General features: G+C 43.8%; 1 protein-coding gene across 2 annotated transcripts; it reads left to right on the top strand.

Annotated features, from left to right (window-relative positions):
• Positions 1-53,495: 53,495 nt before the first annotated feature.
• On the top strand, positions 53,496-68,906 carry MIER3 (MIER family member 3). Of its 2 annotated transcripts, XM_040420920.1 has the most exons (13): positions 53,497-53,523; positions 59,574-59,630; positions 60,972-61,117; positions 61,394-61,528; positions 61,974-62,094; positions 63,557-63,642; positions 63,730-63,802; positions 63,886-64,031; positions 64,611-64,689; positions 65,331-65,425; positions 65,506-65,633; positions 67,469-67,614; positions 67,700-68,906. In XM_040420920.1, exons 3-13 carry the CDS (start codon positions 61,019-61,021, stop codon positions 68,146-68,148), a joined length of 1,557 nt encoding a protein of 518 aa, XP_040276854.1. In that variant the 5' UTR covers positions 53,497-53,523; positions 59,574-59,630; positions 60,972-61,018; the 3' UTR covers positions 68,149-68,906. The 2 variants fall into 2 exon arrangements, with proteins under 2 accessions (XP_040276855.1, XP_040276854.1); XM_040420921.1 differs by lacking the exon at positions 59,574-59,630 and having other exon boundaries at positions 53,496-53,523.
• The last annotated feature ends 3,183 nt before the right edge of the window (positions 68,907-72,089 follow it).

Here is a 72,089-nt window from a genome sequence, read left to right as displayed (position 1 = left end):
TTTTTAATAATTAATCTAGAAATACACCCATCATTTTCTGTGGTTTGAAAAACACACTTTAAAAAAACAACTGTATTTTCCTGATCTGCAAGTGTTAAATTCAAGTTTAATATATACAGCTTTCATATTCTGTTACCCAAAAAACAGCTTTTTTGCAATCTACAACATCTGGATTAGTCAGTGTGCAATTTAAGCTAGAAATACACCCATCATTTTCTGGGGTTTGAAAAACACACTTTTTTGTCAAAAAACAGTATTTTCCTGATCTGCAAGTGTTAAATTCAAGTTTAATATATATACAGCTTTCATATTCTGTTACCAAAAAAACATTTTTTGGGCAATCTACAACATCTGGATTAGTCAGTGTGCAATTTAAGCTAGAAATACACCCATCATTTTCTGGAGTTTAAAAAACACACTTTTTTTTCTTCAAAAAACAGTATTTTTCTGATCTGCAAGTGTTAAATTCAAGTTTAATATATACAGATTTCATATTCTGTTAAAAAAAAAACACTTTATTTGTCAATCTAAAACATCTGGATTAGTCAGTGTGCAATTTAAGCTAGAGAAACACCCATCATTTTTTGGGGGTTTTAAAAACACACTTTCTTGTCCAAAAACAGTATTTTCCTGATCTGCTTTAATATATATACAGCTTTCATATTCTGTTACCAAAAAAAAACATTTTTTAGGCAATCTACAACATCTGGATTAGTCAGTGTGCAATTTAAGCTAGAAATACACCCATCATTTTCTGGGGTTTGAAAAACACACTTTTTTGGTCAAAAAACAGTATTTTCCTGATCTGCAAGTGTTAAATTCAAGTTTAATATATATACAGATCAGTATTTTCCTAATCTGCAAGTGTTAAATTCAAGTTTAATATATATACATATTTTGTTACCAAAAAAACACTTTTTTGGCAATCTACAACATCTGGATTAGTCAGTGTGCAATTTAAGCTAGAAATACACCCAATATTTTCTGGGGTTTTAAAAACACACTTTTTTTTTACAAAGACTACTATTTTCAGGCCTTGCAGCATCAGCACGTGTGAAATTACAGACTTATATACTGCTGTCAAATTCAGTTGTTAAACAAACACTCATTTGGGGACAAAAAATTTAGTTGGCAGCCTTTGATGCAGATGTCATTGTGAGATACACCCTTAATACATTTGGGTTAGATTTAGAGATTTTAAATACCGCCATTTGGTGCACCAATATTGAATTCAGGCCTACACTGGTTCAGGCCCTGTGAGATACACCCTCTACATACAGGGGTGTGATTCAGGCATTTTAAATACAGCCATTTGAAATACAGCCATTTTGGGCAAATAAATATTTAATTTAGGCCTACACTGGTTCAGGCCCTGTGAGATACACCCTCTACATACAGGGGTTTGATTCAGGCAATTGAAAAACAGCCATTTTGAGCAAAGAAATGTTTAATTTAGGCCTACACTGGTTCAGGCCATGTGAGATACACCCTCTACATACAGAGGTTTGATTCAGGCATTTAAAATACAGCAATTTGAAATACAGCCATTTTGTGCAAAGAAATATTAAATTTAGGCCTACACTGGTTCAGGCCCTGTGAGATGCACCCTCTACATACAGGAGTTTGATTCAGGCATTTGAAATACAGCCATTTTGTGCAAAGAAATGTTTAATTTAGGCCTACACAGGTTCAGGCCCTGTGAGAAACACCCTCTAAATACAGGGGTTTGATTCAGGCATTTGAAATACAGCCATTTTGTGCAAATAAATCTTTGATTCAGGCCTACACTGGTTCAGGCCCTGTGAGATACACCCTCTACATACAGGGGTTTTATTCAGGCATTTGAAATACCGCCATTTGGTGCACCAATATTGAATTCAGGCATACACTGGTTCAGGCCCTGTGAGATACACCCTCTACATACAGGGGTTTGATTCAGGCGTTTGAAGTACAGCTATTTGAAATAAAGCCATTTTGGGCAACAAAATATTTAATTTAGGCCTACACTGGTTCAGGCCCTGTGAGATACACCGTCTACATACAGGGGTTTGATTCAGGCATTTAAAATACAGCCATTTGAAATACAGCCATTTTGGGCAAATACATATTTAATTTAGGCCTACACTGGTTCAGGCCCTGTGAGATACACCCTCTACATACAGGGGTTTGATTCAAGCATTTGAAATACAGCCATTTGAAATACAGCCATTTTGTGCAAAGAAATCTTTAATTCAGGCCTACACCGGTTCAGGCCCTGTGAGATACACCCTCTACATACAGGGTTTGATTCAGGCATTTAAAATACAGCCATTTTGTGCAAAGAAAAATGTAATTTAGGCCTACACTAGTTCAGGCCCTGTGAGATACACCCTCTACATACAGGGGTTTGATTCAGGCATTTGAAATACAGCCATTTGAAATACAGCCATTTTGTGCAAAGAAATATTTCATTTAGGCCTACACTGGTTCAGGCCCTGTGAGATACACCCACTACATACAGGGGTTTGATTCAGGCATTTGAAATACAGCCATTTGAAATACAGCCATTTTGTGCAAATAAATCTTTAATTCAGGTCTACACTGGTTCAGGCCCTGTGAGATACACCCACTACATACAGGGGTTCGATTCAGGCATTTGAAATACCGCCATTTGGTGCACCAATATTGAATTCAGGCCTACACTGGTTCAGGCCCTGTGAGATACACCCTCTACATACAGGGGTTTGATTCAGGCATTTGAAGTACAGCTATTTGAAATAAAGCCATTTTGGGCAAAGAAATATTTAATTTAGGCCTACACTGGTTCAGACCCTGTGAGATACACCGTCTACATACAGGGGTTTGATTCAGGCATTTGAAATACAGCCATTTGAAATACAGCCATTTTGTGCAAAGAAATATTTAATTTAGGCCTACACTGGTTCAGGCCCTGTGAGATACACCCTCTAAATACAGGGGTTTGATTCAGGCATTTGAAATACAGCCATTTAAAATACAGCCATTTTTGCAAAGAAAAATGTAATTTAGACCTACACTGGTTCATGTCCTGTGAGATACACCCTCCACATACAGGGGTTTGATTCAGGCATTTAAAATACAGCCATTTGAAATACAGCTATTTTGTGCAAATAAATCTTTGATTCAGGCCTACACTGGTTCAGGCCCTGTGAGATACACCCTCTACATACAGGGGTTTGATTCAGGCATTTAAAATACAGCCATTTTGTGCAAAGAAAAATAAAATTTAGGCCTACACTAGTTCAGGCCCTGTAAGATACACCCTCTACATACAGGGGTTTGATTCAGGAATTTGAAATACAGCCATTTGAAATACAGCCATTTTGTAAAATAAATCTTTAATTCAGGTCTACACTGGTTCAGGCCCTGTGAGATACACCCTCTACATACAGGGGTTTGATTCAGGCATTTGAAATACAGCCATTTGAAATACAGCCATTTTGGGCAAATACATATTTAATTTAGGCCTACACTGGTTCAGGCCCTGTGAGATACACCCTCTACATACAGGGGTTTGATTCAGGCATTTGAAATACAACCATTTAAAATACAGCCATTTTGGGCAAATAAATATTTAATTTAGGCCTACACTGGTTCAGGCCCTGTGAGATACACCCTCTACATACAGGGGTTTGATTCAGGCATTTAAAATACAGCCATTTTGTGCAAAGAAATATTTAATTTAGGCCTACACTAGTTCAGGCCCTGTGAGATACACCCTCTAAATACAGGGGTTTGATTCAGGCATTTGAAATACAGCCATTTAAAATACAGCCATTTTTGCAAAGAAAAATGTAATTTAGACCTACACTGGTTCATGTCCTGTGAGATACACCCTCCACATACAGGGGTTTGATTCAGGCATTTAAAATACAGCCATTTGAAATACAGCTATTTTGTGCAAATAAATCATTGATTCAGGCCTACACTGGTTCAGGCCCTGTGAGATACACCCTCTACATACAGGGGTTTGATTCAGGCATTTAAAATACAGCCATTTTGTGCAAAGAAAAATTAAATTTAGGCCTACACTAGTTCAGGCCCTGTAAGATACACCCTCTACATACAGGGGTTTGATTCAGGAATTTGAAATACAGCCATTTGAAATACAGCCATTTTGTAAAATAAATCTTTAATTCAGGTCTACACTGGTTCAGGCCCTGTGAGATACACCCTCTACATACAGGGGTTTGATTCAGGCATTTGAAATACAGCCATTTGAAATACAGCCATTTTGGGCAAATACATATTTAATTTAGGCCTACACTGGTTCAGGCCCTGTGAGATACACCCTCTACATACAGGGGTTTAATTCAGGCATTTGAAATACAACCATTTAAAATACAGCCATTTTGGGCAAATAAATATTTAATTTAGGCCTACACTGGTTCAGGCCCTGTGAGATACACCCTCTACATACAGGGGTTTGATTCAGGCATTTAAAATACAGCCATTTTGTGCAAAGAAATATTTAATTTAGGCCTACACTAGTTCAGGCTCTGTGAGATACACCCTCTACATACAGGGGTTTGATTTAGGCATTTGAAATATAGCCATTTTAAATACAGCCATTTTGTGCAAATAAATATTTAATTTAGGCCTACACTGGTTTAGGCCCTGTGAGATACACCCTCTACATACCGTGGTTTGATTCAGGCGTATGAAATACAGCCATTTGAAATACAGCCATTTTGTGCAAAGAAATATTTAATTTAGGTCTACACTGGTTCAGGCCCTGTTAGATACACCCTATACATACAGGGGTTTGATTCAAGCATTCGAAATTCAGCCATTTTGGGCAAAGAAATATTTAATTTAGGCCTACACAGGTACAGGCCCTGTGAGATACACCCTCTACATACAGCGGTTTGATTCAGGCATTTGAAATACAGCCATTTTGTACAAATAAATATTTAATTTAGGCCTACACTAGTTCAGGCCCTGTGAGATACACCCTCTAAATACAGTGGTTTCAATCAGGCATTTGAAATACAGCCATTTGAAATACAGCCATATTATGCAAAGAAATATTTAATTTAGGCCTACACTGGTTTAGGCCCTGTGAGATACACCCTCTACATACAGGGGTTTGATTCAGGCACTTAAAATACAGCCATTTAATATACAGCAATTTTGGGCAAAGAAATATTTAATTTAGACCTACAATGGTTCAGGCCCTGTGAGATACACACTCTACATACAGGGGTTTGATTCAGGTATTTGAAATACAGCCATTTGAAATACAGCCATTTTGTGCAAATAAATCTTTAATTCAGGCATACACTGGTTCAGGCCCTGTAAGATACACCCTCTACATACAGGGGTTTTATTCAGGCATTTAAAATACCGGCATTTGGTTTACCAATATTGAGTTCAGGCCTACACTGGTTGAGGCCCTGTGAGATACACCCTCTACATACAGGGGTTTGATTCGGGCATTTGAAATACAGCTATTTGAAATACAGCCATTTTCGACAAAGAAATATTTTATTTAGGCCTACACTGGTTCAGGCCCTGTGAGATACACCCTCTACTTACAGGGGTTTGATTCAGGCATTTGAAATACAGTCATTTGAAATACAGCCATTTTGTGCAAAGAAATATTTAATTTAGGCCTACACTGGTTCAGGCCCTGTGATATACACCCTCTACATACAGGGGTTTGATTCAGGCATTTGAAATACAGCCATATGAAATACAGCCATTTTGTGCAAAGAAATATTTAATTTAGGCCTACACTGGTTCAGGCGCTGTGAGATACACCCTCCACATACAGGGGTTTGATTCAGGCATTTAAAATACAGCCATTTTGTGTAAAGAAATATTTAATTTAGGCCTACACTAGTTCAGGCCCTGTGTGATACACCCTCTACATACAGGGGTTTGATTCAGGCATTTGAAATACAGCCTTTTTGTGCAAAGAAATATTTAATTTAGGCCTACACTGGTTCAGGCCCTGTGAAATACACCCTCTACATACAGGGGTTTGATTCAGGCACATGAAATACAGCCATTTGAAATACAGCCATTTTGTACAAAGAAATATTTAATTTAGGCCTACACTGGTTCAGGCCCTGTGAGATACACCTTCTACATACAGGGGTTTGATTCAGGCATTTGAAATACCGCCATTTGGTGCACCAATATTGAATTCAGGTCTACACTGGTTCAGGCCCTGTGAGATACACCCTCTACATACAGGGGTTTTATTCAGGCATTTGAAATGCCTGAGGAAGGGGTCTCTTCACCCCGAAACGCGTTTGGTATGACAGTGAGGGATTGCTAAGAAGAATTATCTACAATCGTGTATCTACACTTGGATTGAAAGCTTCAAACTATCTGCACCAAAGAGATTTGAAAACCCCGCCTGGAATTACAGCTCACCTGACCTGTCCAGCAAACCACGTGGGACACCACACAGGTCCTGGAACATCAGAGCGGTGATATCAAGCAGCACCGCTACTACATATCCAGGAGTGTGGGGAACTTCATATATAGACTTTGCCTAAAGGTCCTTGCAGCTCACAACAGAGCATTACACTTGGAAACCTTGGTGTACAAGCGGACCGATCATAGGAGCGGTAAAGTACCCTGCATAATTACAAATCTAAGTAGTGCTGCAAAGTGGATATACTAACAACTCCTCAATTAATGTGGAACTTACAACCATAACAATCTCAGGACTATGATGCTTGGAGTTAGCATTTAACAGCTACGGCCATACAGCCATTCCAAGGGTGCTAGTGCTATTGAAAAATAGCCCCTCCCAGGGACGTATTTTAAGTGTATTTGACTATTTGCGGTATATTTTTAATTGTTTTTATGAGATGTTTTATATGTAATATTGTAGTGTGTTTATTTTTAAGACTATAAAATTCATGTGGATACCTATTTACTGTGTGTTTGACTAATATTGAGTGACCCCCTATCCAAACTTTATATCTGAAATACAGCCATTTGAAATACAGCCATTTTGTGCAAATAAATCTTTAATTCAGGCCTACACTGGTTCAGGCCCTATGAGATACAGCTTCTACATACAGGGGTTTGATTCAGGCATTTGAAATACAGCCATTTTTGTATTACAGCCATTTTGTGCAAATAAATATTTAATTTAGGCCTACACTGGTTCAGGCCCTGTGAGATACACCCTCTACATACAGGGGTTTGAATCAGGCATTTAAAAAACCGCCATTTGGTGCACCAATATTGAATTCAGACCTACACTGGTTCAGGCCCTGTGAGATACACCCTCTACATACAGGGGTTTGATTCAGGCATTTGAAATACCGCCATTTGGTGCACTAATATAGAATTTAGGCCTACACTGGTTCAGGCCCTGTGAGATACACCCTCTACATACAGGGGTTTGATTCAGGCATTTGAAATACAGCCATTTAAAATACAGCCATTTTGGGCAAAGAAATATTTAATTTAGGCCTACACAGGTACAGGCCCTGTGAGATACACCCTCTACATACAGGGGTTTGATTCAGGCATTTGAAATACAGCCATTTTGTGCAAAGAAATATTTAATTTAGGACTACACTGGTTCAGGGCCTGTGAGATACACCCTCTAAATACAGGGGTTTGATTCAGGCATTTGAAATACCGCCATTTGGTGCACCCATATTGAATTCAGGCCTACACTGGTTCAGGCCCTGTGAGATAGATCCTCTTCATACATGGGTTTGATTCAGGCATTTGAAATACAGCCATTTACAATACAGCCATTTTGTGCAAATAAATCTTTAATTCAGGCCTACACTGGTTCAGGCCCTGTGAGATACACCTTCTACATAAAGGGGTTTGATTCAGGCATTTGAAATACAGCCATTTGAAATACAGCCCTTTTGGGCAAAGAAATATTTTATTTAGGCCTACACTGGTTCAGGCCCTGTGAGATACACCCTCTTCATACAGGAGTTTGATACAGCCATTTGAAATACAGCCATTTTGGGCAGATAAATCTTTAATTCAAGCCTACACTGGTTCAGCCCTGTGAGATACACCCTCTACATAAAGGGGTTTTATTCAGGCATTTGAAATACCGCCATTTGATGCACAAATATTGAATTCAGGGCTAAACTGGTTTAGGCCCTGTGAGATACACCCTCTACATACAGGGGTTTGATTCGGACATTTAAAATACAGCCATTTGAAATACAGCCATTTTGGGCAAAGAAATATTTAATTCAGGCTTACACTAGTTCAGGCCCTGTGAGATACACCCTCTACATACAGGGTTTTGATTCAGGCATTTGAAATACCGCCATTTGGTGCACAAATGTTGAATTCAGGGCTACACTGGTTTAGGCCCTGTGAGATACACCCTCTTCATACAGGGGTTTTATTCAGGCATTTGAAATACAGCCATTTGAAATACAGCCATTTTAGGCAAAGAAATCTTTAATTCAGGCCTACACTGGTTCAGGCCCTGTGAGATACACCCTCTACATACAGGGCTTTGATTCAGTCATTTGAAATACCGCCATTTGGTGCACCAATATTGAATTCAGGCCTACACTGGTTCAGGCCGTGTGAGATACACCCTCTACATACAGGGGTTTGATTCAGGCATTTGAAATACAGCCATTTTGGGCAAAGAAATATTTAATTTAGGCCTACACTGGTTCAGGCCCTGTGACATACACCCTCTATATACAGTGGTTTAATTCAGGCATTTGAAATACAGCCATTTTGTGAAAAGAAATTTTTAATTTAGGCCTACACTGGTTCAGGCCCTGTGAGATACACCCTCTACATACAGGGGTTGGATTCAGGCATTTAAAATACCGCCATTTGGTGCACCAATATTGAATTCAGGCCTACACTGGTTCAGGCCCTGTGAGATACACTCTCTACATACAGGGGTATATTTCAGGCATTTGAAATACAGCCATTTTGTGCAAATAAATCTTTAATTCAGGCCTACACTGGTTCAGGTCCTGTGAGATACACCCTCTAAAAACAGGGTTTTGATTCAGGCATTTGAAATACCGCCATTTGGTGCACCAATATTGAATTCAGGCCTACACTGGTTCAGGCCCTGTGAGATACACCCTCTACATAAAGGAGTTTGATTCAGGCATTTAAAATCCAGCGATTTGGTGCACCAATATTGAATTCAGGCCTACACTGGTTCAGGCCCTGTGAGATACACCCTCTACATACAGGGGTTTGATTCAGGCATATGAAATACAGCCTTTTACAATACAGCCATTTTGTGCAAATAAATCTTTAATTCAGGCCTACACTGGTTCAGGCCCTGTGAGATACACCCTCTACATACAGGGGTTTGATTCAGGCATTTGAAATACAGCCATTTGAAATACAGCCATTTTGTGCAAAGAAATATTTAATTTAGGCCTACACTGGTTCAATCCCTGTGAGATACACCCTCTACATACAGGGGTTTGATTCAGGCATTTGAAATACAGCCATTTGAAATACAGCCATTTTGGGCAAAGAAATATTTAATTTAGGCCTACATTGGTCCAGGCCCTGTGAGATACACCCTCTTTATACAGGAGTTTGATACAGCCATTTGAAATACAGCCATTTTGGGCAGATAAATCTTTAATTCAGGCCTACACTGGTTCAGCCCTGTGAGATACACCCTCTACATACAGGGGTTTGATTCAGGCATTTGAAATACCGCCATTTGGTGCACCAATATTGAATTCAGGCCTACACTGGTTCAGGCTGTGTGAGATACACCCTCTGATAAAGAGAAGGATTGCGCTGCAAGAGAAGATTATTTTCCGTTGTTTCTTTTCCCTTATGAGCGTAATGATCTTCAGTTAAAAGGACCACATGCAATCGATAACTTTCAATAATGGCATGGAAACCTGAAATGCAGTAAGAAAACGCACTATGGTGTAGTATGCTCTGAACACCTGTCGCACCGGGTGAATGCGATATACTCACAAGACTCCACTTGTGAGACGCATGGAAAGAGACCTCAGAGATGTCTTCAAGAGGAGAGCTCTGTTGATGGAGCAGGCATATCCTGTACAAAGACTCTACCTTTATTTGAATTCAGATACACCCTCTACCTACAGGGGTTTGATTCAGGCATTTGAAATACAGCCATTTGAAATACAGCCATTTTGGGCAAAAAAATATTTAATTTAGGCCTACACTGGTTCAGGCCCTGTGAGATACACCCTCTTCATACAGGGGTTTGATTCAGGCATTTGAAATACAGCCATTTGAAATACAGCCATTTTGGGCAAAGAAATCTTTAATTCAGGCCTAGACTGGTTCAGGCCCTGTGAGATACACCCTCTACATACAGGGGTTTGATTCAGGCATTTGAAATACCGCCATTTTGTGCACCAATATTGAATTCAGGCCTACACTGGTTCAGGCCGTGTGAGATACACCCTCTACATACAGGGGTTTGATTCAGGCATTTGAAATACAGCCATTTTGGGCAAAGAAATATTTAATTTAGGCCTACACTGGTTCAGGCCCTGTGACATACACCCTCTACATACAGTGGTTTAATTTAGGCATTTGAAATACAGCCATTTTGTGAAAAGAAATTTTTAATTTAGGCCTACACTGGTTCAGGCCCTGTGAGATACACCCTCTACATACAGGGGTTTGATTCAGGCATTTAAAATACTGCCATTTGGTGCACCAATATTGAATTCAGGCCTACACTGGTTCAGGCCCTGTGAGATACACTCTCTAAATACAGGGGTTTATTTCAGGCATTTGAAATACTGCCATTTGAAATACAGCCATTTTGTGCAAATAAATCTTTAATTCAGGCCTACACTGGTTCAGGCCCTGTGAGATACACCCTCTAAAATCAGGGTTTTGATTCAGGCATTTGAAATACAGCCATTTTGTGCACCAATATTGAATTCAGGCCTACACTGGTTCAGGCCCTGTGAGATACACCCTCTACATAAAAGGGTTTGATTCAGGCATTTGAAATACAGCCATTTTTGTATTACAGCAATTTTGTGTAAAGAAATATTTAATTTAGGCCTACACTGGTTCAGGCCCTGTGAGATACACCCTGTACATACAGGGGTTTGATTCTGGCATTTGAAATACAGCCATTTGAAATACAGCCATTTTGTGCAAAGAAATATTTAATTTAGGCCTACACAGGCCCTGTAAGATACACCCTCTACATACAGGGGTTTGATTCAGGCATTTAAAATCCCGCGATTTGGTGCACCAATATTGAATACAGGCGTACACTGGTTCAGGCCCTGTGAGATACACCCTCTACATACAGGGGTTTGATACAGGCATTTGAAATACAGCCATTTTGTGGAAATAAATCTTTAATTCAGGCCTACACTGGTTCAGGCCCTGTGAGATACACCTTCTACATACAGGGGTTTGATTCAGGCATTTGAAATACCGCCATTTGGTGCACTAATATAGAATTTAGGCCTACACTGGTTTAGGCCCTGTGAGATACACCCTCTACATACAGGGGTTTGATTCAGGCATTTGAAATACCACCATTTGGTGCACAAATATTGAATTCAGGGCTACACTGGTTCAGGCCCTGTGAGATAGACCCTCTACATACAGGGGTTTGATACAGGCATTTGAAATACAGCCATTTGAAATACAGCCATTTTGTGCAAATAAATATTTAATTCAGGCCTACACTGGTTCAGGCCCTGAGAGATACACCCTATACATACAGGGGCTTGATTCAGGCATTTGAAATACCGCCATTTGGTGCACAAATATTGAATTCAGGGCTACACTAGTTCAGGCCCTGTGAGATACACCCTCTACATACAGGGGTTTGATTCAGGCATTTGAAATACAGCCATTTGAAATACAGCCATTTGAAATACAGCCATTTTGTGCAAAGAAATATTTACACTAGTTCAGGCCCTGTGGGATACCAGTGTAGGCCTGAATCAAAGATTTATTTGCACAAATTGGCTGTATTTCAAAACGCCTGAATCAAACCCCTATATGTAGAGGGTGTATCTCACAGGGCCTGAACCAGTGTAGGCCTAAATTAAATATTTTGTTGCACAAAATGGCTGTATTTCAAATGCCTGAATCAAACCCCTGTATTTAGAGGGTGTATCTCACATGGCCGGAACCAGTGTAGGCCTAAATTAAATATTTCTTTGCACAAAATGGCTGTATTTCAAATTGCTGTATTTCAAATGCCTGAAGCAAACCTTTGTATGTAGAGGGTCTACATACAGGGGTTTGATTCAGGCTTTTCAAATACAGCCATTTGAAATACAGCCATTTTGGGCAAAGAAATATTTAATTTAGGCCTACACTGGTTCAGGCCCTGTGAGATACACCCTCTACATACAGGAGTTTGATTCAAGCATATGAAATACAGCCATTGGAAATACAGCCATTTTGTGCAAAGAAATATTTAATTTAGGCCTACACTGGTTCAGGCCCTGTGAGATACACCCTATACATACAGGGGTTTGATTCAGGCATTTAAAATACCGCCATTTGGTGCACCGATATTGATTTCAGGCCTACACTGGTTCAGGCCCTGTGATATACACCCTTTATATACAGGGGTTTGATTCAGGCATTTGAAATACTGCCATTTGGTGCACCAATATTGAATTCAGGCCTACACTGGTTCAGGCCCTGTGAGATACACCCTCTACATACAGGGGTTTGATTCAGGCATTTGAAATACAGCCATTTGAAATACAGCCATTTTGGGCAAATACATATTTAATTTAGGCCTACACTGGTTCAGGCCCTGTGTGTAATATCACCGACGGGGCGGCCTCTTGTTCGTCTGCCGCGATCTCCTGCGTTCCACTGTGGAACGCGGAAGTCGTGCGAACTCCAGGGAGTGGCGTGGCGGATGCGTTCCAGGGTGGAACGCGGAAGTCATCCCGACCAATCGGCGAGCTCTTCGCACTTCCTGGTCTTACTTAACGGCACTCGTGAGGCGGCATGGCGTGCTGTGATTATTGTCAGAACGCCTGCTGCCTCACGAACCTGTATTGGACATTCCACCAAACCGGACCCTGCTCTTTCCACACCTACCATCTGGAAGACGGACCCGCTCAGTCCTCAGACTACAGCCATCCGGAAGTCTCACCCATCACACAGCTACTGCCAATCGCAAGTACCCTTTAGGAGAGAGAGCGCTTCTCCTCTGCCTGCTTGCAGGCTATATCCACTGCATAAATGTATTCCATCTACTAACCACCGTCTATGAAGCAATAGTACTGTGGCGTACCCTAACATTATCCTTGCTGCAGCCACTGCATAAATAGTGTTTCATCTACTAACCACCGTCTATGAAGCAATAGTTCTGTGTTGAATTGTGGTTGTGTTCCTTGATCACGTGATGGTAGAATCTCTAACTCACCTTTAAGACTGTGAGTGACGCCTGAGATTCATATCTGATTGATCATATAAATCCGCAGTTGCGATCCACTATTGTAAAAACTGCAGACGTGACACTGTGAGATACACCCTCTACATACAGGGGTTTGTTTCAGGCATTTGAAATACAACCATTTAAAATACAGCCATTTTGGGCAAATAAATATTTAATTTAGGCCTACACTGGTTCAGGCCCTGTGAGATACACCCTCTACATACAGGGGTTTGAATTAGGCATTTAAAATACAGCCATTTTGTGCAAAGAAATATTTAATTTAGGCCTACACTAGTTCAGGCCCTGTGAGATACACCCTCTACATACAGGGGTTTGATTTAGGCATTTGAAATACAGCCATTTTAAATACAGCCATTTTGTGCAAATAAATATTTAATTTAGGCCTACACTGGTTTAGGCCCTGTGAGATACTACCTCTACATACCGTGGTTTGATTCAGGCGTATGAAATACAGCCATTTGAAATACAGCCATTTTGTGCAAAGAAATATTTAATTTAGGCCTACTCTGGTTCAGGCCCTGTTAGATACACCCTCTACATACAGGGGTTTGATTCAAGCATTTGAAATACAGCCATTTGGGGCAAAGAAATATTTAATTTAGGCCTACACAGGTACAGGCCCTGTGAGATACACCCTCTACATACAGTGGTTTGATTCAGGCATTTGAAATACAGCCATTTTGTACAAATAAATATTTAATTTAGGCCTACACTAGTTCAGGCCCTGTGAGATACACCCTCTACATACAGGGGTTTAAATCAGGCATTTGAAATACAGCCATTTGAAATACAGCCATTTTGTGCAAAGAAATATTTAATTTAGGCCTACACTGGTTCAGGCCCTGTTAGATACACCCTCTACATACAGGGGTTTGATTCAGGCACTTAAAATACAGCCATTTAATATACAGCAATTTTGGGCAAAGAAATATTTAATTTAGACCTACAATGGTTCAGGCCCTGTGAGATACACACTCTACATACAGGGGTTTGATTCAGGCATTTGAAATACAGCCATTTGAAATACAGCCATTTTGTGCAAATAAATATTTAGTTTAGGCCTACACTGGTTCAGGCCCTGTGAGATTCACCCTCTTCATACAAGAGTTTAATTCAGGCATTTGAAATACAGCCATTTCAAATACAGCCATTTTGTGCAAAGAAATATTTAATTTAGGCCTACACTGGTTCAGGCCCTGTGAGATACACCCTCTACATACAGGGGTTTGATTCAGGCATTTGAAATACAGCCATTTTGGGCAAAGAAATATTTATTTAGGCCTACACTGGTTCAGGCCCTGTGAGATACACCCTCTTCATACAGGGGTTTGATTCAGGCATTATAAATACAGCCATTTGAAATACAGCCATTTTGGGTAAATAAAGCTTTAATTCAGGCCTACACTGGTTCAGGCCCTGTGAGATACACCCTCTACATACAGGGGTTTGATTCTGGCATTTGAAATACAGCCATTTGAAATACAGCCATTTTGTGCAAAGAAATATTTAATTTAGGCCTACACTGGTTCAGGCCCTGTGACATACACCCTCTACATACAGGGGTTTGATTCAGGCATTTGAAATACCGCCATTTGGTGCACCAATATTGAATTCAGGCCTACACTGGTTCAGACCCTGTGAGATAGATCCTCTTCATACAGGGGTTTGATTCAGGCATTTGAAATACAGCCATTTACAATTCAGCCATTTTGTGCAAATAAATCTTTAATTCAGGCCTACACTGGTTCAGGCCCTGTGGGATACACCCTCTACATACAGGGGTTTAAATCAGGCATTTTAAATACAGCCATTTGAAATACGGCCATTGTGGGCAAAGAAATATTTAATTTAGGCCTTCAATGGTTCAGGCCCTGAGAGATGCACCCTCTTCATACAGGGGTATGATTCAGGCATTTGAAATACAGCCATTTAAAGAGGACCTTTCACCAGAAGAAAGTATCTAAACTAACTATACAGCTGTGTAGAGCGGCGCCCAGGGATCCCCCTGCACTTACTGTTATCCATCGGTCTCCTTCTCCTATGCTGTAGCGCTGGCCAATCGCAGTGCTCAGCTCATAGCCTGGCTATGAGCTGAGCGCTGCGATTGGCCAGCGCTACAGCATAGGAGAAAGAGACGCCGGCAGGTTCCCCTGGGTGGAGCCTAACTATGAACATACCGGAGGCTATAACCGGAGAACGGAGCGGCGCCCGGGGATAACAGTAAGTGCAGGGGGATCCCTGGGCGCCGCTCTACACGTCTGTATAGTTAGTTTAGATACTTTCTTCTGGTGAAAGGTCCTCTTTAAAATACAGCCATTTTGGGCAAAGAAATATTTAATTTAGGCTTACACAGGTACAGGCCCTATGAGATACACTCTCTACATACAGGGGTTTGATTCAGGCATTTGAAATACAGCCATTTGAAATACAGCCAGTTTGGGCAAAGAAATATTTAATTTAGGCCTACACTGGTTCAGGCCCTGTGAGATACACCCTCTTCATACACGAGTTTGATACAGCCATATGAAATACAGCCATTTTGGGCAGATAAATCTTTAATTCAGGCCTACATTGGTTCAGCCCTGTGAGATACACCCTCTACATACAGGGGTTTGATTCAGGCATTTGAAATACAGCCATTTTGGGCAAGGAAATATTTAATTTAGGCCTACACTGGTTCAGGACCTGTGATATACACCCTCTACATACAGTGGTTTAATTCAGGCATTTGAAATGAAGCCATTTTGTGCAAAGAAATATTTAATTTAGGCCTACACTGGTTCAGGCCCTGTGAGATACACCCTCTACATACAGGGGTTTGATTTAGGCATTTGAAATACCGCCATTTGGTGCACCAATATTGAATTCAGGCCTACACTGGTTCAGGCCCTGTGAGATACACTCTCTACATACAGGGGTTTATTTCAAGCATTTGAAATACAGCCATTTGAAATACAGCCATTTTTTGTGCAAATAAATCTTTATTTCAGGCCTACATTGGTTCAGGCCCTGTGAGATACACCCTCTAAAAACAGGGTTTTGATTCAGGCATTTGAAATAGCGCCATTTGGTGCACCAATATTGAATTCAGGCCTACATTGTTCAGACCCTGTGAGATACACCCTCTACATACAGGTGTTTGATTCAGGCATTTGAAATACAGCCATTTGAAATACAGCCCTTTTGTGCAAAGAAATATTTAATTTAGGCCTACACTAGTTTAGGCCCTGTGAGATACCCCCTCTACATACAGGGTTTGATTCAGGCATTTAAAATACCGCCATTTGATGCACCAATATTGAATTCAGGCCTACACTGGTTCAGGCCTTGTGAGATACACCCTCTACATACAGGGGTTTGATTCAGGCATTTAAAATACAGCCATTTTGGGCAAATACATATTTAATTTAGGCCTACACTGGTTCAGGCCCTGTGAGATACACCCTCTACATACAGGGGTTTGATTCAGGCATTTGAAATACAGCCATTTTGGGCAAAGAAATATTTAATTTAGGCCTACACAGGTACAGGCCCTATGAGATACACTCTCTACATACAGGGGTTTTATTCAGACATTTGAAATACAGCCATTTGAAATACAGCCATTTTGTGCAAAGAAATATTTAATTTAGGCCTACACTGGTTCAGGCCCTTTGAGATTCACCCTCTACATACAGGGGTTTGATTCAGGCATTTGAAATACAGCCATTTGAAATACAGCCATTTTGTGCAAAGAAATATTTAATTTAGGCCTACACTGGTTCAGGCCCTGTGAGATACACCCTCTTCATACAGGAGTTTGATACAGCCATTTGAAATACAGCCATTTTGGGCAGATAAATCTTTAATTCAGGCCTACACTGGTTTTGCCCTGTGAGATACACCCTCTACATACAGGGGTTTGATTCTGGCATTTAAAATACAGCCATTTGAAATACAGCCATTTTGTGCAAAGAAATATTTAATTTAGGCCTACACAGGCCCTGTAAGATACACCCTCTACATACAGGGGTTTGATTCAGGCATTTAAAATCCCGCGATTTGGTGCACCAATATTGAATTCAGGTCTACACTGGTTCAGGCCTGTGAGATACACCCTCTACATACAGGGGTTTGATACAGGCATTTGAAATACAGCCATTTTGTGCAAATAAATCTTTAATTTAGGCCTACACTGGTTCAGGCTCTGTGAGATACACCTTCTACATACAGGGGTTTGATTCAGGCATTTGAACAGATACAGGTACAGATTTTCCCTTTCCCATTTCGTCCTACGGCAGCACAGCATGGGATTTGTATAGATCATGAAGGGGGGGATTTTTCATCAAGAACTGCACTTAATACCCCAGTGCCAAAGGCTGAGCTTCTAGCGTTGATGTCTAACCGATAATGCTTCATGAAGGTCTGAGATGAGGACCAGGAGGCAGCATTGCAGATTTCTTCTATAGATACATGCGCCTGTTCAGCCCAGGAGGTTGCGGCAGACCTTGTTGAATGGGCTTTAATTGGAAAAGGAGAAACCATCTCTTCTAAGGAATATGATTCTTTGATAGTATCCTTTAGCCATCTAGCTAATGTATCTCTGGAAGGTTGTTGCCCTCTTCTTGGACCTGTGAACAATATGAACAAATTTTCGGCCAACCGGAACTCTTCTGTTCTCTGGAGATAGATCTCGATAGCCCCTTTCAGATCTAGAGTATGTAGTAGAGTTTGTTCTTCATCAACCGGGTCAGGAAAAAACACGGGGAGAAAGGCTTCTCTATTATTGTTAGCAGTAGAAGGCACCTTAGGAGTAAAAGATGGTATGGTGCGAAGAAGGACCCCATCAGGCAGGATTCTTAAATAGGGGTATTTGGAAGACAGCGCTTGAAGTTCACCTACTCTTTTTGCGGAGGTGACCGCAACCAGAAACAATACCTTGTATGACAGCCATTTTAAGTCAGTTTGCTGCAAGGGTTCAAATGGAGCAAGTGTAAGCCTCCTCAGAACCAGAGAGAGGTTCCAGACTGGTGTAGGCTCTCTATGTGTAGGTTTCAATCTTCTTATTGCTTTGAAGAATCTGAAAATAAGTGGGTGATGGAGAAACTTGTTCTCAGTCATAATATTGATAGCTGTCATGTGCGCTTTTAATGTGTTAGGCTTAAATCCCTTCTGGAAACCTTCCTGAAGAAATTGAAGAATGGATCCGACCTCAATCTTCACATGGTTCGCTTCAGCCAACCAGGCTGTAAACCTTTTACATATTCTAGCATATTTTTTATTAGTAGAATCTTTGCGGGAACATAATAAGGTCTTAACTACAGAATCAGAGAGGCCCATCTGCATTAACTTAGCTCTCTCAACCTCCAGGCTGTCAGATGTAAATGGTTCAGGCTCTGGTGATAGAGACCGTCTTGTAACAGTAGATTTGGAACTAGGGGAAGCTTCCAGAACTCCCCCTTGGATAGCTAGAGTAGTAAAGGGAACCACGACCTCCTTGGCCAGAATGGGGCTATTAATATCGTCTGAGGCTTGTCCATCATTATCTTCCTCAGGACTCTTGGAATGAGAGGTACTGGAGGAAAAATGTAGACAAACAGGCGTCTCCAACTGAAGGAAAAGGCATCCAGTGTTGTGGGTTTGTCCAGCTTGTTCAGAGAGCAGAATTTGGGAACCTTTTTGTTCGATGCTGATGCCATCAAGTCCCACTCTGGACATCCCCATCTGGTCACAATCTGCTGAAATATTCTCTGGTTCAGCTCCCAATCTGCTGGGTCTATTTTTCTCCGGCTCAGACGATCCGCTTGAATATTCAAGCAACCTCTTATATGCATGGCTTTTAGCTCTAAGATATTGGCTTCCGCCCAACAGAAGATCTCTTTGCACAACTTCAGGAGGGAACTGTTCCTGGTTCCCCCCTGCTTGTTGAGGTAGAATACAGTTGCAAGATTGTCCGAACGAATCAACACTGGTTTTCCTACTATAAGTTTCTTGAACTGGAGAAGTGCCAGTTGCACTACCTTTAGTTCTTTGAAGTTTGAAGACTTCTTCCTGTCCTCTGAGGACCACAGCCCCTGGATCCAACTGTCTTGAAGATGGGCTCCCCAGCCTCGGCCAGATGCATCCGTAGTGATTACCACTGGGGGTAGATATTTGAAGGTCTTCCCCTTGGATAGATTCCTGGATTGCAACCACCACCTGAGGCTCTGAACTGTTGAAGGCCTTAGTCTCACTCTTGCTTCCAGATTGTGAGAAGTGTGATGCCAGACCTGAAGCATATTTTGCTGTAGGTCTCTGGTATGGATTCTTGCCCAAGGTACCGCATCCGTTACTGCTGTTAGATGTCCCAGGGTCTTCATCACTCTGCGGACTGTGGGAGAATGTAAAGAAATGAGAATCTTTATTTCTTTCTTCAGAGCTCTGATCTTTGGTGGGGGAAGAAACAGAGCCATTGAGAGTGTATCTATCTGCAGGCCCAAAAAAATCTTTGAAGTAGTGGGAATCATGTCGGATTTCTCCCAGTTTATTAAAAACCCCAGTTTTTGAAGCGTCTTGATAGTTTGTTTGAGATGTAAGTGTAGAAGATCTTCTGACTGAGCTACCAGTAACCAGTCGTCGAGATATGGAAAAACTTGTATTCTCTGGAGACGAAGATGTACTGCAACCAGGACTGCCACCTTGGTGAAGATTCTGGGAGAGGAACAAAGGCCAAACGGTAGTGCTTTGAACTGGAAGTGAGACACTTTCTTCTTTCTTATGACCGCTATTCTTAGGAATCTTCTGGATTCTTCCCTTATGGGGATGTGCAGGTAGGCGTCTCTTAGATCTAGAGAGACCATGAACTGATTTTCTGTGAGCACCGCTGTGATAGATCTTAATGTCTCCATTTTGAAATGGATCTTTCTTATGAATTGATTCAGGTATCGAAGGTCTATTATAAGCCGATACTTTCCCCCTGGCTTGGGAACCTGAAATATTTTGGAGTATACTCCGGAACTTCTTTGATGCATGGGTACTGGTTCTAACGCCCCTTTCTCTATAAATTCGTCTAGAAGAGAGAAAATTTTGGGATCTTCCTTCTTGTTCAGTAGAAATCTGTCCCTTGGATGACGATCTAGCTCCAACATGTATCCTTCCTTTATGATGTTTAGAACCCAGGTGTCTGAAGTAATCTCTTGCCACTGTGAGTAGTGATGTGTGAGCCGACCTCCTACTTTTTGGCTTCTGGCATCAGAATTCCTTCTTAGAGGGTTTTCCATCCTCTGATTTGTGCTTTGATTTTTCTGAAGGCATCCAGGATCTTCTGTCAGGTCTACTTCTGTTGAAGCGTCCTCTTGATCTATACCTTCTATAATTTTGTTCTCTGTAGGGACGAAAAAAACGCTTCTTTTCATTACCCTTGAATTGGGGAAAATTCAACGCTTTTTCTTCATTACTGGATTCCAGCAGTCTATCTAGATGGGACCCAAATAACTTCCCGGGCTCAAAAGGGAGTGAGCATAGATTATTTTTTGATGCTGAGTCTCCAGACCATAATTTGAGCCAGACAGATCTTCTGACGGAGTTGGAAAGCGCCATATTCTTAGCTATTAATCTTAAAGAATCTACAGAGAAATCACAGAGGAACTCTGCTGCTAGTTTCAATGTGGGTAACTGTTGGAGTAATTCTTCTCTGGACACACCATCTTCTATGTCTCTGCCCAGGTGACTTAGCCAGACCCTCAGAGCACGGGCTACCGGAACCGAAGCCATAGCAGCTTTATTTGTAAGAGACAGGTAGGAATGCAATCTTTTTAGGAGACCGTCCGCCTTTTTCTCCATTGGATCCTTGAGAAGAGAAGAATCATCGCTAGGAAACATGGATCTCTTGGCTAATCTGGCGACAGCAGGATCAACCCTAGCAGGAACTTCCCAACTTGTAGACTCAGCCGGGTCTATTTTATATATAGACTTGAATCTTGAACCTAAGTTTATTTTTCCTATTGGCTGCTGCCATTCTTTACGCATAATAGTATTGAGTACTGGATGGCTAGGAAAAACAGACGCCTTCTTTTGGGAAAATAAAAAAGGTTATCTTCTTCCTTATCGGCTGCTCCTCTTTTTTTGATTCCATGATGTTTTTTTACTTCCTTAATCAAGTGATTTGCATTACTTTTGTTAAACAAAAAATTGTCTTCCAGGGTAGGCAAGTCAAGCTCTGAGTCTGAAGACACTTCACCCTCAGATCTAGAAGACTCCTCAGAAGATGATGGAGAGACATAATGCTTCTTATGTGTTAAACGCTTTTTCTTTTTGGCTTGCGACAAAAAGGCTTTAAACATAGACATAAATTTTTGGGTTTCTGCATCCGACACTTCTTCTGGATGCGAGCAATTTTCACATATATTAGATGACCAGTTCAGGGGTAAGGGCTGAACACAAGAAATACATAGAGCATGCTTAGTCTTCTGCCTCTTATTAGATCTGGGTGGAGACCTTAGAGAGTCCACATTACAGCTTGTACACAGATCATCTGTACATTCATCAGGCAATGGCTGTTCACAGGACTTGCATAGCCTATGCCTGCCTTTGCGGGATCTTTTTCCCCCTTTCTCAGAAGAGAAGGACATCTGCAGTGAGAAAAGGGGAATCATGAGAACATATATATATATAATAAATAAAGGATTTGCCTGACCAAGACAGGCTTTTTACCTTATTTCTGCTAGAGCTCGGCTGCCAGGCACAAAGGGGCGCCGAGCTCTGCACAAAGCCGCTTTATATACTTAACTTAATTAGCTGTAGGGGCGCTTGTAGAGGAGGCACCTGGTGTGCTTGAAGACGCACTTCCTGCGTTCCACCGTGCGTTCCACCGTGCGTTCCACGGCGCGAACCGGAAGTTCGGATCCCACTTCCGGTCCCAGACGCACGCCTCCTGCGATTTGAAATATCTTCCAGGAGAGTGAATCACTCTCCTATTCAGCGCCACAGCGGCTAAGAACGGCAACCAGGGAACCACACATGGCACGCGCCAATTCTTACAGACCATTAGAACCTGGACACACCACGGTATGCGGTCATATAGGTGGGCTTCATCCTCAAGGAATGAGGACAAAAAAAAAACACAGTGGAGCATTGTGGGAGGCCATCTTTATAGTCTCTACTAATGATTTAATTAATTAATTATTTTAATCTAGGTGGGCGGTCCTAGCCAAGGGGATGAAGACTAGCTTAACCCATGCTGTGCTGCCGTAGGACGAAATGGGAAAGAATTTAGGCCTACACTGGTTCAGGCCCTGTGAGATACACCCTCTACATACAGGGGTTTGATTCAGGCATTTGAAATACAGCCATTTGAAATACAGCAGTTTTGGGCAAAGAAATATTTAATTTAGGCCTACACTGGTTCAGGCCCTGTGAGATACACCCTCTTCATACAGGGGTTTGATTCAGGCATTTGAAATACAGCCATTTGAAATACAGCCATTTTGGGCAAATACATCTTTAATTCAGGCCTACACTGGTTCAGGCCCTGTGAGATACACCATCTACATACAGGGGTTTGATTCAGGCATTAGAAATACCGCCAGTTACAATACAGCCATTTTGTGCAAATAAATCTTTAATTAAGGCCTACACTGGTTCAGGCCCTGTGAGATACACCCTCTACATACAGGGGTTTGATTCAGGCATATGAAATACAGCCATTTGAAATACAGCCATTTTGTGCAAAGAAATATTTAATTTAGGCCTACACTGGTTCAGGCCCTGTGAGATACACCCTCAACATACAGGGGTTTGATTCAGGCATTTAAAATCCTGCGATTTGGTGCACTAATATTGAATTCAGGCCTACACTGGTTCAGGCCCTGTGAGATACACCATCTACATACAGGGGTTTGATTCAGGCATTAGAAATACCGCCAGTTACAATACAGCCATTTTGTGCAAATAAATCTTTAATTAAGGCCTACACTGGTTCAGGCCCTGTGAGATACACCCTCTACATACAGGGGTTTGATTCAGGCATTTGAAATACAGCTATTTAAAATACAGTCATTTTGGGCAAAGAAATATTTAATTTAGGCCTACACAGGTACAGGCCCTGTGAGATACACCTTCTACATACAGGGGTTTGATTCAGGCATTTGAAATACAGCCATTTTGGGCAAAGAAATCTTTAATTCAGGCCTACACTGGTTCAGGCCGTGTGAGATACACCCTCTACATACAGGGGTTTGATTCAGGCATTTGAAATACAGCCATTTGAAATACAGCCATTTTGTGCAAATAAATATTTAGTTTAGGCCTACACTGGTTCAGGCCCTGTGAGATTCACCCTCTACATACAAGAGTTTGATTCAGGCATTTGAAATACAGCCATTTTGTGCAAAGAAATATTTAATTTAGGCCTACACTGGTTCAGGCCCTGTGAGATACACCCTTTACATACAGGGGTTTGATTCAGGCATTTGAAATACAGCCATTTGAAATACAGCCATTTTGGGCAAAGAAATATTTAATTTAGGCCTACATTGGTTCAGGCCCTGTGAGATACACCCTCTTCATACAGGGGTTTGATTCAGGTATTTGAAATACTGCCATTTTGGGTCAAGAAATATTTAATTCAGGCCTACACTGCTTCAGGCCCTGTGAGATACAACCTCTACATACAGGGGTTTGATTCAGGCATTTGAAATACCGCCATTTGGTGCACCAATATTGAATTCAGGCCTACACTGGTTCAGGCCCTGTGAGAAAGATCCTCTTCATACAGGGGTTTGATTCAGGCATTTGAAATACAGCTATTTGAAATACTGCCATTTTGGGTCAAGAAATATTTAATTCAGGCCTACACTGGTTCAGGCCCTGTGAGATACACCCTCTACATACAGGGGTTTAATTCAGGCATTTGAAATACTGCAATTTGGTGCACCAATATTGAATTCAGGCCTACACTGGTTCAGGCCCTGTGAGAAAGATCCTCTTCATACAGGGGTTTGATTCAGGCATTTGAAATACAGCTATTTGAAATACTGCCATTTTGGGTCAAGAAATCTTTAATTCAGGCCTACACTGGTTCAGGCCCTGTGAGATACACCCTCTACATACAGGGGTTTGATTCAGGCATTTGAAATACAGCCATTTGAAATACAGCCATTTTGTGCAAAGAAATATTTAGTTTAGGCCTACACTGGTTCAGGCCCTGTGAGATTCACCCTCTACATGCAAGAGTTTGATTCAGGCATTTGAAATACAGCCATTTTGGGCAAAGAAATCCTTAATTCAGGCCTACACTGGTTCAGGCCGTGTGAGATACACCCTCTACATACAGGGGTTTGATTCAGGCATTTGAAATACAGCCATTTGAAATACAGCCATTTTGTGCAAATAAATATTTAGTTTAGGCCTACACTGGTTCAGGCCCTGTGAGATTCACCCTCTACATACAAGAGTTTGATTCAGGCATTTGAAATACAGCCATTTCAAATACAGCCATTTTGTGCAAAGAAATATTTAATTTAGGCCTACACTGGTTCAGGCCATGTGAGATACACCCTCTACATACAGGGGTTTGATTCAGGCATTTGAAATACAGCCATTTTGTGCAAAGAAATATTTATTTAGGCCTACACTGGTTCAGGCCCTGTGAGATACACCCTTTTCATACAGGGGTTTGATTCAGGCATTTGAAATACAGCCATTTACAATACAGCTATTTTGTTCAAATAAATCTTTAATTCAGGCCTACACTGGTTCAGGCCCTGTGAGATACACCCTCTACATACAGGGGTTTGATTCAGGCATTTGAAATACAGCCATTTGAAATACAGCCATTTTGTGCAAATAAATATTTAGTTTAGGCCTACACTGGTTCAGGCCCTGTGAGATTCACCCTCTACATACAAGAGTTTGATTCAGGCATTTGAAATACAGCCATTTTGTGCAAAGAAATATTTAATTTAGGCCTACACTGGTTCAGGCCATGTGAGATACACCCTCTACATACAGGGGTTTGATTCAGGCATTTGAAATACAGCTATTTTGGGCAAAGAAATATTTATTTAGGCCTACACTGGTTCAGGCCCTGTGAGATACACCCTCTTCATACAGGGGTTTGATTCAGGCATTATAAATACAGCCATTTGAAATACAGCCATTTTGGGTAAATAAATCTTTAATTCAGGCCTACACTGGTTCAACCCCTGTGAGATACACCCTCTACATACAGGGGTTTGATTCAGGCATTTGAAATACCGCCATTTGGTGCACCAATATTGAATTCAGGCCTACACTGGTTCAGGCCGTGTGAGATACACCCTCTACATACAGGGGTTTGATTCTGGCATTTGAAATAGAGCCATTTGAAATACAGCTATTTTGGGCAAAGAAATTTTTAATTTAGGCCTACACTGGTTCAGGCTCTGTGAGATACACCCTCTACATACAGGAGTTTGATTCAGGCATTTGAAATACAGCCATTTGAAATACAGCCATTTTGTGCAAAGAAATATTTAATTTAGGTCTACACTGGTTCAGGCCCTGTGAGATACACATATAATGTCCAGCAGTATTGATCCCTTTAAAACATAACTTTTACTCTTTAAATTATAAAATAATACCACCGTAGTGGTTCACCAGTGAACAATGATAAGACGTCTTATCATTGTTCAATGGTGAACCACTACGGTGGTATTTTATAATTTGAAGAGTAAAAGTTATGTTTTAAAGGGATAAATACTGCTTGACATTATATTGACTCTGTGATCCTTCTTTGTTGATTTATATTGATTTAGCTGGACAATTATACCTGTGAGATACACCCTCTACATACAGGGGTTTGAATCAGGCATTTGAAATACAGCCTGGCTATGAGCTGAGCGCTGCGATTGGCCAGCGCTACAGCATAGGAGAAAGAGACGCCGGCAGGTTCCCCTGGGTGGAGCCTAACTATGAACATACCGGAGGCTATAACCGGAGAACGGAGCGGCGCCCGGGGATAACAGTAAGTGCAGGGGGATCCCTGGGCGCCGCTCTACACGTCTGTATAGTTAGTTTAGATACTTTCTTCTGGTGAAAGGTCCTCTTTAAAATACAGCCATTTTGGGCAAAGAAATATTTAATTCAGGCCTACACTGGTTCAGGCCCTGTGAGATACACCCTCTACATACAGGGGTTTAATTCAGGCATTTGAAATACTGCCATTTGGTGCACCAATATTGAATTCAGGCCTACACTGGTTCAGGCCCTGTGAGAAAGATCCTCTTCATACAGGGGTTTGATTCAGGCATTTGAAATACAGCTATTTGAAATACTGCCATTTTGGGTCAAGAAATCTTTAATTCAGGCCTACACTGGTTCAGGCCCTGTGAGATACACCCTCTACATACAGGGGTTTGATTCAGGCATTTGAAATACAGCCATTTGAAATACAGCCATTTTGTGCAAAGAAATATTTAGTTTAGGCCTACACTGGTTCAGGCCCTGTGAGATTCACCCTCTACATGCAAGAGTTTGATTCAGGCATTTGAAATACAGCCATTTTGGGCAAAGAAATCCTTAATTCAGGCCTACACTGGTTCAGGCCGTGTGAGATACACCCTCTACATACAGGGGTTTGATTCAGGCATTTGAAATACAGCCATTTGAAATACAGCCATTTTGTGCAAATAAATATTTAGTTTAGGCCTACACTGGTTCAGGCCCTGTGAGATTCACCCTCTACATACAAGAGTTTGATTCAGGCATTTGAAATACAGCCATTTCAAATACAGCCATTTTGTGCAAAGAAATATTTAATTTAGGCCTACACTGGTTCAGGCCATGTGAGATACACCCTCTACATACAGGGGTTTGATTCAGGCATTTGAAATACAGCCATTTTGGGCAAAGAAATATTTATTTAGGCCTACACTGGTTCAGGCCCTGTGAGATACACCCTTTTCATACAGGGGTTTGATTCAGGCATTTGAAATACAGCCATTTACAATACAGCTATTTTGTTCAAATAAATCTTTAATTCAGGCCTACACTGGTTCAGGCCCTGTGAGATACACCCTCTACATACAGGGGTTTGATTCAGGCATTTGAAATACAGCCATTTGAAATACAGCCATTTTGTGCAAATAAATATTTAGTTTAGGCCTACACTGGTTCAGGCCCTGTGAGATTCACCCTCTACATACAAGAGTTTGATTCAGGCATTTAAAATACAGCCATTTCAAATACAGCCATTTTGTGCAAAGAAATATTTAATTTAGGCCTACACTGGTTCAGGCCATGTGAGATACACCCTCTACATACAGGGGTTTGATTCAGGCATTTGAAATACAGCCATTTTGGGCAAAGAAATATTTATTTAGGCCTACACTGGTTCAGGCCCTGTGAGATACACCCTTTTCATACAGGGGTTTGATTCAGGCATTTGAAATACAGCCATTTACAATACAGCTATTTTGTTCAAATAAATCTTTAATTCAGGCCTACACTGGTTCAGGCCCTGTGAGATACACCCTCTACATACAGGGGTTTGATTCAGGCATTTGAAATACAGCCATTTGAAATACAGCCATTTTGTGCAAATAAATATTTAGTTTAGGCCTACACTGGTTCAGGCCCTGTGAGATTCACCCTCTACATACAAGAGTTTGATTCAGGCATTTAAAATACAGCCATTTCAAATACAGCCATTTTGTGCAAAGAAATATTTAATTTAGGCCTACACTGGTTCAGGCCATGTGAGATACACCCTCTACATACAGGGGTTTGATTCAGGCATTTGAAATACAGCCATTTTGGGCAAAGAAATATTTATTTAGGCCTACACTGGTTCAGGCCCTGTGAGATACACCCTCTTCATACAGGGGTTTGATTCAGGCATTATAAATACAGCCATTTGAAATACAGCCATTTTGGGTAAATAAATCTTTAATTCAGGCCTACACTGGTTCAACCCCTGTGAGATACACCCTCTACATACAGGGGTTTGATTCAGGCATTTGAAATACCGCCATTTGGTGCACCAATATTGAATTCAGGCCTACACTGGTTCAGGCCGTGTGAGATACACCCTCTACATACAGGGGTTTGATTCTGGCATTTGAAATAGAGCCATTTGAAATACAGCTATTTTGGGCAAAGAAATTTTTAATTTAGGCCTACACTGGTTCAGGCTCTGTGAGATACACCCTCTACATACAGGGGTTTGAATCAGGCATTTGAAATACAGCCTGGCTATGAGCTGAGCGCTGCGATTGGCCAGCGCTACAGCATAGGAGAAAGAGACGCCGGCAGGTTCCCCTGGGTGGAGCCTAACTATGAACATACCGGAGGCTATAACCGGAGAACGGAGCGGCGCCCGGGGATAACAGTAAGTGCAGGGGGATCCCTGGGCGCAGCTCTACACGTCTGTATAGTTAGTTTAGATACTTTCTTCTGGTGAAAGATCCTCTTTAAAATACAGCCATTTTGGGCAAAGAAATATTTAATTTAGGCTTACACAGGTACAGGCCCTATGAGATACACCCTCTACATACAGGAGTTTGATTCAGGCATTTGAAATACAGCCATTTGAAATACAGCCATTTTGTGCAAAGAAATATTTAATTTAGGTCTACACTGGTTCAGGCCCTGTGAGATACACATATAATGTCCAGCAGTATTGATCCCTTTAAAACATAACTTTTACTCTTCAAATTATAAAATAATACCACCGTAGTGGTTCACCAGTGAACAATGATAAGACGTCTTATCATTGTTCAATTGTGAACCACTACGGTGGTATTTTATAATTTGAAGAGTAAAAGTTATGTTTTAAAGGGATAAATACTGCTTGACATTATATTGACTCTGTGATCCTTCTTTATTGATTTATATTGATTTAGCTGGACAATTATACCTGTGAGATACACCCTCTACATACAGGGGTTTGAATCAGGCATTTGAAATACAGCCTGGCTATGAGCTGAGCGCTGCGATTGGCCAGCGCTACAGCATAGGAGAAAGAGACGCCGGCAGGTTCCCCTGGGTGGAGCCTAACTATGAACATACCGGAGGCTATAACCGGAGAACGGAGCGGCGCCCGGGGATAACAGTAAGTGCAGGGGGATCCCTGGGCGCAGCTCTACACGTCTGTATAGTTAGTTTAGATACTTTCTTCTGGTGAAAGATCCTCTTTAAAATACAGCCATTTTGGGCAAAGAAATATTTAATTTAGGCTTACACAGGTACAGGCCCTGTGAGATACACTCTCTACATACAGGGGTTTGATTCAGGCATTTGAAATACAGCCATTTCAAATACAGCCAGTTTGGGCAAAGAAATATTTAATTTAGGCCTACACTGGTTCAGGCCCTGTGAGATACACCCTCTTCATACACGAGTTTGATACAGCCATTTGAAATACAGCCATTTTGGGCAGATAAATCTTTAATTCAGGTTTACACTGGTTCAGCCCTGTGAGATACACCCTCTACATACAGGAGTTTGATTCAGGCATTTGAAATACCGCCATTTTGTGCACCAATATTGAATTCAGGCCTACACTGGTTCAGGCCGTGTGAGATACACCCTCTACATACAGGGGTTTGATTTAGGCATTTTAACCACCTCCGGACCGCCTAACGCAGGATCGCGTTCCGGAGGTGGCAGCCCTGCGCAGAGTCACGCATATATGCGTCATCTCGCGATGGCCGAGATTTCCTGTGAACGCGCGCACACAGGCGCGCGCGCTCACAGGAACGGAAGGTAAGAGAGTTGATCTCCAGCCTGCCAGCGGCGATCGTTCGCTGGCAGGCTGGAGATGTGTTTTTTTTAACCCCTAACAGGTATATTAGACGCTGTTTTGATAACAGCGTCTAATATACCTGCTACCTGGTCCTCTGGTGGTCCCCTTTGTTTGGATCGACCACCAGAGGACACAGGTAGCTCAGTAAAGTAGCACCAAGCACCACTACACTACACTACCCCCCCCCCCCCCGTCACTTATTAACCACTTATTAGCCCCTGATCACCCCTGATCACCCCATATAGACTCCCTGATCACCCCCCTGTCATTGATTACCCCCCTGTCATTGATCAACCCCCTGTAAAGCTCCATTCAGACGTCCGCATGATTTTTACGGATCCACTGATAGATGGATCGGATCCGCAAAACGCATCCGGACGTCTGAATGAAGCCTTACAGGGGCGTGATCAATGACTGTGGTGATCACCCCATATAGACTCCCTGATCACCCCCCTGTCATTGATTACCCCCCTGTCATTGATTACCCCCCTGTAAAGCTCCATTCAGATGTCCGCATGATTTTTACGGATGCACTGATAGATGGATCGGATCCGCAAAACGCTTCCGGACGTCTGAATGAAGCCTTACAGGGGCATGATCAATGACTGTGGTGATCACCCCCCTGTCATTGATTACCCCCCTGTAAAGCTCCATTCAGATGTCCGCATGATTTTTACGGATGCACTGATAGATGGATCGGATCCGCAAAACGCATCCGGACGTCTGAATGAAGCCTTACAGGGGCATGATCAATGACTGTGGTGATCACCCCATATAGACTCCCTGATCACCCCCCTGTAAAGCTCCATTCAGATGTCCGCATGATTTTTACGGATGCACTGATAGATGGATCGGATCCGCAAAACGCATCCGGACGTCTGAATGAAGCCTTACAGGGGCATGATCAATGACTGTGGTGATCACCCCATATAGACTTCCTGATCACCCCCCTGTAAAGCTCCATTCAGATGTCCGCATGATTTTTACGGATGCACTGATAGATGGATCCGATCCGCAAAACGCATCCGGACGTCTGAATGAAGCCTTACAGGGGCATGATCAATGACTGTGGTGATCACCCCATATAGACTCCCTGATCACCCCCCTGTAAAGCTCCATTCAGATGTCCGCATGATTTTTACGGATGCACTGATAGATGGATCCGATCCGCAAAACGCATCCGGACGGCTGAATGAAGCCTTACAGGGGCATGATCAATGACTGTGGTGATCACCCCATATAGACTCCCTGATCACCCCCCTGTAAAGCTCCATTCAGATGTCCGCATGATTTTTACGGATGCACTGATAGATGGATCCGATCCGCAAAACGCATCCGGACGTCTGAATGAAGCCTTACAGGGGCATGATCAATGACTGTGGTGATCACCTCATATAGACTCCCTGATCACCCCCCCTGTCATTGATCACCCCCACTGTCATTGATCACCCCCCCTGTCATTGATCACCACCCCTGTCATTGATCACCACCCCTGTCATTGATCACCCCCCTGTCATTGATCACCCCTCTGTAAGGCTCCATTCAGACATTTTTTTGGCCCAAGTTAGCGGAATTATTTATTTTTTTTCTTACAAAGTCTCATATTCCACTAACTTGTGTCAAAAAATAAAATCTCACATGAACTCACCATACCCCTCACGGAATCCAAATGCGTAAAATTTTTTAGACATTTATATTCCAGACTTCTTCTCACGCTTTAGGGCCCCTAGAATGCCAGGGCAGTATAAATACCCCACATGTGACCCCATTTCGGAAAGAAGACACCCCCAGGTATTCCGTGAGGGGCATATTGAGTCCATGAAAGATTGAAATTTTTGTCCCAAGTTAGCGGAACGGGAGACTTTGTGAGAAAAAAATTAAAAATATCAATTTCCGCTAACTTGTGCCAAAAAAAAAAAAATTTCTATGAACTCGCCATGCCCCTGATTGAATACCTTGGGGTGTCTTATTTCCAAAATGGGGTCACATGTGGGGTATTTATACTGCCCTGGCATTCTAGGGGCCCCAAAGCGTGAGAAGAAGTCTGGTATCCAAATGTCTAAAAATGCCCTCCTAAAAGGAATTTGGGCACCTTTGCGCATCTAGGCTGCAAAAAAGTGTCACACATCTGGTATCGCCGTACTCAGGAGAAGTTGGGGAATGTGTTTTGGGGTGTCATTTTACATATACCCATGCTGGGTGAGAGAAATATCTTGGTCAAATGCCAACTTTGTATAAAAAAATGGGAAAAGTTGTCTTTTGCCAAGATATTTCTCTCACCCAGCATGGGTATATGTAAAATGACACCCCAAAACACATTCCCCAACTTCTCCCGAGTACGGAGATACCACATGTGTGACACTTTTTTGCAGCCTAGGTGGGCAAAGGGGCCCATATTCCAAAGAGCACCTTTAGGATTTCACAGGTCATTTACCTACTTACCACACATTAGGGCCCCTGGAAAATGCCAGGGCAGTATAACTACCCCACAAGTGACCCCATTTTGGAAAGAAGACACCCCAAGGTATTCCGTGAGGGGCATGGCGAGTTCCTAGAATTTTTTATTTTTTGTCACAAGTTAGTGGAAAATGATGATTTTTTTTTTTTTTTTTTTTTCATACAAAGTCTCATATTCCACTAACTTGTGACAAAAAATAAAAACTTCCATGAACTCACTATGCCCATCAGCGAATAACTTGGGGTCTCTTCTTTCCAAAATGGGGTCACTTGTGGGGTAGTTATACTGCCCTGGCATTCTAGGGGCCCAAATGTGTGGTAAGGAGTTTGAAATCAAATTCTGTAAAAAATGACCTGTGAAATCCGAAAGGTGCTCTTTGGAATATGGGCCCCTTTGCCCACCTAGGCTGCAAAAAAGTGTCACACATCTGGTATCGCCGTACTCAGGAGAAGTTGGGGAATGTGTTTTGGGGTGTCATTTTACATATACCCATGCTGGGTGAGAGAAATATCTTGGCAAAAGACAACTTTTCCCATTTTTTTATACAAAGTTGGCATTTGACCAAGATATTTATCTTGGTCAATGTCATTTTTTTGCAAAAAAATCGTTAAATTTCGATTAATAACAAAAAAAGTAAAAATGTCAGCAGCAATGAAATACCACCAAATGAAAGCTCTATTAGTGAGAAGAAAAGGAGGAAAAATTCATTTGGGTGGTAAGTTGCATGACCGAGCAATAAACGGTGAAAGTAGTGTAGGTCAGAAGTGTAAAAAGTGGCCTGGTCTTTCAGGGTGTTTAAGCACTGGGGGCTGAAGTGGTTAAATACAGCCATTTTGGGCAAGGAAATATTTAATTTAGGCCTACACTGGTTCAGGCCCTGTGAGATACACCCTCTACATACAGGGGTTTGATTTAGGCATTTGAAATACCGCCATTTGGTGCACCAATATTGAATTCAGGCCTACACTGGTTCAGGCCCTGTGAGATACACTCTCTACATACAGGGGTTTATTTCAAGCATTTGAAATACAGCCATTTGAAATACAGCCATTTTTTGTGCAAATAAATCTTTATTTCAGGCCTACACTGGTTCAGGCCCTGTGAGATACACCCTCTAAAAACAGGGTTTTGATTCAGGCATTTGAAATACCGCCATTTGGTGCACCAATATTGAATTCAGGCCTACACTGTTCAGACCCTGTGAGATACACCCTCTACATACAGGTGTTTAATTCAGGCATTTGAAATACAGCCATTTGAAATACAGCCCTTTTGTGCAAAGAAATATTTAATTTAGGCCTACACTAGTTTAGGCCCTGTGAGATACACCCTCTACATACAGGGGTTTGATTCTGGCATTTGAAATACAGCCATTTGAAATACAACCATTTTGGGCAAAGAAATATTTAATTTAGGCCTACACTGGTTCAGGCCCTCTGAGATACACCCTCTTCATACAGGGGTTTGATTCAGGCATTTGAAATACAGCCATTTTGGGCAAATCAATCTTTAATTCAGGCCTACACTGGTTCAGGCCCTGTAAGATACACCCTCTACATACAGGGTTTGATTCAGGCATTTAAAATACCGCCATTTGATGCACAAATATTGAATTCAGGCCTACTCTGGTTCAGGCCGTGTGAGATACACCCTCTACATACAGGGGTTCGATTCAGGCATTTAAAATACAGCCATTTAAAATACAGCCATTTTGGGCAAATAAATATTTAATTTAGGCCTACACTGGTTCAGGCCCTGTGAGATACACCCTCTACATACAGGGGTTTGATTCAGGCATTTGAAATACAGCCATTTTGGGCAAAGAAATATTTAATTTAGGCCTACACAGGTACAGGCCCTATAAGATACATACAGGGGTTTTATTCAGACATTTGAAATACAGCCATTTGAAATACAGCCATTTTGTGCAAAGAAATATTTAATTTAGGCCTACACTGGTTCAGGCCCTTTGAGATACACCCTCTACATACAGGGGTTTGATTCAGGCATTTGAAATACAGCCATTTTGTGCAAAGAAATATTTAATTCAGGCCTACACTGGTTCAGCCCTGTGAGATACACCCTCTACATACAGGGGTTTGATTTAGGCATTTGAAATACAGCCATTTTGGGCAAAGAAATATTTAATTTAGGCCTACACTGGTTCAGGCCCTGTGATATACACCCTCTACATACAGTGGTTTAATTCAGGCATTTGAAATACAGCCATTTTGTGCAAAGAAATATTTAATTTAGGCCTACACTGGTTCAGGCCCTGTGAGATACACCCTCTACATACAGGGGTTTTTATTTAGGCATTTGAAATACAGCCATTTGAAATACAGCCATTTTGTGCAAAGAAATATTTAATTTAGGCCTACACTGGTTCAGGCCCTGTGAGATACACCCTCTACATACAGGGGTTTGATTCAGGCATATGAAATACAGCCATTTGAAATATAGCCATTTTGTGCAAAGAAATATTTAATTTAAGACTACACTGGTTCAGGCCCTGTGAGATACACCCTCTACATACAGGGGTTTGATTCAGGCATTTGAAATACAGCCATTTGGTGCACCAATATTGAATTCAGGCCTACACTGGTTCAGGCCATATGAGATACACCCTCTACATACAGGGGATTGATTCAGGCATTTGAAATACAGCCATTTACAATACCGCCATTTTGTGCAAATAAATCTTTAATTCAGGCCTACACTGGTTCAGGCCCTGTGAGATACACCCTCTACATACGGGGGTTTGATTCAGGCATTTGAAATAGAGCCATTTGAAATACAGCCATTTTGTGCATAGAAATCTTTAATTTAGGCCTACACTGGTTCAGGCCCAGTGAGATACACCCTCTACATACAGAGGTTTGATTGAGGCATTTGAAATACAGCCATTTTGTGCAAAGAAATATTTAATTTAGGACTACACTGGTTCGGTCCCTGTGAGATTCACCCTCTACATACAGGGGTATGATTCAGGCATTTGAAATACAGCCATTTGAAATACAGCCATTTTGTGCAAAGAAATGTTTAATTTAGGCCTACACTGGTTCAGGCCCTGTGAGATACACCTTCTACATAAAGGGGTTTGATTCAGGCATTTGAAATATAGCCATTTGAAATACAGCCATTTTGGGCAAAGAAATATTTAATTTAGGCCTACACTGGTTCAGGCCCTATGAGACACACCCTTGTCATACAGGGGTTTGATTTAGGCATTTAAAATACAGCCATTTTAAATACAGCTATTTTGGGCAAAGAAATCTTTAATTCAGGCCTACACTGGTTCAGGCCCTGTGAGATACACCCTCTACATACAGGGGTTTGATTCAGGCATTTGAAATACCGCCATTTGGTGCACCAATATTTAATTTAGGCCTACACTGGTTCAGGCCCTGTGAGATACACTTTCTACATACAGTGGTTTGATTCAGGCATTTGAAATACAGCCATTTGAAATACAGCCATTTTGGGCAAAGAAATATTTAATTTAGGCCTACACTGGTTCAGGCCCTGTGAGATACACCCTCTACATACAGGGGTTTGATTCAGGCATTTGAAATACCGCCATTTGGTGCACCAATATTGAATACAGGCCTACACTGGTTTAGGCCCTGTGAGATACACCCTCTACATACAGGGGTTTGATTCAGGCATTTGAAATACAGCCATTTATAATACAGCCATTTTGTGCAAATAAATCTTTTATTCAGGCCTACACTGGTTCAGGCCCTGTGAGATACACCCTCTACATACAGGTGTTTGATTTAGGCATTTGAAATACTGCCATTTGGTGCACCAATATTGAATTCAGGCCTATACTGGTTCAGGCTGTGTGAGATACACAGGGGTTTGATTCAGGCATTTGAAATACAGCCATTTGAAATACAGCCATTTTGTGCAAATAAATCTTTAATTTAGGCCTACACTGTTTCAGGCCCTGTGAGATACACCCTCTACATACAGGGGTTTGATTCAGGCATTTGAAATACAGCCACTTTGGGCAAAGAAATATTTAATTTAGGCCTACACTGGTTCAGGCCCTGTGAGATGCACCCTCTACATACAGGGGTTTGATTCAGGCATTTGAAATACAGCCATTTGAAATACAGCCATTTTGTGCAAAGAAATATTTAATTTAGGCCTATACTGGTTCAGGCCCTGTGAGATACACTTTCTACATACAGGGGTTTGATTCAGGCATTTGAAATACAGCTATTTGGTGCACCAATATTGAATTCAGGCCTACACTGGTTCAGTCCCTGTGAGATACACCCTCTACATAAAGGGGTTTGATTCAGGCATTTTAAATACAGGCATTTGAAATACAACCATTTTGTGCAAATATATCTTTAATTCAGGCCTACACTGGTTCAGGCCCTGTGAGATACACCCTCTACATACAGGGGTTTGATTCAGGCATTTGAAATACAGCCATTTTAAATACAGCCATTTTGGGCAAAGAAATATTTAATTTAGGCCTACACTGGTTCAGGCCCTGTGAGATACACCCTCTACATACAGGGGTTTGATTCAGGCATTTGAAATACAGCCATTTTGGGCAAAGAAATCTTTAATTGAGGCCTAGTCTGGTTCAGGCCATGTGAGATACACCCTTTACATACTGTCGTTCTATTCTACTATTAATTAAACACCCATTTAGGGCAAGATTCTAAATTCGAAAAATATGAGGAGAGAGTCAAATAAGGGACGTGCCCCAGGTCATGGTGCTGCTGGTGGAGCTCCTGTTGCAGGGAGAGGACGTGGTCGATCTGTTCCAGCTTCACGCACAAGTGAAACCCCTTCCTCAGGTGCGAGTAGGCGACAAAACCTGCAGCGGTATTTGGTCGGGCCTAATGCTGCTCTACGAATGGTGAGGCCTGAACAAGTACAGGCGATTGTAGATTGGGCTGCTGACAGTGGATCCAGTCCCTTCACATTGTCTCCCACCCAGTCTCCTGCTGAAAGACCACAGTTGGCACCTGCAGCCGATGTCCATCAGTCTTTCACCTCACCCCCTTGCAAATCAGCCAAGCAGTCTGAGCCCCAAGTCATGCAGCAATCTCTTCTGCTTTTTGATGACTCTGTTAGCAGGGTTTCCCAGGGCCATCCACCTAGCCCTGCCCCAGAAGTGGAAGAGATTGAGTGCACCGATGCCCAACCACTTATTTTTCAAGATGAGTACATGGGAGGACCATCGCAGCACGTCTCGGATGATGACAAAACACAGGTGCCAACTGCTGGGGCTTTCGAAGGTGTGCGGACCGACAAGGAAGGCAGGGGTGAAGACTGGGTGGAAGATGATGTGGAGGACGATGAGGTCCTCGACCCCACATGGAATCAAGGTCATGCGAGTGACCTATGTAGTTCCGAGGAAGAGGCAGTGGTCGCACAGAGCCACCAGCACAGCAGAAGAGGGAGCAGGGTGCATAAGCGGAGCGGCCGTTCTCTAGACAGTACGCCTGCTACTGCCCACCGCAGCAAGGGACAGAGCACACCAAAGCCAGCTCCAAGGAGTTCCCTGGCGTGGCAGTTCTTCAGACAATGTGCTGACGACAAGACACGAGGGGTTTGCACGCTGTGCAATCAGAGCCTGAAGCGAGGCATAAATGTTCTCAACCTGAGCACAACCTGCATGACCACTCATTTAAGTGCAAAGAATGAGCTGCAGTGAAGTAGACACCTCAAAAACCAAGAAAGGTCTCTGGCTCCTCCTGCTTCCTCTTCTGCTGCAGTCTCGGCCTCTTCATCCACCTCTGGAGTGACAGTGCCACCTGCCACCCCGCAAACAGAGGATCTGCCAGCAACACCAACACCTGGGTCACCAAGCATCTCCACAATGTCCCACGGAAGCGTTCAGCTCTCCATCTCCCAAACGCTGAAGAGGAAGTACCCCGCTACCCACCCGCGATCCCTAGCCCTGAATGCCAGCATTTCTAAATTACTGGCCTTTGAAATGCTGTCATTCCGTCTGGTGGAGACAGATATTTTTAAAGGCCTTATGGCGGTGGCTGTCCCACAGTACGTTGTGCCCAGCCGCCACTACTTTTCAAGGCGAGCCATCCCTTCCCTGCTCAACCAAGTAGGGGACAAAATCAGGTGTGCACTGCGCAATGCCATCTGTGGCAAGGTGCACCTAACTACGGATACGTGGACCAGTAAGCACGGTCAGGGCCATTATATCTCCATAACAGCACACTGGGTAAATGCAGTGGCGGCTGGGCCTGAGGGAGGCGGATAGCAGTTTGGCGCATGTCCTTCCACTACCGAGGATTGCAGGGCGCTTCAGTTTGCCTCCTGTTGCTTCCTCCTTCTACTCTGCTTCCTCATCCTCTACCAGCTCCTTATCCGGTCAGCGTAACACCTTCATCACCAACATCAGCACAGCCCGGGGTAAACGACAGCAGACAGTTTTAAAACTTATCTGTTTGGGGGACAAACCCCACACTGCGCAGGATCTGTGGACGGGCCTTGAACAACAGACCGATGAATGGTTTGTGCCAGTCAGCCTCAACCCCGGCCTGGTGGTGTGCGATAATGGGTGAAATCACGTAGCAACTCTGGGACTAGCCGGTTTGACGCACATCCCTTGCCTGGCGCATGTGCTGAATTTGGTGGTGCAGAGATTCCTTAAAAATTACCCCGATATGTCAGAGCTGCTGCATAAAGTGCGGGCCGTCTGTGCGCGCTTTCGGCGTTCTCACCCTGCTGCTGCTCGCCTGTCAGCGCTGCAGCATAACTTCGGCCTTCCCGCTCACCGCCTCATATGCGACGTGCCCACAAGGTGGAACTCCACCTTGCACATGCTGGCCAGACTGTGCGAGCAGCAGCAGGCGATAGTGGAGTTTCAGCTGCAGCACGCACGGGTGAGTCGCTCTGCGGAACAGCACCACTTCACCACCAATGATTGGGTCTCCATGCGAGACCTGTTTTCCTTGTTGCGCTGTTTTGAGTACTCCACCAACATGGCCAGTGCCGATAACGCCGTTCTCAGCGTTACTATCCCACTTCTATGCCTCCTTGAAAAAACGCTCCTGGCGATGATGGAAGAGGATGTGGCACAGGAGGAGGAGGAAGAGGGATCATTTCGTAGGGTTTCTGGCAAGTCATTCCCAAGTGGCTCCGAGGGTGGGTTCCTGCATCCACAAACCCAAGGTACACAATTGTCCAGCCAGGGCACAGTTCTGGAGGATGACGAGGTGGAGGATGAGGAGATGGAAATGGAGGAACCATGTTCACAGCAGGGTGGCACCCAGACCAGCTCATGGCCATCACTGGTGCGTGGATGGGGGGATACAGAGGACACAGACGATACACCTCCCACAGAGGACAGCTTTTCGTTGCCTCTGGGCAGCCTGGCACACATGAGCGATTACATGCTGCAGTGTCTCCGCAACGACCGCCGAGTTGCCCACATTCTAACTTGTGCTGATTACATGGTGGCCACGCTGCTGGATCCCTGTTACAAGGACAACATACCGTCCTTAATTCCCTCACTGGAGCGTGATCGTAAGATGCGCGAGTACAAGCGTGCGCTGGTAGACGCGCTGCTGGTGGCATTCCCACCTGACAGCGGGGGCACAGTGGAAGCACAAGGCGAAGGCAGAGGATGAGGAAGCCAACGCAGCTGGGGCACCGCCAGCACCTCAGAAGGCAGGGTTAGCATGGCCGAAATGTGGAAAAGCTTTGTCAGCACGCCACAACAACCAGCACCACCAGCTGATATGGAACGTCTTAGCAGGAGGCAGCATTTCACCAACATGATGGAGCAGTATGTGTGCACACGCCTACACGTACTGAATGACGGGTCTGCCCCCTTCAACTTCTGGGTCTCCAAATTGGGCACATGGCCTGAGCTTGCCCTTTACGCCTTGGAGGTGCTGGCCTGCCCTGCAGCCAGTGTATTATTTAAACATGTGTTTAGCACGGCAGGGGGCATCATCACAGACAAGCGCAGCCGCCTGTCCACAGCCAATGTGGACAAGCTCACGTTCATTAAAATGAACCAGGCATGGATCCCTCAGGACTTGTCTGTACCTTGTGCAGAATAGACATGTATACCGGCACTAACCAGCCATTGTTATACTGCAGCGCAATTGCTCATGTTTGTATTTTGGATATTTTACACTCTTTTGGAGTGTACCCTAATTTTGAAAAATTTTATTAAAACCAAAAACCTGTGTTGGCTACCTCGTCTTCCTCCACCGCCGTTTCCACCTACACCGCTACGTCCACCGCCTCCTCAAACTCCTACTCCATATGGAACTCCACCTCATAAATCAAATTTTTTATTTTATTTGTACGTATTTTATATAATTTCACTACTTTGTCATTAACATTTTCGGGTGAAATTCACCAATTTTTGTGTGTATAGTATTACTGCTATACCTAGTAGGCCGGTAAAAAAAAAAAAAAATTGGCATTAACATTTTCGGGTGAAATTCACCAATTTTTTGGGTGTATAGTACCACTGCTAAGCCTTGTAGGCCGGTTAAAAAATAATAATAATTGTCATTTACATTTTAGGGTGAAATTCACAGATTTTGGTGTGTATAGTACCACTGCTATACCTAGTAGACCGGTAAAATAAAATAAAAAAAATTGTCAGTTACATTTTCTGTTGAAATTAACAAATTTTTGGGTGTATAGTACCACTGCTATACCTAGTAGACAGGTTAAAAAAAAAAAAAAATTCAGTTATATATTCTGGTGAAATTCACAATTTTTTGGTTGTAATAAACCCCTCCTCTACCTAGTTGACAGCTTAATAAATTTCAATAATTTTTCTTAATAATAATTCTTGGGTTGACATTATACAATTTTAGACGTGAATAAACACCTGCTATGCATAGGTGACAGGGAATAAAATTGTATATATTATTCAGTAATTAATGCGCGCCACATCCTTTCATTCAATTCTTAAACTTTGAAAAGTTTTCACACTTTTACGCTTTAATAATTTCTCCGATATTTCAACTCTATAATTTTAAATTTGAAAAAATGAATCCTCCCTTGGATGTGGTCTCTCTTTCTCACGCTCCCTCTCTGGCCTGGAACCCTGATTCCCCGCCACCCGTGATCACCATGGTAGGCGCATAAAAGAACATCGAAAGTTGATAGAGCAGATATCAAAATGGATCGTGAACATTACGGGGACGTGCGACATGGTGGGGCAGTAAGTGTGCACACGCCTACATGAACTGACTGACAGGGGTCAGCCCCTGTAACTTCTGGGTCTCCAAATTGGACACATGGCCTGAGCTTGCCCTTTACCCCTTGGAGGTGCTGGCCTGCCCTGCAGCCAGTGTATTGTCTGAACGTGTGTTTAGCATGACTGGGGGGTTATCACAGGTTACAGGTTATATTTCCCAATGTTTTGGGGTGTACCCTAATTTAAAAAATACAAATACATTTAAAACCAAAAAGAAGAGTAGGCTACTTCCTCCTCCTCCACTTCCACCTACACTGCCACATCCACCGCCTCCTCAACATCCTACTCCATATGGACCTGGTCCTCCTAGAGCAAGATTATTATTTTTTATTTTTACGTATTTTATGTTACTTTAAGTCATTTCCCTATACACATTTGTTTGCAGAGTACTTGCCATGCTCTTAACCACATTTTGACGACATTTGCAGCCCTCTAGCCCTTTCCATGACATTTTTACAGCCATTTTAGAGCTCAAAAGTTCGGGTCCCCATTGACTTCAATGGGGTTCGGGGTCAAGTTCGGGTCAATTTCGGGTCCTGAACTCAAACTTTTTTCCGAAGTTCGGCCGAACCCGTCGAACCTGAACATCCAGGTGTCCGCTCAACTCTACATATTATTGAATATTGATTGCACTAATAAATGGCTAATATATTTCCACAGATTTTCCCGACATGTTTACAGGTTATGCAACGTTACAAGCCAGCACCCAAAGAAAGGACTCAAACATGTACCTGAGCTTTTTGTGATCTCCATTGTGATATTTTTGCACTATGTTTTTGTACTTAAGTTTACAGATGTAGCAATACCCGCACGATCCCCTGAATACACTGGTTATCCAGCGAAACATGTTGTGATGCAGGATGTATGAGTGTCTAAGTTTTTAGGGACAGTGGTAGTTAGGGAGCTTCTTCACAGGAGTTAATGTACAGATAATCTAGGAGATAAGAGAAAACAGTTGCAGATCAACACTGAATGTAACTAAGAGTGGTGACAAACACCAGCTGTGAGGAAACAGCAAATATACTGCCTAATAGATGGAGACACCCACACCACTGCTAGTTTTAACCTGTCTATGTATGTCTGTGCAAACTAATTTAGGATTTTAAAGGCAACTTAATAAAAGTAAAGTTTTATTTACAATCAATAGCACATGATCAAAAAACGTAATTAGGTCCAGATGGACCACCTGTTAGTTCACCCAAAGAAAGGACTCAAACGTGTACCTGAGCTCTTTGTGATCTCTATTGTGATATTTTTGCACTATGTTTTTGTACCCAAGTTTACAGATGTAGCAACGTTCAAGTACTCATGCCCATTGCATGGACTCTTTTACAGATGCCGCAATGTGAATCTATGCACTTTTTGTGAAATTGCACTTAACTTTTGCACTTATCCAGATCAGTAGCACCTCACCTTTCTTTGGTGTCACTTTGCTTTACAGCTCTGTTCTCTTTGGGCTGCCTCCCTGGACGCTTAATACTAATGGCCTAATCCTGGTGTCATGTATCCTAGGTACCCAGGTAGGACAAGTGGTAAGTCCCAGGCAGGTCTAGCAACTACAAGGGTAACCCCGCTGAATGGCTAGGGGAATAATATACCCCTCCTTCCTGTTTGTTATATGTGCCAGGATTAGTACTAAACCCCCATCCTGGTATGTCTTCCAGGAGTTTCATGGGATTATTATACCCTCCTCCTGTGACTGCGAGAAGCATTTGGAGAAGCTGATACCTCCCCCTTCTGTGCTTTTGCCTAAGGTATGGCGCCTCCACCTTAGAGCCATTTAGCTACCCATAGTCACCATAGTGATCGTGCTATAAGCCTTAATTTTGACTTTTGGGGCAGGGAAGGGAATACAGGATAAAGCCACCCTTCCATTTGCGGGCATTTCATTACACAATGGTGGGACTACAGAGTAAAGACACCCCCATGCTTCCTTTGGTGTTTACAGAGCTCAAAACACTTCAAAGTTAGTCAGTAGTAATTGCTTAGTGCAGACCGTTGGTTCACTGGGTATACCGAGAGGGAAACTGTTAATAAGACACCCTACTCATGCGGGCAGGAACCTTAGGGTAGCCGTTATATGTTTGTCTTTCTATGTCTTTATGTGTACTTCATGTAGCACTTTGTAGTTATTTGGGTACCCTGAAGCTTGTTCCTCTTATCCTAAGCATAAGCCGAGGGCGGCTTAACTCAAAGTAAGGGGCAATGTAACACCCCAGAGTTGTGTTACTACACGTCTCTACCCCGCTACTATCTTCTAAGCGCTTTTACACTCTCATGAGATATGATTTTTCTCATGTCCACCAGAAATGTGCATATAAACCATGTTAAATACTATTGTTCCTGTAATTTGCCTGGTTACCAGTAGGTGGCAGAAACTCATTGGCAAGTACAGCTTAGTGTTTAGTGAATCTAGGCTGGAATGGATTATTCCAGCTTGGCTCCCCCTCTGTGAGAAAAGTGGGCAGTTTCCACATCCTGCAGCATAGGTGGAGAAGGAATTTAGAGTCAGTGTAGTCTCCCCCTTGCTTGCGGAAGGCTGTGTGATAGCGTTCAGGAGAAACCCCTGTATAGGGAAGACAGCAAGGGCCTAGTCTCAGCTGAGACTTGGCCATATTCCCGGTCTGAGCACCTTCAGCTCAGCTGGATGAACAAAGCAGAAAACCAGAGACAACCTCCAGAATTCCAGGAAGAAAGCATCCCCTGAGAATCCATCTGTGAGTTAAGTCCAGTGCCTAGGAGAAGCCTATTCCTCCTCAGCTAGTCTGTCACCACATAGCAGAAGTTACATTTAAAGCAGAAGTATTCATTCCTGCCAAACATTGCCAAAACCTGCTGGGACCAAGAGACTAAAGCTGTATAATTTCAAGTAAAGCAATGTTTGAACTTCATCTAAAGGTCTGGACATCATTTACTCTGCAAAATTCCTCTATTACTCCTATCATTACACTCAAATATATTGCAAGTGAGCCAGACCATACCCAGGTAGGAGACACCGTGACACAACTAACTTCCAACTATAGAGACATTATAGGTCATTACACCACTCTGGCATTCCTAATCTGGGACGTGCATTATAACACCTTGGAAGGCCCCTGGGATAGTACCCTGCACACGCTGCAATTTGCATCACAAATACAGAATATTATCCACCCGTATCCTGGCCACTGCATTTGTCCGTATGACAAACTGACAGACGGATCTGTTCTTGCAATGCATTTGTGAGAGGGATCTGCATCCGGATCTGTCTACAAATGCTGTCCATTTTAATTGCAGATTGCCGGATCACTCTGCCGCAAGTGTGAAAGAAGCCTAAGGTGAGTCCCTTTCTTCTTTTTTTCCCGTAGAGATAGAGGGTAAATCCACACACCTTTTTCCTAACACTGGACTAGGCCTCTCTTTGTCTTTCTGAGCAGGGATGGAAGGATAATGACTTATTTCTTCACTACATGCTGGAGATTTCCTTTCATTCTCTTGAGCGTATGAAGGAAAGTAGTCTGTTTCTTCTCTTGGTACTGATTTGAACCTATCTATGACTACTCTGACTCATATCCTCCTTATGTACTCTGAGTCTGGCTTCTATGATCTTAACTTCTTTCTGCCTTTCCAGACTTTACGTCTGTTGGTGCTGTGCTTCCATTTGATAGCGCTGTGCCTCCATTTCAGCTTCCATCTGATGGTGTTGTGCATCCATTTCAGCTTCCATTTAATGGCGCCGTGCCTCCATTTGACAGCCCTTTGCCTTGATGGCAGCTTCTATTTCAATTTCTGCTCTCTTGACAGCAAGTTTTTCAGCTAATTCCTTTCTTTTGGCTGAAGTATTTGAGGACTCTGATATGTGGGTGGCACTTCTGCTAGCGAAGAAAGTCACACTTGAGATTGTGGTTCCCCCTAGGGATCTAAGCTCATTCATTCTACTTCTTGCTTTAACTTCATCATAATTAGCTGCAGATGAAAGTTCTCTCATGAGCTTTTACAAGATCTTTAGTGACTGCAGTACATGTGTCCATGTTCCTTATAATATCCTGGGAATGTGTTGGAAAACTACTGCAGGTTGACATATGCTGCCATAAGCTCTGATTCAGATTCTTCTACTGTCTATACCATGTTACTCAAGTTCCTTTTTATACTTTCTTGCTTTAGCTTTCTACAAATGTCTTTAATGTATGATTTCAACCTATCATACATCCGGGTGAACTTTTTCTCTTTTAATGCTGCTTCTTGCTCCAAATTTTTTAGCATCTTTGAGTTTGGTTTTCTGGCATGTGATGAACGTCTTAGTTCATCTGTTTGGGGTATATTTGTTTGAGGCAAGACTAATGCTGCATTAGACTCTTCTACCTCAGATAGGTTCCCTTGCTCTTCAACTTCTACTCTATCTTTGCATCCTCTAACAGTAGCATGGTAATACTAGGCTCAGACATTTTACTTTCAATGCTATCACAATCAATACAAATAATAAGATGCCTTTCACTTTAAATGCAATACTGACAATAGATTCAACACTAAATGCAATACTGACAAATGCAGAAATAAATGACTTTCACTTCAAATGCAATACGGACAAAATACAGAAATAAATGACTTTCACTTTAAACAGTTTAGAGTCCACATACTACAAACTGTCCTTTGTTTTTACTTTAAAGTCTCTTATTTCTGAACACAAAAAAAATGTCTCTTTATGCCAAAGCCCATTTGCAATGATAAGTAATGAAAGGAAAGCTCTGGTCTTATTCTGAAGAGCAGGAACAAATGTCAGTCTTAAAGGAGACGTGTCTTTTCTTGATGATGCGATGCTCTGCGACGACTTGCGATGCTCTGTGATGACTTGCGATGCGCTGGCTTGGATATGCTTCTGCAGGCTTTGGGCCTAGTGGCGGGAGACTAGCTGGCTGCAGTACATGGTCTCTCGTGGATAGCGGTGCGGGCACTCTAGCTCTGGACTTTGGCCTCCCACCATGCATCTCTTTCTCTCTCTTGGGATCGCAGGAGGGTTGGCGCTCTTTCTCTCACTATTTTGCCTTTGCCGTTCTGCCACATTAAGAGTCGACTGCAGTTCTATAGCCTCTATGGTAGCTCTGCTGAGGTGTCTTTGCTTGCTCACTCAGGGTACAGTTGCTGTGCAGCGGTATATGCTGGCGCTCTGCTGCTTAAATGCACTCTTTACTGTGCAAGTTGAGGAGCATTATCAATTCGCCCTCTGAGGGTAATAGTTCCACTGTGGCAGGCGGAGCACTATGAAGTGCCTTTTGCACTGTGGCATTAGAAGAATTTTGATATCTCTGACCTTTTAGTCTAACCAGACTGTCTAGTACTCTGTAATTCCTCCAGCTCCGTTAAATGGGAACAGTAAGTTTAAAGAGCACACCAAATGCTTGAAATAACTTCTTTATTAACTTCAACTTTTCTTCATATATAACACTGGCGCCTCCGCAGCAGATAGTCCATGTACATAACACGTGTTGAAAATATATCACAAAATGGCGGTATGCATAAGATGCTGGTTCAACTGCTCAATCTTGTCATTCAACATAAAATGGTGGATATATTTCTCTCTTCAGTATCTGTACTCTCACTTTAAGTTATTTAAGCACTTTATGATCTCTCTGAGAGGTATATCTGAGGTCTAACTAATAGTTCTGCTTGCTCAACTTGGTTTGCAGTTTGCAGTCAGCAGTAACTATTTGCAGATTGGTTGAGTATGATCTTGTATGGTTGTATGCAATTTGGATTGCAATATGGAATTTGTAATTGTACGGTATTTGGAATTTGAATTGTGAACTTTGTAGTTTTCAATTGGTGGAACTGTAAGTAAACACACATATAACTGGTTCAGTATACAGTTCTAATCACTATATTAACAGTAGGAACGTTATATAACTGTTTTAAATACCTATTTTGGCCTCTCTGCTTCCATAAAACACAGCTCTTAGTGAAGTGAATGTCTTTTGAGCTCCTCTCCTCTGGTGTAATGATTCCAGCAGCTCCTGCTAGGGGAATTTCCCACACAAGCTGTGCGTGAGGCTGGCTGTGATTGGTAAAAACTCATTGGTTGTGTGAGGCTGGCTGTGATTGGTCAAGACTCCTGCCCAGCAACAACAGTTTAAGGGTCTATTCACATGTCCGCAAAATGGGTCCGCATCCGTTCCGCAATTGCGGACAAGAAAAGGCATTTTCTATGAGAGTGCTGGCGATGTGCGGTCCCAAAATGCGGAACGCACATTGCCGGTGTCTGTGTTTTGCGGATCCGCAAAACACTTATGGACGTGTGAATAGACCCTAACTCTCTGCTTTCTGTTGTTTCTGCTGTGTCGTTGAGCTTACCTTACATTATATAATGAATCTTAAAGGCATATTATCTTTTCTGCTTCTGTGAACACAAACTATAACAGTTATATAACATCCAAACATGAAGTCACTGTAAATAACTGCTTTTGTCTTTAGCACACAAACATAGGAACTGTATTAAGGTTATTGGCAGGTCTAGCTGTATAAACATATAAGCTATGTTAGCAACCTAGGACAGGTCTTAGCTGGCCAGCTACAGTAGTATATATCAGTACATGAGGTGATATATAATATTATATAGGTGATATAGTGGTACATAACAGTATATGATATAATATAGTGGAATATATCAGTACAAGAGGTGATATATGATATTATATGAGATGATGTAGTGGTATATATCAATACCTGAAGTGATATATGATATTATATGAGGTGATATAATGTATATATCAGTACATAAGGTGATATATCATATTATATGAGGTGATGTAGTGGTATATATCAGTACATGAAGTGATATATAATATTATATAAGATGATGTAGTAGTATATATATCTGTAAAGGTGATATATAACATTATACGAGGCGATATAGTAGAATATATCAGTACATGAGGTGATATATTATATTATATGAGGTGATGTAGTGGCATATATCAGTATATGAGGTGATGTAGTGGCATATATCAGTATATGAGGTGATGTAGTGGTATATATCAGTATATGAGGTGATGTAGTGGTATATATCAGTATATATGAGGTGATGTAGTGGTATATATCAGTATATGAGGTGATGTAGCGGTATATATCAGTATATGAGGTGATGTAGTGGTATATATCAGTATATGAGGTGATGTAGTGGTATATATCAGTATATGAAGTGATGTAGTGGTATATATCAGTATATATGAGGTGATGTAGTGGTATATATCAGTATATATGAGGTGATATATGATATTATATGAAGTGATGTAGTGGTATATATCAGTATATGAGGTGATGTAGTGGTATATATCAGTATATGAGGTGATGTAGTGGTATATATCAGTATATGAAGTGATGTAGTGGTATATATCAGTATATGAGGTTATATATGATATTATATGAAGTGATGTAGTGGTATATATCAGTATATGAGGTGATGTAGTGGTATATATCAGTATATGAGGTGATGTAGTGGTATATATCAGTATATGAGGTGATGTAGTGGTATATATCAGTATATATGAGGTGATGTAGCGGTATATATCAGTATATATGAGGTGATGTAGTGGCATATATCAGTATATATGAGGTGATATATGGCGCATAGACACTGTGCACAGGGGCAGCCCGCTACTCGCTCTCTATAATAACATATGAGGTACAGGAGATGGCTATGGCCGTGTCACTCCTCCCCCACCTGGTCCACAGCCCCAAGCCCCGCCCCCTTCTCTCGGCCGCCGGACACCTCTGGCTGGGCGCTCTCTCATTGGCTGTCGCTCTCCATCCGGGTACTTTGCGCAGTTGCAGCTCGTTCGCCAAGAGGTACCAATATGGCGGAGGTAAGGAGGAAAATCGGGCCGGAGCGGGGGGAGGGACGATACAGACGGAAATCCCGGGCTCTACGGCCCCGGAAACCGGACTAATTTCCCCGCAATCGCTTTATTAGAAGCCCATCCGTCGCTGGAGGGAGGCAGGGGGCGAAAGCGGCGCTCTGAGGCGAGAAAATCGTCTTTAGGCCGTGGGTGGGAGCGGACTGTCCGGGGTGGGGGGAGCGGACTGTCCGGGGTGGGGGGAGGGACCCGGGACGGAGAGGCGGCGGCCGGGACCAGTGGTTTCTAGTGTTAAGTGGCTGATGACGGAGCTCGGTGTACCCGGGTGTAATGGCTGCTTCTCCGCGGCCGTCATCCTCCGAGCAGTCCCTGGGGGTTGTGTGATGGACAGCGAGCCCGCCCGTGTATACCCATACCCCGGCCGGCCACAGCCACAGGTGTGCCCCCGCTGCCAGGGCGCCTACCCCAGCCACAGGTGTGCCCCCGCTGCCAGGGCGCCTACCCCAGCCACAGGTGTGCCCCCTCTGCCAGGGCGCCTACCCCAGCCACAGGTGTGCCCCCACTGCCAGGGCGCCTACCCCAGCCACAGGTGTGCCCCCACTGCCAGGGCGCCTACCCCAGCCGCAGGTGTGCCCCCACTGCCAGGGCGCCTACCCCAGCCGCAGGTGTGCCCCCACTGCCAGGGCGCCTACCCCAGCCGCAGGTGTGCCCCCACTGCCAGGGCGCCTACCCCAGCCGCAGGTGTGCCCCCACTGCCAGGGCGCCTACCCCAGCCGCAGGTGTGCCCCCACTGCCAGGGCGCCTACCCCAGCCGCAGGTGTGCCCCCACTGCCAGGGCGCCTACCCCAGCCGCAGGTGTGCCCCCACTGCCAGGGCGCCTACCCCAGCCGCAGGTGTGCCCCCACTGCCAGGGCGCCTACCCCAGCCGCAGGTGTGCCCCCACTGCCAGGGCGCCTACCCCAGCCGCAGGTGTGCCCCCACTGCCAGGGCGCCTACCCCAGCCGCAGGTGTGCCCCCACTGCCAGGGCGCCTACCCCAGCCGCAGGTGTGCCCCCACTGCCAGGGCGCCTACCCCAGCCGCAGGTGTGCCCCCACTGCCAGGGCGCCTACCCCAGCCGCAGGTGTGCCCCCACTGCCAGGGCGCCTACCCCAGCCGCAGGTGTGCCCCCACTGCCAGGGCGCCTACCCCAGCGGCAGGTGTGCCCCCACTGCCAGGGCGCCTACCCCAGCGGCAGGTGTGCCCCCACTGCCAGGGCGCCTACCCCAGCGGCAGGTGTGCCCCCACTGCCAGGGCGCCTACCCCAGCGGCAGGTGTGCCCCCACTGCCAGGGCGCCTACCCCAGCGGCAGGTGTGCCCCCACTGCCAGGGCGCCTACCCCAGCGGCAGGTGTGCCCCCACTGCCAGGGCGCCTACCCCAGCGGCAGGTGTGCCCCCACTGCCAGGGCGCCTGCCCCAGCCGCAGGTGTGCCCCCTCTGCCAGGGCGCCTGCCGCAGCCGCAGGTGTGCCCCCACTGCCAGGGCGCCTACCCCAGCCGCAGGTGTGCCCCCACTGCCAGGGCGCCTACCCCAGCCGCAGGTGTGCCCCCACTGCCAGGGCGCCTACCGCAGCCGCAGGTGTGCCCCCACTGCCAGGGCGCCTACCCCAGCCGCAGGTGTGCCCCCACTGCCAGGGCGCCTACCCCAGCCGCAGGTGTGCCCCCACTGCCAGGGCGCCTGCCCCAGCCGCAGGTGTGCCCCCTCTGCCAGGGCGCCTGCCGCAGCCGCAGGTGTGCCCCCACTGCCAGGGCGCCTACCCCAGCCGCAGGTGTGCCCCCACTGCCAGGGCGCCTACCCCAGCCGCAGGTGTGCCCCCACTGCCAGGGCGCCTACCCCAGCCGCAGGTGTGCCCCCACTGTCAGAATCACATGTGAGTGGTAAAAGTATGTGAACCCTTGTTGTCAGTATCTGGCGTGACTGCCTTGTGCAACAAGAACTGCAACAAATATTTCTGGAAATTGTTTATTAGTCCTACACATCGGCTTGGAGGAATGTTAGGCCGTTACTCCATACAGAACAGCTTCCGCTCTGCTATATTGGTGGTTTCCTTCCATGATCGGCTAGTTTCAGGTTCTTCTACAGAAGGGATGCTCAACCTGCAGCCCTCCAGCTGTTGTAAAACTTCAACTCCCACCATGCCCTGCTGTTGGTTGTCAAGGCATGCTGGGAGTTGTAGTTTTGCAACATCTGGAAGGCCGCAGGTTGGGCATGCCTGTTCTACAGCATATATTAGGGCTCATATAGGATTAGGGCTCATATACAAGACTGTATGCGTTTTATTCCAGTCTGCAAATTGTGGATCCTGGCCGTGTGCATCCCACATTTTCCCCTATTATAGGCCCTGCAATACGGACAAGAATAGGACATTTTTCTTTTTGTTGGGGCTATGGAATGGACATACGGATGCAGACAGCAAACGGTGAGATTTCCGCATCTTTTGCGGCCCTATTGAAATGAATGGGTCCATATCCAATCCGCCTAAAAATACGGATCAAAACTACGTCCGTGTTCTTTATCTTGGCCATTCTGAAACTTAAACTTTATCTTTCTTTAACCATTATTTGGTAGAACAACTTGTGTGCTTAGGGTAGTTGTCTTGCTGCACAACCTGTGTTCTCTTGCTGGTAGAATTCACACATTCCATCAGTGATGGTGAGTTGTCCTCGGCCAGATTCAGCAAAACAAGCCCAAACCATGATAGTACCACCACTGTGCCTCACAGATGGAGTAAGGTTTTTATGCTGAAATGCTTTTTTTTAATTTCTTTTTTTCTACAAGCCTAACGCTTCTCTTTCAAACCAAAAAGTTCTATTTTGGTCTCATTTGTCCACAAAATATTGTTTCAATAGCCTTCTGGCTTATCCAGGGGAACTTTAGCAAATTGCAGACGGGCAGCAATGTTATATTTGGAGAGCATTGGCTTTCTCCTTGCAATCCTTCCATGCACACCATTGTTGTTCAGTGTCCTCCTGATGGTGGACTCGTGAATATTAACGTTGGCTAATGTGAGATGGGCTTTTAGTTGTTTAGAAGTTATCTCAGGTTTCTTTGTGACTTTGCGGACTATTACACGTCTTGCTCTTGGTGTGATCTTTGTTAGTCACCCACTCCTGGGTTGTGCAGTAATGGTCTTGAGTTTCCGCCACTGTGGATTGGTGAAGTCCAAACTCTTTAGAGATGATTATTATTATTATTATTTTTTTTTCTTTCTCAATCCTGATGAGCATCAACAACCCTTGTTTTAAGGCCCTCAGAAATCTCCTTTGTTCATGCCATGATACACTTCCACAAACACATTGTGAAGATAGGACTTTAAATAAAACAGGTTGCCCACTCGCACCTGATTGTCATCCCATAGATTGAAAAGACCTGACTGTAATGTCTCCTTCACATTATCGCTAATCCTAAGGGTTCACATACTTCCACTACTCACAGATGTTATATTGGATCATTTTCCTCAAATGATCAAGTCTAATATTTGACTCATTGATTTGGATATCTTTATCTGCTTTAGCACTTGTGAGGAAATCTGATGTAGATTTAGGTCAAATTTATGCAGAAGTATAGAAACTTCTAAAGGGTTCACAAGCTGTCAAGCACCATTGTAACTGGGTAGATTGGCCGTCACCGCCCAGGAAATCGGAACAATCCCTGTGGGAGGTATACATGGTGTATATGGGCTGTGAGGATATGTGGGAGGTATACATGGTGTATATGGGCTGTGAGGATATGTGGGAGGTATACATGGTGTATATGGGCTGTGAGGATCCTGCTGACCTGTCCTTCTTTCTTTTCTGTTTTTCAGGTTTCGTTTGACAGTTCGAGCCCAGGTTGGTCCCATTTTATTACCTTCTGAGTGTCGCAGTCAGGGAGGATGACATGTTTTGGGCTGTCGTCCGACCCTAGTCGTAATGTGATTATGAGGAAGTGGATGTTTTACTGACAAGTCGTCAGTTTGTTATGTATTCAATAAGTGGATAGATAGAGAATATGTATATCTTCCAGAATGTAACATACAGTTATCATGTATACATTATTCCTAATAAGATACTTGAAATGCTTTGTCTTGTCCCAAGATTTAAAGGGGCCGTCCAGGCTACAGATACTGATGACCATATCATATTGTTGAGGGGCCGACACTCTGCACCCCGATCGATTAGCTGTTTCAGGCTACCATGGCACTGGAAACTAATGGGGTCATTTATTAAGACCGGCGTTTTAGATTCTGGTCTAAATCCCCCTGCGCTGGAGCTGGATGCACCTAAGTTATGTAGAGGCGCCGGCGTACAACGGCCTTAAATCTATGCCATCATCCTTGCTAGCATAGATTTAGATGACTTGCTACAGCAAAAACCGCCATAGAAAATCGTATAATGAAACGGGTCGTCCGGCACTCCGTCTCTTCCCTGCCCACGCTGCGCCACCTTTGCGACAAAATCTGCACCAAATGTATGCCAAAAAGTAGCTTATATTTAGTCATAAGTGACCCCCTAAGTGTTGGTGTACTTTCACACTAGCGTTTAAGTTTTCCAGTATTGAGATCCGTCATAGAGGGGGTCAATACTGGGAAAAAAAACGCTTCAGTTTTGTCCCCGTTCATTGTCATTGGGGTCAAAACTTAACTGAACAGAATGGAGCGCTCCAAAAGGTATTCCGTTCTGTTTAGTTGCATTCCCAGACCGGAGAGAAAACTGCAACATGTTGTATTTTGCTTTCTGTCCTGGGATGCGGAGCAAGACTGATCCGGCATGACCCACAATGCAAGTCAATAGGGACGGATCCGTTTTTTCTGCCACAATAGAAAACGGATACTTCCCCTGTTGACTTTCAATGGAGTTCATGACGGATCCGTCTTGGGTATGTTAAAGATAATACAACCGGATCCGTTCATAACGGATGCAGACGGTTGTATTATCGGTAACGGAAGCGTTTTTGCTGGACCCCACTTATCTGATATTGATAACCTATCTTGAGCATATATCCTCAATATCTGTAGACTGGAGAACCCCTTTAAAATGATTGTCATCTATTTATTTTTTTATTTTTTGTAAATGGCATTAACGGTGTTAATACCCTCATCGGTGAAGTGAAAACCATGATGTCCTGGCTCCAGCTTACTAGAGCATCAGAGTGGTGGAGCAGCCTCCTTTGCCTTTAAAAAAATAAAAATAAAATGTATGTGACAACCGCTTAAAATGTATCACCTATCCTAAGGATAGAGACCTGTCTGAGTGTGTAGGTCTGACTGCTGGGGCCCCAGCAATCTTGAAAGCAGGGATCCTGTGTCCAGCAGTCCCTTTTAGTGTTGAGCGAACTTCTGTTTTAAGTTCGGCGTCTAAAGTTCGGCGTCTAAAGTAGCAGAGAATCCCGATATGGATTCCGAATTCCGTTGTGGTCCGTGGTAGCGGAATCAATAATCGGCCATTATTGATTCCGCTACCACGGACCACAACGGAATTCATATCGGGATTCTCCGCTAACCGGAAGCCGAACTTTAGACGCCGAACTTAAAACAGAAGTTCGCTCAACACTAGTCCCTTTCCCTTATGATTCGAGTGACGGTCGAGCATGTTTGCTGCTGCTCCATTCATCTCTATGGCTCTCCCATAGTGCTCCGCTGTGTCCATCAGTCCCATGCGTATAGATGATTGGAGTGCCAGTCTGCATGCTGAACCGCTCCATTCATATGGGGCCACACCTGACCCCTGTTCTTGTGATTGCTGGTGGTCCCAGTGGTCAGACCGTCTTGGATGTGGGATAGTTGATAGGTTTAAATCTTGTGACAACCCCTTTGAGTCAACTTCCCATTTCACAGAACATTTACAAGCGGCATGGCCCTCTGTATTGTATTGGGCGGCCCCTTCGGTGCACACTCTGTCTTGGGCCAGGTCCACAGAAGTGTATTAGATCCCTGTGATCCTGTAAGTTCAGGTCCGAAATAGGGGCGCCTAATGTGGCGGTAACGCACTTGTGTGGACCTGACTTTGGTTATTGCTTTCACTTCTGGTTAGTGTCACAGAGACACCTGTGTCTGAGACTATGCAGCCCAACACAGGAGGTTAGAGGGGTCGTCCAGCCCCTCTCTCTGATCAGTCAGACTGTAGGCACGGAGAGACAGAAGTGCACATCAGCAAGTACCATGTGGGGCCCCATTGACTAGAATTTGACCTGTGCCCTATACTTGAAAGGGGTGCTCAGAATTACAACAGGATAGGCGATAGGTCTCTGATTATTGGGGGGCACCACTGAAGGACTCCCTTTTGTATGGAACAGCGTGTATGCCGTACTGCCCCAGTCTGTCTGTCTGGGGCTGACGGAAGTAGCACAATACACGGCTGTCTGTCAGTCGCATAGACTTTGAATGGAGTAGCACTGCACATGTGTGATTGCCGCTCTGTTCAAAGAGGGGCAGGGGAACGGTGATCGTTGCGATTTTGGGACAGTCAAACTTGTAGCAGGTAGATACCAGAATATATTTCATGTCTTTCTGGGAATATATGTTCATTCAGTTTTTGTGACTGCTTATGTTATGAGGAAATGCCACAGTCTTAATGCATACCGACACTGTAAACTGCATAAAGGAGACTTAAACCTAAAGTAAAAAAGCTTATAAAGAATGTGACTAGAGCTGCCAGGATGGTGCTCATAGAAGTAAGGCCGTGTTCACATCTGCATGCAGAAATCCAGCCTGCTGGAGTTCACCGTATATAATGGGATCCGACGGGGGATCCTGCTGCTTTCTGCCATCGATGCCAGCTTGCGGCCGGACAAAAAGTCCTGTGTGAACAATTTTCTATGTGGTCGAAAGCTGGCATTTCTGCCGAAAAGCGGTCGGATCCCATTAGTCAATGCAGGATTTCTGAACACAGATCTGAACCCAACGTAAATGTTCCTGGAGGTTCTTAGCACTAAATGCGTCTGGAATCTGGACTTCTGTCAGACATTTTATTGTAGCCTAAAATAGAACAGTGATGGTTTTCTGTCTCTTTTAAACGTGCATTTAAATAGTTCATTAACTCGTCTAAAGGCAATAATGAAATCCTGATGAAACATACGATGTAAAGGGGGTATCCAGTGATGGGTCGTCATTATCACATCAGCAGGGGTCCGAGTCCCAGTATTCAGGGAGCCGCTGAACTCCCCTAAGCTCTGGGGATTGCAGCTTTCCAAGCACAGTGCTGCACATAATATAGTGGCCGTGCTTGGTATTGCAGCTCGGCCCCATTCACTTCTATGGGGCTGAGCTGAAATGTCGCCGTTCATCAGTCACATGGCCTAGGAAGAGGCAGCAGTACTCAGAGAGCACCCATCCTCTTCTAACAGCTAATCGGCTGGGGTCCCAGGTGTCAGACCCCCGCCCATCTGATATTGAGGACCTATCCATAGAATAGGTCATCGGTATATATTACTAGATGAGCCCTTTAATGAGTAACAGCCTGACTCAGGTTCTTCTTTTTCCCTTTCATTTAAGGCAGGGATGTCCAACCTGTGACCCTCAAGCTGTAGTAAAACTATAACTCCCACCATGCCTTTCTGTAGGCCATCTGGGCATGCTAGGAGTTGTAGGTTGGGCATCCCTGGTTTAAGGGATTGTAACTTTGGCCATGGAGAGATGCAACCCTTGCAGTGCCCTCATTATATATTATACACCCCTCCCCCAATAGTGCCCTTCAGTATAAGTATTACCCCCAATAGTCCCTTACATACTGCTGGGTCCCAAAAAAAAAACTCGCCTCAACCTCTTGACCGTGAGGGAACACTCGCTCTGCACTGGAGAGAGAAGGACCTGGCGCTCCCAGAATGGTGACGTCACGAGTGGGAGAGTCCGGCTCTGTTCCCTCCAGTGTAGAGGACGTGTTTAACCCCTGAAAGGCACTTTTACCTGTTTTAACGGCCGTTATGTGAATAGCCCCATAGACTTATATTGGTTCTAAAAATGGCTGCGCAATGTTTGTTTGCCGTCACTCAGCAGCTTATCTCTTCTGTGTGAATGTAGGACCACCTCCTCATAGAGGGGAGCCTGTCAATCACTGATGGGACCGCCTCCTCGTAGAGGAGAGCCTGTCAATCACTGATAGGGCCGCCTCCTCGTAGAGTGATGCTTGAATTACCGATAGGGCTGCATCCTCGTAGAGGAGAGCCTGTCAATCACTGATGGGACCGCCTCCTCGTAGAGTGATGCTTGAATTACCGATAGGGCCGCCTCCTCGTAGAGGAGAGCCTGTCAATCACTGATAGGGCCGCCTCCTCGTAGAGTGATGCTTGAATTACCGATAGGGCCGCCTCCTCGTAGAGGAGAGCCTGTCAATCACTGATGGGACCGCCTCCTCGTAGAGTGACGCTTGAATTACCGATAGGGCTGCATCCTCGTAGAGGGGAGCCTGTCAATCACTTATAGGACCGCCTCCTCGTAGAGTGACGCTTGAATTTCCGAAAGGGCCGCCTCCTGGACTTCAAGGCCCAGAATGAGGAGGAATTTAGATAAATGAAATACAAGTTTTACTGAATCTATTCCCACAAAACTATGTATAAATCTGCTCAGCTTCTTGTGCCTGCAGGTTACACTGCATTTTCATGGTTCCCTTTAACGGGAAGGTATACCTAATGCAGGGCCTGATAGGTGGGGCAGGATATAAAAATCCCTGTCATGCCCCACCCCCTCAGGCTTTGCAGTAGCCGTAATACGTTGTTTCACCTTTAGGCCTCATGCACACGACCGTTTTTATTTTTTTTGCGTATTTTTCGCGGACCGCAAAATACTGATAAAGCCATACGGTCGTGTGCAATAGGCCTTACATGGAGTGTTCCTTTTAATTTCTCCTGACTCGATGGCAGCGTGTCAGTGAGTTGTTATACTGCAGATCAGACAGCGGAGCCGATATGTATTCAGGGTTTGGAACATCTGACAACTACATACGTTCAGGGGATCATGCTTCCAGTGGTTGTAAATTATTGCATCTGTGCATAAACCCACACAAGTGTCATCCATGAAGAAAAAAAAACAAAAAAACTTTTGATCTGCTGTACGACATGGCAAAGGTTTTGATCAGTGATCTGATCTCCAGAACGGGGAGAGAGAGGAGCTTGTACCGAGCAAGGTCTCCTCGCTGTAGAGCGGAATATGTGATTACGGATAGGCAGGGGTCTCTGCTTACCGCCCCCCCCACTGATCAAAACCTCTGATATGTCACTATGACTTTGGTGAAATCTCAGTGACTCTTTAGAGTGTCAACCGGTAGAGCTAATACAGAAAAGAATGAACACAAAAATCCTCCTTGTCACCTGGAAAACATCTCCGATATATCGGAAGTATCTCTTCCCAGCTATACGTTGTACAGAAAAACTTGACATGGAGTAATTCCTTGACATGGTAGTACCACTGCTACTTAATTCTAAAGCTGGCCATACGACCAGGATGGCCGACCATTGAAGAAATGGCTTTTGTGTGCCAGCATCAGACAAGCTGGAAAGTTTTGGTCTGCGTAAGTGACATGTGTATGGCATGGTCGGCTGAATTGGGGGCGCTCGGTGGCCATTGTCCTGAAGGGCCAGGAAGTCCATCTTTATTTTAAAATGGGGTCCCCAGTCAGCGAGTTTAGTCTCGCGCGTATGACCGACTTTGCTGATTTTAAAAACCTATAAACTTCAAGGTCTAAACGGTGAGGACAATAAAAAGGCATCTAAACTAAACCTAACAAAGCGACCTTAACGACACCAGCGCAGGCAGACTGTCCCACAACATAGATGTTGCTATTAGGTCTTGGGTGCATGATGGGGGGTGAAGCAGCAGCCAGGAGTCGTAGGGGAGTCTCATCAGATCTTAGGAACTTAATGTGAGTCTCGAAAATATTGTTTTTATTTCAATTTTTCTCTGAAATAGATAACTGAAGCATATCACAATGAAATATTCAATCAGAATGACCAAGCGAAAGTAAAGGTAATTTGTGAAACCACTTTTTTTTTTTTTTTTTCTAATTCATTTTCTAAATGCTTAAGTGAGATTGGTGCTTCCCGAACATAGAGCTGATGGAGATATTAAAGGGGCTTCTATTCTGCTGTGCAAACTCCAGCATGTAAGCCGAGGGTTCAGCAGCCTGCGGCACTCCAGCCTTTGTGAATCTACAACTTTCAGCATTCTGGGAGTTGTAGTTTCACAGCGGCTGCAGTGCCGCAGGTCGCTGACCCCCAGGTCTAAGCCCTGCAGAAAATGAGAGTTGTAGTGTAATTTACATCACTTGGCTATGTTGGACTTTGCTAGCCTACTTATGATTTGGTGGGTGCACCTTGGTATTTCTAAGCTCCGGGGCGGAACGATTGGTATACAGATCCCATAGAACTTCTGGACACCCCTCGCTCTGGGGCGAACCAGACGAGACTGGGAACAAGTGGTCAGATAAGGGCTTCCGCCCCTCATTTTAGCAGTCGGTGGGGCTCTCAGCACCTGGACCTCCACTGATAGAAACTTCTGACATGTCAGAAGTTTATTCAAATGATTGGTGCCCTTTAAGAGCAGCGGATAAGGCAGCTGTCCAAGCGATTTTACATAGGTGGGAACTGTATATATACCAAGCGGCAATCTGAGGAGACCCAGGCTTTTTGGGAAAGATAATATATATATATATAATTTATTTTGTCCTGGAGAACATTGCTCCCATCTGTAGAGTCTGCACATACCGGAGCAGCCAAGCAATTCTCCATCAAGATTTATTTGGGCTCCAGGTGACTCTTTGTAGTCTCGTAGACGAGCAGCCTTTGCTTTGTGTGTTTTGCACCCAGCTCCCAAATGATTTGCATTGAAAGGTTATAACTTGGAACAGTTTAGTTTTAGTATTTGCAGAGAGAGACTTGGAAGCGTCGTTGAAAAAGCGTCTGCATCCTGACTCCACAGACACGTGCGCTGCCAGGATTCGGAGACGAGTAGCTCCGCTAGGTGCACTGCTTCATGTGGAGAACTCTTAAAGGACTCTTTACACCTAAATCCATCATGAATGCTTGTTGCGCAGCGAATTGTGCTAGTACAGATATACAGTATACCGTCTGTGCAGGCTGCGTGTCAGTCTTTTTCTCGTACAATGGGGGGGGGGGGATATATATATATTTTTTCTCCCGAGTACAGCCCTTACATCGGCTTTAGAATAGTTTACCTGGTTCTTTGCAGAGGTTATTTTTGTGACTTGTTTTATGCTCAGGATGTTTTTAGTTTTTTTGTCTTTTATATTGCACAAGACGCTCGTTGCTTTATCTTTATTAAACGCAGCATTTCATTCCTTTCTTTCAGTCGGCTCCCTGTCATCTGAGGATCATGACTTTGACCCCACGGCTGAAATGTTGGTTCATGACTATGATGATGAGCGGACTCTTGAAGAGGAGGAAATGAAGGAGGACGGCAAAAACTTTAGCTCAGAAATTGAAGATTTAGAAAAGGTGGGGAGCTGCAGCTGGCGCATTGCGTATTTGAAGGCAGATCAGTATGTGTTCACACACGGCAGATTTAGTGTAGAAATGTCTGCCATTAAAAATCCCCACCAGTCTTCTGAATGGGGTTGATTTTGCCATCAAGCTTGTGGATTTCTGCAAGCCCCATTCAGATGAATGGCGGAGACACAGAAATGTCTGCAGTTGATCTGCCTCATGTGAATTCACCCATATAATGGTGGTGATCTGTTGGAGCTGATATATTTATGCCTCATATTTCCACAGGAAGGAAACATGCCTTTGGAGGACTTGCTTGCAATTTATGTGTATGAGCCTGCAGATCCACTCATGGCAGGATCCAGCGCAGGGAGCTCCCCAAGTGAGCTCGCTGATGAGCTGCCGGACATGACGTTAGATAAGGTAAGTCATTACAGCCCCTTACTGTTCACTTATTATGGGGTTGGGTTTTGTGCACACTGCATTTTGAGCTCATCATTAGTTGCATATGTATCCTAAGGGCCCCAGCCATCCATTGGAGGTCAAAGAGGGTCCCTTTTGGCCTTTGTCTCGAGATATTTGTCAGCATACTTTTTTCTTTTTTTTTAAACCGTATAGTGGTATCTCATTGTCGGCCAGATCTCCCCATCTGTCCCTTCTTTTTGCATTCAGTACCTCTGTCACTGGACCTTCGCGCGCCCCCCTCTCCCCTTCCCACACACCCCTATCGGACACTTTGGATATATCCTATGTATATGCCAAATCGTGTGGAATTTTGGAAGTGTGTATACTGCACATATGCAATGCATGCAAACCCCAACACACTTCCAAACACCAATCTTTATTTTTTTATTTTTTATTTTTCCAGGAGGAAATTGCAAAGGACCTTTTGTCCGGTGATGATGAAGAAACGCAATCATCTGCTGATGACTTGACACCATCTGTGACGTCACATGAAGCAACAGACTTTTTTCCACGCCCCTTAAGATGTAAGTAAAAACTGACAGACGAGTACAAAGTGTTTCATATCGCTGCTTTGTGTTAGGGTACTTTCACACTAGTGTTTTTGTTTTCCGGTATTGAGTTTCGTCCTAGGGGCCCAATACCGGGGAAAAAAACTGATCAGTTTTATCCTAATGCATCCTGAACGGAATGCTTTCCATTCAGAATGCATCAGTTCAGTCCCTCTTACGAAAATACCGCAGCATGCTGCAGTTTTCTCTCCGGCCAAAATACCTGAACACTTGCCAGAATGAAATGTATTAGTGCCGGATCCGGCCCAAGTGTTCTGGCAAAACGGATCCGGTTTTAAAGTCTGCGCATGCGCAGACCTTTAAAAATGAGAGGGAAAAAAAATAAATACTGGATCCGTTTTTCCGGACGACAACCGGAAAGAGTGATCCGGTATTGCAATGCATTTGTGAGACGGATCTGGATCCATCTCACAAATGCATCCGGATTGCCGGATCCGGCAGGCAGTTCCATGCCGGAATCCTCTGCCGCAAGTGTTTGATGATGATTGGTCATCAATATTTTACTCCTGGAAAACCTATTTAAAGGGAGTCTGTCATCACAGGTTCACCTTTTTAACCCTTCCCATAGCTTTCTAGCAGCATTACGGTTGATAAAAACGTTACCTTTATAAGCAATCGTGGACTTATAAAACTGGCAAAAATAGTAGGATATGCAAATGAGGGCTCGCAAGTGCCCAGTGGCGGCGCCAACCTCGTAGGTGCCCAGGCAGCTCTGCCTTATCGTCGCTTCCCCCCGCCCAGTCTTTCTCTCTGCCCGCCCATCCTTTCCCTCTGCCCGCCTATCTACTTGCTTCTTGTCTCGCCGAGATCCCGCACCTGCACGCTGAGTCCGTCGGCCGGCGCATTGCAATGTCCATTCCTGGGGCGGCATCACAGTAATTAATGCGCATGCGCCGGCTAACTTGTCTGGCTATGTACGCCTTTGGGTCTTTATTAAAAATATGGAATCCTTTTTTTTTCTGTACACAGCTGAAAGGCTCTAGAAGCACCCTTTTGGATTTTCTTTCTTTTCCATCAGTTGGGGAGCTGACGGCTCCTTATCTCTGCTCTCTGACTTTATAAACTCTCATTATAGCCCAGTTATTATCTTACTGATAAGAATGTGGCTTTAATAAGTGTTTTATGACCTCTCAGTAGTTTAGAAATAAGGTTTATTAGATGACAAGCACAAAAACACAGGTAAAAAAAAAAACGTAACCCTTTGTAACAGAATGGCGCAATATTTTTAATAAAGGCCAATTGAAAATATGATTTTTATCCAAAATGAATAAAATGCAATCATAAACAAAAATTGCCTCTGAAGGTGTACATACCATATCCAGACTATACATTTTTGGGCATGAAAAAAAATCTCTGCCGCTTTCCTCTTTGATTAATGACACTGAATCACAGAATAATGCCTTTCCATTATACACAGCAAACACTGCATGTGATGGCGACAAGGAGTCAGAAAGTGAAGATTTTGAAACAGACATTGGAAACTCTCCAGAGGACTTAAGGAAGGTAAATGTCTTTATGGAGACTCAAACACTTCAGGGGTATTTTTTTACATGATTAGTGCCAAAATCTGTCCCATAACTTACTTTGTAGGAAATAATGGTTGGCCCATATCATCAAGCCGATATCCCACCTTTTCAGGGACACTACATGGCAGATTTATCAGGTGAGTGCTCTGAAGCCCCATCTATAGCCGCTGCGCCATGATGTGCGGTATTTATATGTGTAACATGTTCATAATTTTTGCAGCATACGAATATGAAGATCAGTTGATTTGGAGTCCAGGTGTCCTTCCAGAAAGCAAAGTGGAAGAATATCTTTTGGAAACCAGAATTGACAACAAGAGGGCGATGGGCAGGGTCTCCGATGGAATGATCATTAAGGATGATGAACAGGTAAGTGTGTCCCGATTCTGCTACCGATGGCCACCTCCATATGATTTGAATGGTGTGTGAGCATTGGGAAATACTTGCCAAAAATACAACCTGCATAATATATTCCATTTGGACTTGGCAAAAAGAAAGTGAAGAACAAGGCTCTCGCTTTAGTGGAGCTCATGAAAGTCAATGGAAGCAGCTATTGCAGAACAGCTGATCGGGTGTGGGGTGTAGGCTATCATTGAGTAAAAGGTGGACAACCCTTTAAAAAGGGGATAGCCGCTGAGTAGCTAAGGACAAAAGAAATGAATGAATTGCTTTCAGGTCCTGTCATTAATAATGTCCCAGGATTTTCTGTTGAGGAAAAAAACAATGGCAGAGATTTATCAAAATGGTGTAAAGTAGAACTGACTTAGTCGCCCACAGCAACCAGATTCCACCATTCATTTTCCAAAGAAGCTGTGAAAAATGAAGGGGGAATCTGATTAGTTGCTATGGGCAACTAAGCCAGTTCTGCTTTACACCAGTTTGATAAATCCCCCTCTTAATATCCCTGCTAATTTTTGCTTTTGGCATAACATTTCTGTTCTTTTATAGGCCTTGCATGAGCTCTTCAAATGTCGGTATAATATCCGAGAGGCAGTGGAACGATTCTGCAGTAGGAGAATGTTACACGGTAAGATTCTAGAGATACTAAGGCCCCAACTGCCGGTTTGCTGATCTGGGGAGCCATTGTATTTGCCAGTGGGTCACCCCTAGCAGTGATACGAGGGACACTAACAGCTCAGTGATATGTGCAGGACATCCTGCCGTCACGTGTGCTCCTCTCATGCAGGGCTTCCAACTGGCATGTATTAGCAGGATAATGTCTCCTCCAGATTACAGCACTTCCTTGGCTGCCCGGGCTCCAGATTTATCACCAATTCAGCGTTTATTAAGCTTCAGCTTCCTACAAGTGTGCAGGATCTACAGGCCCAGCTATAACATCTGTGAGCAAATGTGCCGCATGATACCTTGCAGAACCTGTATGCCTCCTTGTATCCAGGGTAGAGGCTGTATCTCATCTTGTATCCAAGCTAGAGGCAGTAACAGAGTACTAGAGACTCCTTTCAGTCATGGAAAGCTTCATTACAACAACTCCTTCTTGGTGCAGGATATTTTTTTTTCAATGTGTGTAAAACCAGCCTAGAAGGTAAAAAAAAAAAAGAGGCAGATATGAAGCTGCAGCAAAGCAATAAACCAATGTTTATTATAAGCCAAATGTGATTAACCAGAAGCAGCTCCAGCCCAAACTCACTTTATATGTCTGACTTTCAGATGATATCCGGCCTTGGTCTGAGGATGAATGTAGGAACTTTGAACATGCACTTGTAATACATGGGAAGGATTTTCATCTAATACAGAAAAACAAGGTAAATAAAGTGAAGATGACTGTAGAAATGTATTCTATAAAGGGAGGACTGTAGTGTAAAGCTGGTTCTCTTTATTTCAGGTGAGAACCCGGACGGTAGCAGAATGCGTTGCCTTCTATTACATCTGGAAAAAATCGGAGCGGTATGAATCCTTTGCCCAGCAAACAAGGTTTGGAAAGAAGAGATATCACCATCACCCTGGAGTAACGTGAGTTAAATTTACCAGGATGGTACCTTTTTTGGGGTAAACATGTTTGTGTTTTTTTGACCTTTTATATTTAAATGTAATAATAAAAAGGTTTGTTCTTTGACGGTGATGATGGCACATCCCTAGTCTGTGGGTGGGGGTCTGACAACTGTATGGGGCTGGGAGTGAAAGTGCCAACACTTTTCTGCTCTATGCAGTATATTGCGCATGTTATCATGTGCAAAATATTTGCTCACAAAGTGAAAGCAGTTCTTTGTGGTTTAAAAAAAATTCTCCAAGCCTGCATTAAAGAGGTTTTCCAGGATCCTCATTTTTCTCTGGCGGGAAAAGAAGCCTTAAAAGCCTGCTCAGTCTCCAGTGTTCCAGGGGTCTTTTTTTTTTTTTATGTTTTTTTATTCCTGGCGCTACAGCAGTGACACAACCGACTGCCTGATATGACCACTGAGGCCAGTGATTGGTTGCAATGATCATGTAGGTAGTCACTGTGGCACTGGCAATGAAGGCACACCTGGGGATTGAGAAGGTGAGTAAGGTTGCCTTCACACTCTGCAGATTTTTATTTCTGAGACTGAAAAATCAGTTCTGCTGATATGAATAGGGCTGCTTTGTCTCCAAGCACATGATGTCTGCAAGCCCCATTCAGAAGAGAGGAAAACTGATTTTCAGTCGCAAAAATTTCTGCAACAAAACCTGCCACATGTTAAGGCACCCTGAGGTTTCTTTTTCTTTTTAGAACAGTCAAGTAAATGACTTGGGGGTCCTAGAAAGCCCCTTTTTAATTGGTGCATGGACTTGAAAATGGGTAGAAAAAATAAATAAAAAATACACAATAATGGAAAATTTACTTTTTTTTTGCATCCCGCTTGAGCCTTAGGCCTCTTTCACACGGGCGTCGCGTGTGAGGGCCGGATAAGAAGCGGGTGCGTCGCGGGAAAATGTGCGATTTTTCCGCGCGAGTGCAAAGCGTTTTAATGCGTTTTGCACGCGCGTGAGAAAAATCGGCATGTTTGGTACCTGAACCTGGACTTCTTCACAGGACTTGGGTTTGGGTTAGGTGTTGTGTAAATTTTGTTATTTTCACTTATAACATGGTTGTAAGAGAAAATAACAGCATTCTGAATACAGAATGCATAGTACAATAGGGCTGGAGGGGTTAAAAAAAATTTGAACTCTCCTCATCCACTTGTTCGCGCAGCCCGGCTTCTCTTCTGTCTTCTTCTTTGCCCAGGAGGGAAAAGGACCTGTGGTGACATCACTGCGCTCATCACATGATCCATCACCATGTTGGATCATGTGATGAGCACAGTGATGTCACCACAGGTCCTTTTCCCTCCTGCACAGCAAAGAAGACAGAAGAGAAGCTGGGCTGCGCGAACAAGTGGATGAGGCGAGTTCAATTTTATTTTTATTTTTTTAACCCCTCCATCCCTATTTTACTAAGCATTCTGTATTAAGAATGCTATTATTTTCCCTTATAACAATGTTATAAGGGAAAATAATAAAAATCGGGTCCCGATCATCTCCTAGCAACTTGCTTGCAGATGCTTGCGATTTTCACACAGCCCCATTCACTTCTATGGGACCTGTGTTGCGTGAAAAACGCAGAATATAGAGCATGCTGCGATTTTCACGCAACTCACAAGTGATGCGTGAAAATCACTGCTTATGTGCACAGCCCCATAGAAATGAATGGGTCCGGATTCAGTGCGGGCGCAATGCGTGAGGTGAACGCATTGCACCCGCACGGAAATCTCGCCCGTGTGAAAGATTATGGTTAACATAAAGTATGGCCTCTACTTCAGGAATAACCCAATATGTGCCTTTCTCTTGTCCAGGGATTACATGGACCGGTTACTAGATGAAGCGGAAGACCTGGGAGGACAAGAAAATCCATCAGCCTTAACCTGCCAAAACCGATCCGATTCCCTCCCTGACTCACAGCTCAGCCTGCTTAGCTCCATCACGGCGAACGACCTGACAGGTGAGTCCATACTAGGAGTTGATATCCCGGTCCAGCTGACAGACCCGCAGGTGGCTGACCCCTCTTTCCTGCCTTTTCCTTTCAGCGCTGTCTCACAGTGTAGCATGCAATAATTCGGACGTGAACTGTTTGAACGATGGCTTCCCCGCATTGGACACGTTATCCCGGGGCCCGGTAAATCATGTGCCTGTCGGAACAGAAGACTTGCTGTTGTTGCCCACCAACGGGGAGAGCGATTGTTTTAACTTATTTGAGACTGGATTTTATCCTTCCGAGCTCAACACCGTTGGTTTGTGCAACGAGGAGGCGGAGAGGCCGGCCAAGAGGATAAAAATGGGGATCTCGGTCCCAGACTCCTTCATCAGTGACGTCTCTGTAAATAACCTGGGTGTGGACTTTGAGAACCATACACACCATATCACCAGTGCCAAAATGGCCGTGTCTGTGGCGGACTTCAGCAGTTTATCTGCCAGCGAGACAAACCGTTTTATAAGTTCACACACACTACACCACACAGCCCTACAGTCGGAGTAGTTCCTCCTGGGAGGCAGTTGCCGAAATCTGATCATAAACTTCGGGTTTGCCTAGTCTTTCACTGGAAGTTTGAACTGTTTTTTTTCTATGACATCAGTGATGTCTTTGTATGTACAGAACTATATCTTGATTTTGTCAAGAATTACCTTCATTTTGGTCCATTAATGTGGAAACGGACAACGGGAACTCAGTTTGTGTTCTGGGGAAGCAGCTTTAGGCTTAACTTTTTTTTTTTTTTGTTAAGTTTTGTTAAAAAAAAAAAATCTGCAGGTAACTGGGTCTCCATAACCAGCACAGTTGCGCGTCCGGCAGAGGGCGCGGGGGGGAAACCAATGTTTACAGGTACAAGGCCGATCCCTGCTTCATGTAGCATTTTTTTTTATTATTATTTCTGAAGCGGGATTGGCACAGTCTACTCTGAACTGCACAAAGCGCCCGGCACGATGGTTCCCTCGCCATGTCGTGGGCGGTGCACACCGTTACACCACAGTCTGCACCCGCCCCACGCATATGCCTTGTTTCAAGGGATCATGTTTTTGGATATCTACTGCTGGCGTGGATCTGTGTTCTTTTGTAGGATTTTTTTTATTTTATTTTTTTCCCCCTCCCTTTTTTGTGGTGTGTTTTTTTTTTTTTTTTAATTGGGGATTAACACTTGTCTACGACTTTTGAAGATTGTAAAATAAATTACACAATCTGTGTATCTCCGTTTCCTGAGGAAGAGGATCTAGTCCGAGCTCGGCTTGTAATTCCCGAACACACGGCGTGGCGGTACACGTCTTACCATCGGCTCGGCCTGGGCTGTGAGCGCAGCTAGGTGTGCAGTACCACTACCCTCCCCCCCCCCCCCCCCCTCCTCCTCCAGGCAAAGTGCTAGAAAGTCTGTGTATACTGCCCCCTAGTGGCCGTGCACATATTCCATGTGCTTCCTTTGCCAAAGAGTCCTTCCTGTCAGTGTCCAGTCTGTCTACCCCCCCAAGAGCGTCATTGTCCACTGCTGCTCCCTAAAGGCGCTGTCTGGGGGCGGGGAGGGGGTTACTTAGGACTGGTAGGTTTGGGGTGGGGTATTTATTATTCACTTACTGTGAACACGCCGCCGTCGCCGCTTCTCACACTTATTTGAAGGATTATAAGTTTACACTGCAGGTTCTCCATGGAAGGCCATGGACGATAAGCAGTTCTAGTCGTTGTCTTTTCACTTTTATTTTATTTTTTTCCTCATTGCGGCCGTCTCTATGAATTGCTGATCATTGCTTCCATTCCATACGGATGACCGATCACTTCAAGCTGTTGCACTTTGAGCCCCCCCTCCCCCTCCCCCGCTGGCCGAAGCAGTAATACTCAGTTTATCTATGCATTGCTGGACTCTCAGTAAAAATGAGGAGACGTCTTTCCGGTTTCTTGCCAGTAGTTTAGTTTGTACAGACACTTTACTCACCGAATAGAGATGTTGTTTTTTTTTTTTTTTTTGACCAAAATGTATTTTTTGGCTTTGAAGAGGCGTTAAAGCTAGAAAGTTGTGCTTTTTGAGATTCAGTTTTATTGTAGCCTATGAATCCGATTCCTTCTGTCAGGGCCTCAGTGACAGTAAAACGGGTTTCCTATCGTTGCCGGGGTGACTAGCGAGCTCTTTTTGTATGTTAAATATATATATAAATATATCTATATATCTCTATTTTTTTTTTTTTTGATGTTGCTGATCGTGTCGGCAAAAGGAGTGATGGAAACTGTGAGCGAGCATTAAATCTTTACCTCTGATTCTCGTTACGTGGCAATAATTGCAAGACTTTTTTTGTAAATACTTGTACATTTTCGTATCTTGGATCTCTATTTCTGTAAAAAAAAAATAATAATAATATTTTTTTTGCTTTAGTTTCCTGCGGTGTATATATTTTTATTTTTTTTCCTTTTCTTCTTGTGCATGCCTGATGTGACCGAATGTGTACCACTATTAACTTTACCCATGTAAAATAGCTATTTATTATAATTTTTTTTTTTTTGTTTGTTTGTTTTAAGCTTTTTAAAAGCTGGGCTTTCTGTTTGAGATGTCATGCTAGTTGTTAACCCCTCGGCTGCTGCACGTTGTAAAACCTGTGACCCTCCAGCTCGCCGCCGCACCACCACAGCCTATGGAGCAGACACAGGTTCCAGACCCCTGTAGTATAGAGATGCCATGCATCATGGGCTGTACTGTAGAAGCACAGTTATTGGGAGGGAGGGGGACGGGGGCCATTGCAGCACGCTCTGGGGGTTCCTAGAATTGCTCTGGTGGCTTCGGTAATGTTCACCTGTGGTGATGAGGGTCTGCGAGGCCACACGCTCAGTTTAAGGGCTCATGCACGTGGCCGTATTGCGGCCCGCATAAGGCAGATCCGCAATACACGGGCACCGGCCGTGTGCATCAGGGATCGCGGACCCATTCACTTCAATGGGTCCGCAATCCGGGGGAAATGCGGAACGGAGGCACGGATCGGAAGCACTACGGAGTGGTGGGTGGGTTTTTACTGTAAATGCCTCCGCACCGCAAAAAGTAGTGCATGCACTACTTTTTTGCGGTGCGGGCCGTAGGATGCGGATCGCAGACCCTCCATTCAAGTGAATGGGCCCACAATCTGCCTGCGGCTGCCCCACGGTCGGTGCCAGTGCATTGCGGACCGCAATTTGCGGTCCACAGCTCGGGCACGGCGCCCCAACATTGTCAAGGAGTGACCTGCAAACGTGAAGAATCCATCTTTTGCCTTTCTGAATCGAAACGTTAAAAGCACAATTTCTCTAGGAAACCGATGAATTCTTTGTTTTTGCAGCAGTTGAGTTTCATGCAGATAAACCAAATAATGTCCACATCTATAGTTTTATTAAGCGAGCGTCTGATCTGTTACATGGGGCAGAGCAACAGAATCCAAACTATAGAAGCAGGAGATTCCTGATCGAGCTGCAGCCCCCGGACCAATTATTAGTGTTTTTTTTTTTTTTTTTTTTTCGGTGCACCAGGCCTTATGAAATTTGCCTCAAATAGATGCTGTTGGGTTTAGACATTGACCTAAAATGCATCAATTTAAGAAGAGTTTTCTACAAGTCTCAACAGTCACCATTGTAAAAACATCTGAGCGCACGATTGCAGTATCCTGTAATACGGTGTCTGTTGGACCCGTCCGCTGTAGAGACCGACACATTGTGGATACCGGGGGTTCTGAGTGAATTCGCTTAAGTTAGGTATACTTCATGTCTGTGTTCTTTCTGTCGCCCTTCCCCGGCAGCCATTCCTGACTACAGACACCTGTGGTGGGACGAGCGCTTCGATGCCTTAAGGACTGCGCCTTTATGTTTAGTCACCCGTAGCCACTTATGCGTCGTCTTCTGCATTATCTTTTTATTTTTTTTTTCACCATTTCTATTGCTGAATTTACTTGAAGTGTTGTAGGACAGTCCTCTAGTGTGTCCCATTGGCTCCGCAGTTGTGCAGGTTTTTTTATTTTTTTTTTGCCTTTATTCATTAAAGTCGAGCTCCATGAATGGGAGAATTGTATTTTATTTAATTTTTTATTTTTTTTGCCTAAACGGTGAACAAGAGGATTGCGCCCAGGAGGCTCGTGGCTAAAGCCTCCAACAAGTAATTAGAATATTATATTTTTTCTAAAAAATAAAAATTAAAAAAAATAATCAGAAAATCGTACACATTAAGATGGATTCTTTGCTGGTGACTTTCTAATAAAGAAATTCTTGTCATGTCCATTTGTTCAGCTCTGTATGAATATTCCTGTCGTACCACCAGTGTCTGTGTTCTTCTTTCTTTTTCTTTTTTTCTTGTTTCCAGTTTAAAACAGAAAATTACCAGTAACGACCCTGAGGAACCATTGGGTGACAATCAGAACCACCTTTTGTTAGCGAGGCTCCAGGAGGTCACTGTACATTGGTTTTAATATTTGTACAGAAACACTTTT

Source organism: Bufo bufo, chromosome 2, assembly GCF_905171765.1.
Source record: "Bufo bufo chromosome 2, aBufBuf1.1, whole genome shotgun sequence".
Lineage (NCBI taxonomy): Eukaryota > Metazoa > Chordata > Amphibia > Anura > Bufonidae > Bufo > Bufo bufo.
The sequence above is the reverse complement of the archived record's forward strand: the minus strand, read 5'-3'. Positions and strand labels throughout refer to the sequence as shown.

Bases quoted from the DNA above. Each gene is read 5' to 3' on its own strand.
- MIER3 (XM_040420921.1), top strand. From the start codon at position 61,019: ATGTTGGTTCATGACTATGATGATGAGCGGACTCTTGAAGAGGAGGAA. The intron at 62,095-63,556 runs GTAAGTAAAAAC...CATTATACACAG, and splicing joins TTTTCCACGCCCCTTAAGAT to CAAACACTGCATGTGATGGC. The intron at 64,032-64,610 runs GTAAGTGTGTCC...GTTCTTTTATAG, and splicing joins TCATTAAGGATGATGAACAG to GCCTTGCATGAGCTCTTCAA.